The sequence below is a fragment of the Hoplias malabaricus genome, chromosome 2 (genome assembly GCF_029633855.1).
Source record: "Hoplias malabaricus isolate fHopMal1 chromosome 2, fHopMal1.hap1, whole genome shotgun sequence".
NCBI lineage: Eukaryota > Metazoa > Chordata > Actinopteri > Characiformes > Erythrinidae > Hoplias > Hoplias malabaricus.
Window position 1 is genome coordinate 31264058 of NC_089801.1, and position 72089 is coordinate 31336146.

The following is a 72089-nucleotide window of genomic DNA, read 5'->3' on the forward strand; positions in this document are numbered from 1 at the left end:
GCTCTTAAGAATCTCCCCCAGCTGAATGAAATCTCCAGCAGCAGGGCCTCTGCATCCACCTTAAGAGAGGTTTGTTTGGACTTGTTAGCCTGTTGTCTCCCTGCTCGACAGGAAATCTCTTTAAAGAGCAGTGAGAATTCAGCCCATCCGTTTTCTCTGGCTCTCTCTGACAATCTCCCTCTCTCCTTTGCTTCCCCTCCTCACCAGAGCAGGATAATGTGTATTGATGGATTCTTTTGGCATGTCGATATGAAGAGAATCTTGAGTGGGAGGATGGGGCTCAGAGATGGGGCAAAGCTGAAACTCAATTCTCTGTACTGATTGGACAAAGAGGAAGGGGGGATCTCTCTTTCTCTTTCTATTCTGCTGTGGGCCATTGGGGTTTGCCTTTTTTGCCTTCATAAGCGGAATATTCTTGGGCGGGATTCCCTTCATTTTCTTCAGTGGACTGACCTTGCTACACACACACACACACACACACACACACACACACAATGTCATACGTTCGCTGCTGTGATCACACTTCCCTCTCTCGAAGGTGCTGCTGGAAAATGAACGTTTGTCCATTGAAGCATAGCAAGATGAACACGTCTATTTACCTTGTTTAACCTTGGCTTGCATTTGCTCAGTAGAACTCAGTATTCACATGCAGTTTATCTGAAGCACTTCGAAATGCCCAAGGCACAAGAAAGGATTAGCCGTCTTACTCTTGAGCCCAGTTGAGTGTGCAAGATAAAGACTGTGTGGGTTCTACAGTGCGACAGAATCACACACATACACACACACACACACACAGTCACACACAGCAGAAGCATGGTCATAATTCAAAAGGAAGCAGCAGGGGGAGGAGGTTCAAACACGAAAGACAGTTACAGTATCGCTGCAGAAAAAATATTAAGCAGAAAAACGTTTAGGTGCTGGGAAATAAAACATAACAGGCTGCTAATTGACTAGTTATTTATTCTTCCAGCTTTAAGTTTACTTCAGGTCTCTGGCTAGATTTATATGGGCAAAGGGAAATGCTTTTCAGTGACATTTTTTTCTATTTACTGCAGACGTTGGCTTTTGTTAAGGTTTGTTGCCAGAAGGTGCATCTATTGCTTGAGTCATCAGTTCATTTCATTCGTGTCTGTATAGTGCTTTTCACAACAGAACCCATCACAAAGTGGCTTTACATCATCGCTCCATGTTTCCTTCAGACCTCTCTCCTTCTCTTCCTCCATCTTCTTTCTTCCCACCTCTTTCTATCCCAGGGTGACAGGCTGGTAAGGCTGGTATCAGCCTTAAGCACCTGCTCACTCCATGCTCCACCATTAATCCCATAACCCCCTTTTCTTTCCAATTCCTCCATCCACTGTACCCTTGTCTTCTTTCTCTCAATACCACTTCATTGTTCCTCCTGTCTCCACTGTACACAGAGCTAACCATTCCCTTGCTGTGTGCCTTATTGCTAGTAAACAACCTTTTTTTATGCTTTATTCACAGTTTTAGGTCACGAGCCTGGGTTCTTTTGTTTGTTTTGTTTTCTACAGTAACAGCAGTACAGTGCACCACAATCAAATATCAATGTGCCACTTCTTATCAGACAGAGACAACCCCAAAATCTTTTTCAGCAGAGCAAATACACCTCTCCAGTTATTTTTTGTGTTTTGAAAGAACACCATGATGTAAGCTTCAATCAATATTACATATATATGTAATCAATATTATTAACTTGACAATGGCTCTCACTATGTTAGACTGCCTGTTGTTAGTCTGAACTGCTTGCACAGAAACTCTAGAAGCAGTTGGACTGGTGTCAGTGAAGAGTTTGGCAGCTTGGCTTGGGATTTCAGGTCAAATGGACTGTATTTTTATTGTGAGCGGATATACACTTAACCATCACTGGATTAGGAACACCTACCTTGTATCTACACTCATTGTCCATTGTACCATACAGGAGCACATTGTAGTTCTACAATTACAAACTGTAGACCATATATTTATGTGCATAATACTTTAAAAGCCCAATTTCACCTTGTTCTTCAATGCTCAGGACTCACAGGACCAACACAAAGCAGGTATGATTTGGATGATGGATCATTCTCAGTGCTGCAGTGAAACTGATGTGGTGCTGGTGTGTTAGAGTGTGTTGCACTGGGATGAGTGGATCAAACACAGCAGTGCTGCTTATGTTTTTAAACACAGTGCCCATTCACTGTCCACCTCGTTAGACATGCCTTCCTCATTGATCCAACATGGTAGATGTAAACTCAACGAGAATAGCTCATCTGTTTGTGTCATCATATAGTCTTTCATCAGTGGGCACAGGTCGCTGTCGACTGGATACTTTTGATTGGCGGACAATTCTCAGTCCAGTCATGACATAGAGGGCTTTAAAAACTCTAGCAGCCCTGCTGTGGCTGATCCATTCATACCAGCACAACACACACTTGGTCCTGACCATTGACGAACAGAGGGAAATGTGGATAAGAACGTTTGTAGTGAAACAGGTAGACTACAGTGTGTAATTGTAGAACTATAAAGTGCTCCTGTGTGGTCAGTGGAGCTGATAAAATAGACAACTAGTGTAATGTTCCTAATCCAGTGATCGTTCAGTGTACTGAATAGAGATGGAGAAGCTGCGGTTAGAACTGATGGGTAAAGAAACCTGCAGCTTGTAAAAGTTAATATGAACCAAGTCTTAGTCTAGTCAACACCTCCCCCCACTCCACCTGATTCTCTCCCTCTCTCTCAGCCCCCAGTCTGGAAGAAGCGTTAATGATTCTACCTTTCGTTCCCTCTAATAATGACAATGTAAAGGTGTTACCAAATTCACTCATCAGCACCATGTTTCTTTGAAATCCCAATTAGCCTTTCATTCAGGCTGCTTCATAGGAGTCCTCATGCATTCTTTCTTTGAGCCAAACCAAACGGGTGCCAATTTGCACTGCTTATGAATTGTTGATTAATCCCCACCTTCAATCCTCCTGCATATTTCTGCATGAATTTTTGATAAGCTTTCACTATACTCACTCCATCCCGGGACTGTCTTCCCTCACCAGCTGTATGTTCTTTTCTATCTGTTCTGGGAACTATACCTTTCCTTTCTTCTTTCTTAACCTTTAAAACAAAAACATCTTCATTACAGTTATGCTCCTAATTGGATAAACATTGAACTTGCAACGTATAAAAACACCTCACAGTGAATCAGTGAACTATTCCAAACAATAAAGTAGCAGCTAATAAATGTCTGTTTTCTAATAGATCTCTAATCTTTCCTCACCTACGTGTCCGGCAGTGCAATCTATGCATTTGTACCTATTACAGTCTAAAAATAACAACTCATTTTCCTTCTAAAAATATATTTCTATCTATTCAGCCCAATATAGTCCACAGTGTCATTAATTCTTTCTCCATTGAGTTTGCACATGAAAAAATTTTAAGGATATTGCAGGCAATAGGTGCTTCTGTCTTACAGCACAGAAGCCTCCAGATTACAGTCATTAATAAAGGCAGGGAAGAAATGACAACGCCGTATTGATTTTGCCATTCCGCAGCAGTAGGACCATTACACAGTGATTATAAATTGCTCCTCTTTGCAAGTCTTTTGCCCTGTTCGAACTGGGTTTGTTTTACCTGAGGAGGTACAGTAATTTACGCAATTACAGCCAAAAAGCGCGATCTTCATCCAGTCTGGCAGTGAAGGACCTGTAATTTGCCAAACCTGGAGCTGTCTCAGTAATAGCAGGCATGTTGGAATTATCCAATAATTATATGTAAAATCAAACCTAACAGTAGAGCTGAGACATTCATAGTTTTTATATCTTAGCTTGCAAGGACTGCAGTTTTTCACAGTAACTCGAACTTGACAAATGTAGCCCCATAATAACAGAGTGTGAGCTGTATGTAGGTAAGTAGATGAGGTAATAAACACAACTTAAAGGGGACATATTATTTAAAAAATTGTGCATTAAATGTGCACATTAATTTGGGGATCTGGAGTTTACCAATTGACAAATTGTGAAAAAAAGAACACCCACTCAATTTTGCATGGATAATAAAACATTAAACCCTTCTGAATTTGTACGACTTCTTATGTAATAGGCTGAGACTTTAGGAGTTGTCCTGCCTACTCGTCATAGCGCTGGACCTGTCTTTATGTGAGCGTACAAATATGAGATTAAACAGAACAAAACACACACAATGAGCTATTAATGATTTATTAAATATGTAAAAAAAAATAGAATGAATTTGAGAGACTATTGAGTGAAAATGGCTAAAATAACAGAGCTTCTGCTCCTCAACTCTCACTCCTGGGCTCTCGTGCTGAACTGAGCTGTGGCTCATTCTCATTTACAACAACAGGAGCTGAAACTGGTCGAATTGAACAGGGCTGTTAAGATATAGGGAGAAGACTACAGTGGTGTTTTGTGGTATTTTGATCAAAACATGTTTTATTAGGACCCCAGACCAGAATTTACTTCTTGAAAAAGAGTAGAATATGTCCCCTTTAAATCCCAGCTGCAGTACTGGATGTTTTTATGCTCTACATCATACGCGTTTGGGCATATTCTTGCCTGTGTTATTAAGTGTAACGCTTGATGCATATTTAGCCTTCTTTGTTTCAGTCTGAACTCTTAAACTTCCCAAAGAAACAATAGAAAGCATTAGTTTTTCATTATATTTCATCAAAATACCCTCCTCTGGTAAAAACCTAAACCAGCTCAAACTGTGCTTTAGAGAAGTAGTGGTTATTCCTTCTTATTCAGAATGATGCTTTCTCTCTTTTGCCGCTCCCCTGGACCCATAGAGCTCAACTCATGTTCCGCAGTTAGAGTGCAGTAAAGCCAGGGGCTTTATTTAAGTCTCATGGGCCAAAGCTTTTAACTCCCAAGCGGTGTTGCTGTGTCACACAAGCCATCCTCTAGCAGCTCGTCCTCGCTCAGGCTGATGTGAAGACAGGTCTCATTAATCGGAGACGAAAACGGAAGCGTGTGCTCGTAGCTGTGGGGTGTTTGCAGAGGGGGCGAGGTCCCCGTGAAGGGGCGGTCCTCTGGTAAACTGCTGCAGGTGCTTGAGGTGGACAGGAGAGCAGAGCTACGGTCCTCAAACAGGTCCTCTACAGGATGAGGGGACGTGAGGGATTTGTTATCTGAGCGGACGCCAGAATCCTCGCTGAGTGAACCCCCGTTGCTGAGGGAGCAGAAGTCTCCTGGGGAAACTGTACAGGGTGTGATGTTAGGAAAAGAGGAGGAGCCATTGGTCTCTGAGCCTGGGGAGAAGGTTCTGTTGGGTCTTTTTCGGTTGACAGGTGCAGGAGGTGGGTCCAGCTTAGGGATGATTTGCTTAAACCTGTAGGGAAAAACAGAAAAATCACTGTGGGTGAAAAAACAGCGAGTGAGGAAATGGAGGAGCATTGTCTTAGGGTGGTCTAGGGCCTCACAAGTGCTGAAGAAAACAAGCTCTTTAGCTTCAACTCTCAGGCTGTTTTAGTTCTCAGCCGCAGTAGTGTGCATGTATGTGTGAGTGCTTTGTGTATGTGTGTGTGTGTGTGTGTGTGTGTGTGTGTGTGTGTGGTGTACACTTATCTCTTTCCCACAGTTCCCCTGGTGGGTGAATGAGAGAGGCATATGAGAAAGTGAGAGTGAGAAAAGGAGAGCGGGTGGGGCTAAAGTTTTATTTGCTTTCTTAAAATGCAGATATAGACTGCAATGCAGGCACTTAGCATGAGACGAACAAGTAAACGCACACACACACACAAATGTAATATCCTATCACAGCAGACCTGAAACAAATACCACAGTCTCATGCAGATACTCAAGCAGATGCAGTGATACTGTGAGTCGTTTATCTGTTTACGGCTCATGGGCTCAAAGTCTCTCTCTCTCTCTCTCTATCTCTCTCTCTCTATCTTTCTCTCTCTCTCTTTCTCTCTCTCTATTTCTCCCCCTCCATCCTTTTTCCATCCATTCTCTCCTTCTGTCTCTCTTCATTAGCATAAGACTCGAGTCAGCAATTCTGTTCCGTAGCATTTTCTCTCTCCTCCTCGCCTCTTCATCTCTGTCACTGCTTCCCCCTCCCCACATACACAGAAATATGTCAATAAAAGAAAGCGGCTATAAATAATTAATTATTTCAGGCCCTTCTCTCACCAAAGTATCTGTTCAAGTTCATAAACTGTTTGCAGCACATTATCAGCCTCATGGGCTCTCTGTAATGCAATTATCGCAGAAACATTTCAGCCTTACTTTATTTGTGCACTGCAGCCTCAAAGCCTGGGCTTGTTTTACCTCAGTAGTTAAAATGACTGCTGACAAGATCTGTGACTACAGTCCTGTACATATCCGTACGGTCTGTTACTCAGATACATCCAAAAGTAATAAATCTGGAATACAATGTCCCCTAATTTAAAGCTCCTTTAGTTCATCGTATACCAGAGGTGTTGAAATCCAGAACTTGCATCCAGGTGTAAGCCCAGGATTTTAAAATGTCTGGCTGGTATGAAAACCTTTTTAAACTACAATTGTAAAATAGTAATTAGAAAAATAAATAATATTGTGTTGACTGTAGTAAAATTGACTGAATAAACATTATAGTTTGTATAATCTCAACACACATGTATAACACGCAGTAGGACACAGAGGATCAGCCACACATCAAATGTAGATCACCTTGACCACTGCTGAGGGTGGTCTAAAGGGGTATAAACCCCCAAGCAATAAACATGCCAATGAGGGAACATATCCTGGTCATAAAATGACACTGTGTTGTTATTGTTGCCGAGCATAATATTTGTCATGTAATACTGAAGGGGCTCGGTCCATTCGCTCAGGATTCACTGGTGGAATTTGAGGAAAAGTATACAGATATTTTATCCCATATGAAGAGGTCAGTAAAATCCCCTACACATTACACCACCCAGCCTGGTGAACTGAAAAGTGCTTTGGTATGAAGCGTGCTCTGCTGAGTGGTTTAGTGGAAAGCTTATATGACCTGGGTATTATATGAAGTATGGCTATTGGATTGTAGAATATGGCTGGCTGAGGTTAAAGAGCTGCGTTTGTGTGTAGAGATGCATTATACACATCAGCAGCCACTCTAACAGCTCCCCGAGGGAGACTGAAAGTAGGGACGAGAGAGAGAGAGAGAGAGAGAGAGAGAGAGAGAGAGAGAGAGAGAGAGAGAGAGAGAGAGAGAGAGAGAGAAGGAGAAACATACAGCTAGAAAGAGAGAATAAATGTAAGAGGTGTAGAGACAAAGAGAGAATAAAAAGAGAGGGAGATGAAATGAATGCCTTCCTTCTGTCATTCATTCTGCCTTATTCCCTCTTTCTCTTTAACTCCCCCTCTCTTTTTATTCTTTCCTAATGGTGTCCTAAGGCCACAATGCTCAATGTCAAGCCTTGGCTAGAGGGACCTAAAGCTGTCAAGCAGTAGGCTGTGGAGGGTTGGAATTGTTTTCTGTGCAGTCATGGAACTCCATCCAATACCTCTGGAATGTGTGGGAGAGCTTTTGTGATCCACCAACATCAGCACCTGACCTCACTACATTTCTCCTGGCTGAATGCCATCAATTACTCACCGACATATTTCAACTTCGATAGAGGTGTTTGAGATTTTGTGAACATTTTCTATATTTGTGCATAAATATGACCTTAAACAACATCAGATTTTCATGCAAGTTCTAAAGCTGTGAGTAGATGTTGAGAAACAAGCTATGAATTATGACACAGAGAGAAGAGACGAAGAAAGAGAGAAAGAATGAGAGACAGATTCAGCTTGGGGTGTTCATTTTGGTCGGTGTGGGTGTGGGTGTGCCGTATAAAACCGCTGCATCAAAAGCTTTCCAATATTATCACAGCGGGAAAAGCATGCACACAGCAACACACACACAAACTCCTCAGGTCATTAACTGAATGCAATGCCACTTTGATAAGCCGAAATCTCCCCATCAGCTCTTCTATACACACAGCAAATAAAGCTGTCCTTGTCATACAGTCACATCAGAACAGCTGCAATCTGACTGCCTACATACACCCTATCCTAGTCATACACTCCCACGCATACACACCCACACACAAACTCTGTGACCATTCATGCTCCATTAGCATGCTAATGTGATTGAAATAGAGCAACTGTCTTAATTATACTCACATGAGTTTGGAAAAGTGGAGAGGACAGAAGAGAGTGAAGAGAGAGGAGTGGCAGAATATGGAGATGAAGGGGAGCGAGATGTTTCGAAGATTCCCGAAGGTAGTAAATGAGAGGGAGAAAACAAAAGGACGAGACACGCAGAAGAAAAATAAAGGGGCTATAGGAGGAAGAGGATGAGCAGGAGGGGAGGCTCTTCACAGGTGCACCTGAACAAAGAGAAACAAATACAAGAACTAAGTCTCTCCCATGTGTCTCTCTCTCAAACTGAACTCTACAAACACTATCCAAATATTCCACTGAGAGCATCCTTAATTGCTATGAAGGTTCATATTTATTCATGCAAATTTACTTCCTGTGGCACAATCTGATTAGTTGAGAAGTGTTCCCATGTTTTTGTTTTTTTTATCTACATGCTATATGCGTTTGCTAAGCAAATTACTCATTGCTGACCCTAAGTATTTGCACCAGTGGTGACACCTCACTCATTACGCCCCATGTTTGTCTCTTGTGGGCATGTTCAGATCAGCTTATGATGCCTTTTTTTCTGACCAATCATTTCTTTTTGTCATGTTTCTGAGTCGTAATTAATTTGCATGAAATAGAAAATCTCAACTCGTTATTGGTCACTATGCCTGTCACCAAATCACACCTACCACTGTCCTGGTCTCACTGGAAATGTCTGGTCACCTTTTACTTTGTTGAAGTTGAATAGGGGTAAATTTAATACAAATCAAAACAAAAAAATGGACATGTTAAATAAGCTCCATAGGCAGCTGGATGTCTGTTAACTGACACCCACCAAAAATGCTCATTTGGATTTGATATTGCTAAAGTTTTGACAAATCAAACATAACACTATAGTATACTACTCTTTCCTGGATCAAGGACATGCCAATGTTAAATCATGTGATACAATTGCTTCAATATATTTTACTTAATTTGCAGATCCATTGTATAAACCTAATAACACACTTGAGATTTTAATTCCCAATAAGATACTGCCCCTTGTGTTCTATTTCTGCACTTGAGTAGTTATTCTAGTGATTGAGCTTTAGGCATATGTAGTTTAAGACACTTACAATTCACCAACAGAACACACTGCTAACCATAAATGTCTTCAATAACTCAATAAAAGAAAAAAGACCTATGTTCATTTAGATATCTGTATATTCACAAAACTATTCCCATCCATTCTTCAACCCATGTGCAACCCAGTGCAATGCAACAAAGTTAACTATGGTGCTATTTGATTTGCAGTAATACTTCAATATGCAGGAAGCACAAAGACAGACAGACACACACACACGCCTCATCAATTTAAGTGGTTGTAACCAGAGAAAGTGAGTAACTAGGGATTATAATTAATCAATATTGACACAGGCTAAACAATGACACTTAGACATACATTGCACCTTCATTCTCTCTCTCTCTCTCTTTCATTCTCTCTCTCTCTCTCTCTCTCTCTCTCTCTCTCTCTCTCTCTCTCATTCTGTATGTCTGTGGCACATCTTTATGGGCACCAAGCATAATCTGCTACATGCCACTGAAATACAGATAAAAGACGAGGAATTATAGTAAACATGCTCTACTTGAAAACATGTCTTTAACTATTTAGTGGCTCACTGCTATCCAGAGTTAAAAATTAAGTATTTATTGAATATTTTGAAACGGGATCATACAAAATAATAAATGCTGTGGAGGGTGTATTTTTGAAAATATCCCCTTCCAGAAGAATATAAAAATGGCTGTATTATCTTGCTAGTCCAGTAGGTCCAGGCCAATAGTACCTTTTAAAGAGAGGCATCAAAACACCACCACGCATTAGAGAAACACAGAGGTAGGGCACCCTATGTAGGGCACTATGCACTGTATCTATGCATCATGAATCTAGATCTTAATACTGCATTATATATTTCTAATACATTCATTCATTCATTATCTGTAAGCGCTTATCCAGTTCAGGGTCGTGGTGGGTCCAGAGCCTATCTGGAATCATTGGGCGCAAGGTGGGAATACACCCTGGAGGGGGCGCCAGTCCTTCACGAGGAAACACACACACACACACCTATGGACATTTTTGAGTCACCAATCCACCTACCAACGTGTGTTTTTGGACTGTGGGAGGAAAGCGGAGCACCCAGAGGAAACCCACATGGACACAGGGAGAACACAACAGTCACCTGGAGAGGGACTTGAACCCACAACCTCCATGTCCCTCACTATATAGGGAGAGAGGATGTATCTGAATTTCAGCCAGAGGCAGGCATGCTGTGTGACGTCTATGTTTCCTATAATTTCAGTTTCTTTTGTTCACTAAGGAACACTGACAACGGCGTTTTCAAAAATCTCCAACTTGAAGAGCTTTTCAAAAACCAACAGAGACCTAAAAGGCCTTTTTTGTGTGGACAGGAGGCCAAAACCTCAAGACAAAAACCTCAGATTTTAACAATAAATGGACCCATGCGGACAGGGCCTTAGATTCTCAGCATTTTCCTTCCAGATTTAGGTAAGTTATAAATTTACGTAAATTAAATATTCCATAGTTTTCTGTTCACTATAAGGAAGGAATATGCATCGAGCCCATGAGTAGAACAGGTCCAGTATGAAGGCTTACACAGGTGTCATGTAGCCTTACGAACCTACAGTAAAACGTTACCAACATTTTATCTCATTAATATTGCAATGTGTTTGTAATAGACCCAAAAATATATCACAGAATATAGCTATACCACCACAATATTATTAAGAATCTCAACACTTGTATTTGTTTCATATTGTGCAGCTCTACAAATTTTTCTATTAAAAAAGAAAAGCAAAGAACAACACAAGGATTTATACTGAGAGAGCTGAAGCACACACAGAGCAGCAGCATGAAACTGCAGTATGTGGGAGTGGGCTGGAAGGCACACACATGCTGAGAAGCAGGGTCTCACAGAGCTGAAGTCTGTCACATCTTAATTCAGCAGAGTCTGTGTCGGGACAGAGTGATGAGAGAGGAATGGAGCGAAGCAGAAGAGAAAAATTCACAATGGAAGGAAAGCAGGGGGCTGAAATCTCAGAACAAAACAGAGGAGGGGAAAAAAGATGGGGGAAAAGAATAAACAGTGATGGGACAAAGGGACTGAAAGAATATATGAAGCAGGGGGACTCTGAGTCTGGAAAATGTTGAAAGGATGTGTGTGGTAAGGATTATAATCTTGGCAATGCATCAAGAGTGAACAAATGGACGGATGGCGACTGAGAAAGAGAAAGACAAATGTACACAAAACAAACCCAGGCACTTCACAATGAAAAGGGCATTTAGTAATCATACCTCAGATAAATATCATATATCTCAGCTGATGGATTCTACACTCTATGCAGTTCCTTTATAGAACATAATACCCCCAAATGTGTGGCCAATTATTAAACATCAACAAGCAAACCAAAATCAAGACTTGGCCCATTAAAATATTAATCTAACAGACTGGTCTGAGCTTTATGGTGTCATCCAGTGTGATTGGTAATGAGCTAATTTAGCAGATCTAGCCCATTAATGTTTTTCATCAAGCGTGCTGAGCTGTCCAATGGGGATATGTGAGCAGCCATTCAAAAACATGCATTAACCAACATCATGTCTATCTGGTGAAAGATATTCTGCTTGTCCCCCGCTCATCTTAGTAGTAACATGCTATTAGGAGAGTCTCAGAAACTCTAATAGACAGGGCTGGGTATATTCTAAGCAAAAATAAAGTCAATGAGCATAAATGCTATGACCATGGCTTTAGAGAAACCAGCTGCCTTTTGGGTCCTTGTGTATGTATTAACTTTCTGTAACTTGAACAATGAAAATGGCTATACAAATAGGAACTATTGTTGATCTTATATGAACAAATATTAAACTAACTCTTTATTAAACAGTTAAACCTCCCTGGTTCTGGTAATAATTGTGTTATTATATTTGATTTGTTTGGAAATGACGTACAAATATGAATCCAGTAAAATGTGATACACTGTGGATTTGTGTGTGTGTGTGTTGGTTGGGGGGGCCATGGGAGACATTTCATGTTGTTCTTGGTGAAGTATGAGTCACTGGCAAGTCTGGCTTTGAGAGTAGTGTGTGCAGGAGTGTGTGTGTGTGTGTGTGTGTGTGTGTGTGTGTGTGTGAGAGAGAGAGAGAGAGAGGACTGTGTGTGTTTAGAAATCAAGTTATAAACAGCCCAGAGTCGGCAGACATAAGAGCTCCCTCTCAGTGTTTATAATGTTTTGAGTGTTTATGAGAAACATCTGGGTGTTTAAAACAGACAAAAGTGTTGTTTACTTACCAAACCGTTACAACAATTTCAGCTTATTTTTCATATTGCACTTTTAACTGCTAGAAGGACACACTCTCTCCTGCCTTCTAGATTTATAGGTTCGTTGATTCATAGGTTACACAGCAATCAAAGTATACACTGTGTAATGTTAGTTTACTGCAGTTTTTGTAGAACTGTTATAACATCATGTTCCTATCAGCCTGAATGTAAAAAAAAGACAATTCGCTTTCCAATCAGATTAGAGTAGGTATAGAGAGATGAGAGAGAGCACGGGAACAAAAACAGCTTGTTGAATCACAAATGAGGAAAAGACATAAAAGTGGTCATGTAAAAATGGGTTATGACTTTGAGATCTGGATTTCTGGAAGAAATAATATATAAGAAAGAGGTATATGGGCCTTTAAAAAAAAACAGGAACCAATGGGAAAAAAGTGACTCAGATTTGAGCAACATGTACTTAAACAAGAGTATTTACTTTTACTCACACACTGTACACTGTTAAATAACCAGCATTCATTTGTATGGTCAGTTATCAGTACATCAAATATGACTTACGCTCATGGAATGAGGAGCAATCACAGAGAAACTGTTTTAATTTTAAAAAACTCTCCTAAGCTAACACACTCTTTTCCGAATCACTACCACACATCAGCTAGTGACCACTGAAGGAAATAACAACAAGAAAGTATCAAGCCTAGGAAGTGTTTGTCTGACTTGAGAAAGGTGGGTTTGAGGTGAAAACAGCAGCTGACAGTGTAGGGTCCTTCTTTGTAACAGATATTAATAGTGATAAATCCTTGGGATATGACAAAGGTCAGACATTTCCATTAGCTGTTACATGAGTCTCCTACTCTCTCTCTCTCTCTCTCTCTCTCTCTCTCTCTCTCTCTCTCTCTCTCTCTCTCTCTCTCTCTCTGTGTCTCATACTCTCATATACACACATACACACCTATTTATATTATGGTCAAACAGAGTGGGTGGACACTCCACTGGTTTCTTTCAGACTTTCATTAGTTTTGTTTGCATTTCCGCAAAGCAATATCCATCTCTACATGTCTGCTGTCTGAATGGAGAGATGGATACTGAACGAAGTAGCATAGAGGGAGTTGAAAAGCATGATAATGGTAAAAAGAGAAGAAAATAACATTATAAAAGCAATGATGTTAGGAACAATGCCATAAAAAAACAAAGAGTTTAATTAAATATTCTATATTCATAGGTGCACTGTCTGCTAACAGACCCTGGAGAGGGTGCCAGTCCATCACAGGGCACCTCACACTCACAACAGTTTTTTAGTAGCCAATCTATTACCAACATGTTTTTGGATTGTGGGAGGAAACCGGAGCACCTGGAGGGAACCCACATGGACACGGGGAGAACACACCTCATACTCATCACAGACAGTGACCCCGGGCAGGGCTTGAAACCATGAACCCCAGGACCATGGAGCCGTGGAGCTGTGTGGCCACCCTTACTCAAGCATGTACATATAATTTGCAATTATCGGTACTTTCCTGTAAATACAATCACTTTTACTTTCTACTCAAAAGCAGTAATCAGTATCTTACTTAGTTACATTTTAGCATTAATATACACTTGTTAATTTCATTATGAGTTGCTGAAAACCTCGGTGTGCTGCTTTATGATTGGTTACTCCACTTTACAATTTAATATAGACTAAGGCTGCATCCAAAATAAAAGAGAATTTCAGTCCCTGTGCTGATAGATAAAAGGTTCCATGGCAGTTCTGTAAGTGAACTGGTACTTAATTTCTCTATCAGCTGCTGCTTCTCTACTTTTGCTCAAGTTGTTTTGCTTTGAGGGGGCTGGTCATTTAAACAGCAACAGATGGGCTACAGTCAGTAATTGAAAACCTTCCAAGTAAGACTTAAGAATATGCAGTGTATATATATATATATATATATATATATATATATATATATATATATATATATATAGCCATAGCATCACAGGTCACAGACGCGCTGAACGTACAGTGAAGATCTGACTGAGACAAAACACAGTAAGAGCAAATATATGCTTTGATGAAAGTGATTGCAACAAAAGACAGGGTGGAACCCTACATGATCAGAACATCAATAAAGACTTTGAGCCGAAAACCTGAGGCTTGTAGAATTGTTTCCCCAGTGAGCACACAGAGAGAACTCGGCATACTGAATGAAACAAGCAATAGCAGCATGAGGCTGAGAAGCAGCAGCCAGTCTGCAATATAAAAGATAAGGCATCCCACACAACAAAAGCACTGACTGATGGACAATAGTCTTTTAGCTAATTTTCATACCTTAAATATGTGGTTTGATAACATGAGGTCAAGGCTTTGTTGCAAATAATTAAGTTCAGCCTTCATTCATTTCCCGCCAATAATTTTGAATTGTCTAATGAAGAGACACATAAATGAATCGACCAAATAGGTGAAGTTGATGCCTTTTGCGGGTGGCATGGTGGCGCAGCAGGTAGTGTCGCAGTCACACGGCTCCAGGGACCTGGAGGTTGTGGGTTCAATTCCCGCTCTGTGTGAGGAGTTGGTGTGTTTTCCACATGTCCGCGTGTCCGAAAAACACATGTTGGTAAGTTGATTGGCGACTCAAAAGTGTCTGTGTGTGTTGCCCTGTGAAGGACTGGCGCCCTCTCCAGGGTGTATTCCTGCCTTGCACTCAATGATTCCAGGTAGGCTCTGGACCCACCGCAACCCTGAACTGGATAAGCGCTTACAGATAATGAATGAATGATGCTTTTTGCTTGGATAGATCAAAAGTATCTGCTCTCAATAAAATTTTCACTGTTTTACATAGAAATAAAATAGGGCATTATAGATAAGCTAAAACATTGCAGACAATATTATTATAGTAATCCCACTGTTGTATTTATTTCAGTTTAGCTTGTGTATCTGTCGTATTGTAAAATAAAAAAAATTATTTTACAGTACGACAGATACATAAAATAAAAATTTTTATGTTCCATTACAATGCTTAAATAAAATGTTTTGGAAAGTAACTACACTTTCAAAATCCATTCGTTATAAACTTATTCTGCTCTATTTAAACCTTACTTCAAACATCAAGTGTAAAAACAGTCATATTTATATAGTTTTTGATGTATCAGGCGTATGAATGTTCATCCATATCATACAGCCCTACTTCAATGTGCACATTTATGGTAGATACATTTGGCAAAACTGTGCCAAAAATACTTTTCTAAAACTCTGGCCCCCATGTGTGTTCCTGCTTTATAGCAAATGGTTCCAGTTAGGCTCAGGATCTACCACAACAAAATTAACTGAATGAATGAATGAATGAATGGGTGGATGGATGGATGGATGGATGGATGGATGGATGGATGGATGGATAAATGAATGAACGAACAAATGTATCTAAATCAACAAAATACAGCAAACATCCTTAGAAAATGGTTATGTACAGCACTGTAAGCGGTGGTCACCTTGAGGCAAACAAGCTTAAAATCTGTTCTTCATTTCCTTCTTTTCTCAGCCTTTGTCTCTTTTTGTCTTGCATGTGTTTTGACCTGATCTGCTCCACAAACCCATGCTTTTATTTTGTGCAGATGGAGGGACTCAGGTTTCAGAAAGCTGAGCTGCTATTGGTTATGAATTAGTTTGGCAGCAAGTGGTAAACATTCACACACACACACACACACACACACACACACACACACAGTCTGTTCATTTACAAAGAGTGTGTGCCTCAACTAAACCTTGGAAAGAAATTAGACAGTCCAAAGGCTACATAAAACAAACGTAAACACACAAAGTACAATATTCTCATAATCTATGCCTGTCTTTTTCATTCACTATTATTTCTCATACTATTCTGTTTATATGAACCAGATTTGAGGTCCTTTTTCTGCCAAAACATCTGTTTTCCTGCTTTCTCTCTCTCTCGTTCTCTCTTCTTGTGCTGTGTTTAGGTAAGTTTTTTTCCCTTCTGGTTCTCAGGTTGAAGTACCCTCATGCTTGTGAATATTTTTGTTGTAAGCATGTTGCTATAGTGACTGTTGAATTCTCAAACACATTGGGGGGGGGGGGGTGCTCATAAATAAGAACCTTGGCATATGATAAATTAAGTGGGTGATGTTTGCATGTACAAGGCGTACCGTTTGTCCAATGCATCTGAATTGAGCCTAGTGATGTCACTCCTCATTCCGTCCAATCTCTGTTCACTTCCGGTGTCTACTGTCTTGCCATTGGCTGTGGCAGTTTTGGGTCTGCCCAGTTTGAGCAGGTTGAGGTACGACTCAGCACAGTCCACTGTGTGAGTGAATGGGGGGCAGTTTTCAGAGTCCCCCGCAGGTGTAGAAGTCATGGGCTGGTCAGAACTTGGCATGTAGCGGTTTTTCAGGTTGAGTGAGAGAGCGCGAGTGGAAATACCTTTCCATGGTGACTCTTCATCTGAAGGATGAGATTTGCAGTGACATTTGTAAAATACATTAAAAAGGCCACATATTTATCAATGCATTCATAAACTTAGATAACATACTAAATATTAGCTGCATGATTAATTAATCCCTTAGGGGACTTACATATTAGAGACTGTGTATTTTAGTTAGGATTCTAGAACAGGTGGTTTATTGGATCTTTTAAACTGTTGTTTACTGTTTGGTGCTTTCAGACTGTACAAGACAACAGACTGTACCATTCTGCTTTTGCACTCTCTAGTGTATAGGCAGCTTTAGAAGTCACAGTATCATCAATAATTAAATTGCCATTAATTCAGCATTAACTTGCGGCTTACTGAAACAACAGAGAAACTATGTTGCCTGTTAAAGAGCAAGCAGTGTCACTTAAGTACTTATGCAACTTCGGCTAATGCAAAGTTTGGCTTCTGGTGTGTATTCCATGTCATTATTTGGCCACTCACTGTGTGTGTTAGATAAAAAAACAGGTACTTGTGTAACTCTAGTTGAGGCCATACTGGTGTTTTAAGCAGAGGAGACATTATGTTAAGTCAATAAGATAGAGTATTGCTGTAGGTAGAGAGGTTTGCGAAAAAGGAAAAATACGATTTACATTTAAATAGGTGGCAAATTTACAAGGCAAAATACAACAAAATACAGAAATCCTTGCCAGTCCTGGCAAGGATTCTGACTCTCTGGAAATGAACCACCTCTGTACATGTATGCAATGTTCTGTGAAAGTAAATCAATTTTGAATGCTAGCAATTCACATGTAGTTTTTAGTAAAAAAAAAGCACCATCTCTCTAATCTAAGGGTTGGGAAACAGTGTTATTCATGCCTAAATGTTCATCTACTTCAGAAATACACAAAATGTTTGTTCCCCAAGAGCTAAGTCAAAAAGACCCACTCAGTGTTTTGGCAATAGGCCCAGTGTTGATGCACTTTTGGACTCTGTGTAACAAATTAGTAGAGACAGACAGCCTCCATAACACCATTACAACCCAGCCAAAAAAATGATGTGTCAGGCATGAATGTGTGGAGTCGCATCTGTGAGTGTAATTCAATCTCTCCTCTCTATCTCTCTCTCACTCACTCTATCTTTCTCTCCTAAGATCTCAAACACAAACAAAGTTCCCAGCATTCTCTTTGTTTTGGTCAAGTGACTGACCCCTTTGAGCCTAGAACAACTTAGAAATGTCGAACATGGGAACAAACTGAAAACAGCAGCTGTCTTTTACATTATATTAACATTCAGTCGTTAACTGACCAATTGAAGTCATGCAAAATTACTTAAATTACATTTAAATGTTACATTTATAAATAAAAGCATTGATCGGTCATGTTTACGAACCCAGTCTCAGCCACAGACACTTCCTTATATTTCATAACACTTGAGCATATTGTCTTACACTGTGTAGTGTTGTTGACTCTGGACTCCAGTTCACTGATGTGTTTGACAAGCAGTGCTATGTGCTGCAGCAGGTCTCTGTTCTGCAGGAGCAGCTGGTGGGTTCGGGCCTGAGCCTCCATCCGTGCAGCAGTCTCTGCTGCCATCTGGTCCTTTAAGAGCTGCACCTACAGAGAGGAGACAATGAGGCAAGAGTGGGGATTAGTGTGTGGCCTACTGGGGCTAGGGGTTGGAGCACCTCTCAGCCTGCTAGCGATTCCGTTTTCTATTTCTGTGTGATTCAGTATGTGATTGTCAGGCTACTGAGAAAAATAATATATCTCGGTTGATACATATGCTAATTCTAATATATACCTAATTTACTAAGCCGCTACATCTGTTTTCAGTACAGATAATGAATAAATCATGAGGTCCTTTTCAAAATGTCAGTTTTGTCCTTTTAAAATCAACTTCCACAAATAGATCCCACCATTATAGAGGGAAATTCTTTTTTATTGCTTCCCAGTGTGTCATGGCATTTGGAAGGTGAGTGATTGTGTTTGTGTGTGTTTGTGTAGAGCAGTTTATGAATATTTGACAGAAACAGTTTCCATGCCCCATAATGGAGCAGCTGGTCACTGGTGCTGAATCTCAGCAGGCTCTGGATCTGAGAGCAAATTCTATTACTCCCCCCTCAAGAGCAAACATTACATTTATGACCATAATCATAACGTCAATGTGCATTACTCCAAACAAGGCCAGACGAGATGGCTCACTTCTACTGGGAGATGTTTTTCCAACCTTTGCCCATTATCAGACTTTATCAGATTCTTTTCTAATACCTTTGAAACTTATTATTGCTTTAAAACATCAATATTTTTCAATTTAGGGAATGAAAGCCTTTTTGGTAATCTCCAGCAGCAGGGAAATAAGTGTGATTATGTGTTGTGTTTCTGATTATGTTTGAATATGGAGTAAAAGCACTCCCTAGTGGTATTTTGGTGAGTGACTGTTTTATATTAAGCTCTTAGTAAACTGGAGTAGATTAATTTCAGTTATACTTATGTAAGAGCAATAATCAAATCACTAGTGTCAAATGAGTATCTGATCAAAAGGGAAGGAATTGTATTAAATGTGTCTGTGTGTGTGTCTGTGTGTGTGTGTGTGTAAGTGAGGGAAAGAGAGAGAGAGAGCTTTACCTGGGCCACAGCAACCTGTGCTTGCTGCTGTTGTTGCAGTAGCTGCTGCTGTAATAACTGCAGGTGGTGGTGAGTAGCCAATGGTGTGAGAGACGGAGAACAAGGGCTACTGGGAGACAGATTATAGAGTGAGACACCCTTCAAATCCTAAAGAGAAACAGAAAGAACAGAGAGCTGTAATTAATGACACACAGATAACACATTTGAATGTTTGTGTCATACTTAAAGGAGCATTCAAATATTTATCTCCAATCACTCATTATACTGACACCTAGTTGCCTGGCAGAATAAGGGAATTTGTTTGAAACATGGATGCCCCGATATGGGGACCCACAGTTTGAAGCATAAACTGATGCCTTCAAGGGCTATACAAAGTAAAATTATTTTTTATTTTGCAGCTGCACAACTCATTTTGAACATGAGAAAAAGAAAATAATCCAAATAGGCAAAGAAACTCTGTAAGTTCAATAGTTTTCTCCAGTAATAACGGCAAGAGGACAAACGTCCTCAAGAAATTCTCATTTAAGTACAGCCACTGAGTTCTCGTCATGCTGTTTAAACATGAAAACTCTAACCCCTACACCTTTAGAGGAGATCATTAAAATATAAGTGCTCTCACACACACACTGGGGAAACTCATTTTCTCTAAGTAGCTTTGCCTGCTTAGCTTGGGGATGAGGCTGAGACAGGTCTCTGGGGATTGGAACACAAAATGCAGCTTCCCATTTCCAGTACATCATTTTATAGAGAATTAGAGTAATTATTTTACTCCCCCAGGTCTGGCAGAACACCTGTCAAAAAGACATTTCTTCCCCAGGTGAACTACTGTATGTGGAAGGTAGCTAAAAGTGATGTAAATACAAGGGATTAATTGTCCCAAAATTACAAAATGAAAGAAATGAGCACAGACACATTAAAAAGGTGAAGGCAGATATTTTTCAGATTCAAGCACACACATCTTGTATAAAGCATGTTGACAGGTTCACAGTAAAGGACTGGAGTTCTTGTTTAAGGTGAACACTATTTAAGCATTGGTAAAAAAGATAAGTCAAAACTTATTTAAGATACTTCTGAAATGTTTAACAAAATAAAAACCTGTTAAAAACATCATCAATGAGGTGGAAATGTCACAATAGGGGACTGTTTTTCTTACAGTTGTGTCAGTGATGGGATCATGAACTCAGAAACCTACAAAATGCCACTGGGTTTGACATTTTGTTTCGAAAAGAACAGCAACATTTATTTATTAACACTTTTTCAGGGCTCCTGTTAATCTTAAAATTTAAAATGTTTTAAACAGAGTTGGCATATAACTTAGGGGTGTTCAAAGCATACTGTAATGAATGTTGACAAAAAAAAAATATATTAAAGCTGAAGTGCACTGTGGTAATGCTACACTGTCATGGTGCTAACTTATCCTAAGCTAACTACCTAGATAATTCCAACAGCTGCTTAATAACCTGTAAAAATAGTGCTAGTGTAGAGCTCGAGGCTTAACAGTTTGTTTTCATTTTGGCAGTCATGTTATAAACATCGTCTGGAATTGTATGTAACCGCTTGTCCAGTTACGGGTCAAGGTGTATCCGGAGCCTACCCAGAATCACTGGGCACAAGGCAGGAACACGCCCTGGAGGGGGTGCCAGTCACATTCACTCACACACTCACACCTACGAACACCCAGGACCCTGGAGCTGTGAGACTGTGGCACTACCTGCTGCACCACTATCCCACATGTTACACACATGCTAAACATGAAATGATTTTTTGTTAGAATGAGTTGAAGCAGCATTTGATAATCAATCAAAGTGTAATGTCAAAATCTTTAAAAAATCTTTAGAAATCCTTCAGATGACTGAGAGTGTTCAGCTGAAGGTGGACTGACACCTTTCACTGGTAAATTTACACTAAACTGAACAATTATATTTACATATAATGAGCTTTTTTTTTTGATAGTACAAATGACAACATAGACATTATAGTTAAAGTCAGTGTTAACCTTTTACTTAACTGGTCTAGAGCAAATTCAGTTGACCACATTTAGTCACATTAGTGTGCTTGTACAGAGCTTCATCCAGAAGATTTTTTTGTTCATATCACTACTCTAGGGCAGTACGGTGGTGCAGCAGGTAGTGTCGCAGTCACACAGCTCCAGGGGCCTGGAGGTTGTAGGTTCGATTCCCGCTCCGGGTCACTGTCTGTGAGGAGTTGGTGTGTTGTCCACGTGGGTTTCCTCTGGGTGCTCCGGTTTCCTCCCACAGTCCAAAAACACATGTTGGTAGGTGGATTGGCGACTCAAAAGTGTCTGTAGGTGTGAGTGAATGTGTGTGTGTCTGTGTTGCTCTGTGAAGGACTGGCGCCCCTCCAGGGTGTATTTCCGCCTTGCGCCCAATGATTTCAGGTAGGCTCTGGACCCACCGCGACCCTGAACTGGATAAGCGCTTACAGATAATGAATGAATGAAAGGATCAATACTCTACTGAGGGTAAGGAAACAGAATATTACTTGTTCTCCGGTTGTGATTTTTAATCTAAGGTTTTAGTCTGATTACAACAGTCCACCTGCTGTCACTGTTTCCAAACTGGAACTAAATCTGCAACATTCCTGAAAGCATTTGAGAGAGGAGGAGGGGAGAAGTCAAAGGATGACGTATTAAGAACCTCATGTTACACCTGCAAGTTCAGCTGAGGTTCAGCAAATGCAGAGGTCCAAAGGCAGATTCTTTCACACTTTCATCTTATTTGTTCATTCATTCATTTATTTTCTGTAACCACTTCATCCTGTTCAGGGTGGCAATGGGTCTGGAGTCTACCCAAAATTATTGTGTGAAAGGCAGGAACCATGTTCAATCCATTAACTTGATAATTGCCCTAGAAATATTGTGCTATGTTATAGTCTCATGGGTTAGTTATAATCGTAAGCGAAAACACATGCTGAAATACTGTCAAATCAAGTTTTCTGAGCTAGTGGTCATTACAGGGTAAATTTCTTTAGGTCAGTCTGAGAGGTCTGGAAGTGTAAACAAACAACTATTGAGCATCAAAATGTTCTTTCATTTGTAAAAGCTAACTGTGACCACTAGAGGGAGACATCAGATTACTCTACACCAGTTCTCTGTCAATGCATTTGTAAACAAATCTAGTGCTGAAATATCCCTGCCCTATTTTAGCCATGATTTCTCTGCTCAAGTACACCTGACATAACAGCTCATTAACATCCTCTTCCTGAGCTGAAGTGTGTGCAACTGAGCAGAGAAAACACTCAAATGTGCAGATGAAGTGTGCTCCAGCATCATGGCTGGAAATCAATGCTCTAAAGCAGGGTTTTAACCACAGGGCCATGGACTTCAAGTGGACTACAAAGCACCCTCTCTCTGTCTTTGGGTCAATACTGAGGGGGCACAAGTGAGCTGATGGTAGCCCTTATTTAATAAGGAGAATGAAATATGTGGTTTCTGACTATGATCAATATTATTACAAGCCTTAAAACAGTGCACTAAAAATTAGATATGAGGTTGGTTTTTCTGTGACTAATACATTAATGTAAATGTAGTGATGTAGTGAAATAGGTGGGGTCCGCTTAGTTGAAAAAGAACAAATGGGAACCCCAGGTGAATAACTTCATGAGTCAAATTAGGAAGTGCCTGGGCTGTTCTCTCAAGAAACATGAATCAGTAGAGGCCTCCTTTCCTCTGCCTGTCTGTCTATCATCACACTCATCCACCGCTAATACTTTCCTGGCAAAAACTGGGAGAAAATCCGGATACCAATTACCAAAATCCATCCATCCGTCTCTCTCTGTCTTTCTCCCTGTCTCTCTCCCTCCTCTTATCTCTCCGGAGCGGAGTCCCACAGACCAGTGCTGCTGCATGGCTCTCGTCCAAAAGCTCACGGAACGTTCTGGGCTTCGGGATTAGGTGGACTCTCTCCAAAGCCGAGCAACATTCAGCCTCTTTGTGTTCTGCTGCTTTCATCCCCTCACTTCAAGAGGAAAGCAAAAAAAAAGCTACAATTGCCCCTCTACCTTCTACAAAAGACTTCAGATGAAAAGAAACAGAAAATGACAATGCACAGAAATCTCTCTAGTTATCTACCGCTAGAGATATATGTAACACAACAGTGTTCTGACACTGGTTGACACTTTCTTGTAGCACTCTCTTGTTAACGAGGCTAGTGTCTACAATTTGGACAGAACAAAAGGAGAGAAAAGGCTGGGGGTCTTTACTATAAACATTAAATAGCCCTAGATCTAAAACAATCTTCCCTAATGGTTTTAACAGTAATTAAAATAAGGAATCATTTTTTAGAAACACTGATACAAATTTGTTCAAAAAGCCTGAGTAGAAGAAAATCAACACTGACTATACTTGCCATGCAAAACCACTTCGTTGATATAGCTAGGGACATTAGTGTTCTGTAACAGCTGCTTGGTGCCAAGTATCACAAGATGGTACAAAAGCCAAGAATCTCTCCACTTCAAGACAGATTCCACTTAAACAGTAAAGGATGTCAACAGAAACACAATCATGCCATCTGTAGCCAGAAATTATGAAATTATTATATATGTTAATATATTTCACAGCATCTGGTTGAAAGGAGAAGTAACAGATTAAATTTTTCCTCACTAACCTAACTAACTAACAATATTTTTTCATATTTAAATAAAATGTAATAAGCACTCCTACTTGTTCGTGCTATACTTTAATTTTTGTCCCCAAATGTATGTTTATTTTCATTATTTGTGAATAGTTAATGGTGAGAAATTGTTTTAAATATCTGAAATATTTGTTGAATCTTATATACAAGATGAGTTGGCTGAAGTCTGAAGTATATTCCAGAGCATTTGTTTCCTTGTAATATGACAAAACATGTTATGACAAATTTTTGTGCTCTGTCATAACACTGCCATTTCATTTAAAAAGAGACGCCAGGACAGAGTTTACCGATTACGCTGAGTGAAGGAGACAGAATTTAGTGTTTCTCCTTTTGTGTAAGGGAATGCTGTGATGCCAGGTGAGAATACCAACACCGATTCATCACTCCTCTCTGGATTAGGGATCCTGTCATGTTGAATTTCAGAGGGATATTAACTACACGTCAGGCACAGGTCCCCAATTTGATCTGCTGCCAGGCATGTCGTGTGTGATGGATGGCTCTTGGAAATGAATCTGAACTGAGAACTGCATGGACACTGCTCCAGCTGCGTGGACTTTTGTAGACATGGCAATATAATTAGTAAATTCAGCTACTTTAAGCTACAGCAACTGTGAACACAAAGATTCACAGGAGCATTTCATACATACTTGCAAAAATGTGGTGTGAGGTGTGAGTGACTGGGTGAGTTTGTGCTGCCCTGCGATAGGCTGGCGCCCTGTCCAGCATGTGTTCCGGCCTTGTGCCCAGTGATTCCAGGCAGGCGCTGGACCCTTCAGAAGAAATGTTGACTTTTGGCCATACAGCATACCTCACCAAGCTGAGATTGCTTCTACTAATTTCATGGCTTAGATGCTTTAGAATGAGGAAATACCCATATAATCCAATATCAACTGCATGAATGTGGAGCCAGGGTCTCAGAAGGGGCTTGTGGGGTTTCTAGATGCAGGCTTTTACAGGTTTTGCTGCTAAAAAAAAAACACAGCTATTCATGGATTACTGCTCAGTTGGATGGGTTTTATTGCTGTGTGTTGTTGTGTGTTGAATAGGGTTAGGTCTGACAAGCTGTTGGCAACATTGTTAACAACAAGTGTACAATAGAAAACTGCAAACCATTAGATCTCGGTGTTGAACTGTCCTCATTAACTAAAATAACTAAAAGTATGCAAATATATTCTACCAATAATCTTGTCTTTTAGATCTGTGCAAGAGTGATGCAGTGGTGTGAGATTTATTTATCAAGTGACCACGAGTTTCATCTGAGGCTGGGAGACCTAGAGAGCACAACTGATCACTCCCCATCTCTTTGAACACAGTGCTATCTAGCAAAGGAAACAGTTTGTGTTTTCTTCCAGTGCATTAAGCATTGCGTTCAAAAAGGTCTGATGGCTGGTCCCCTGTGTCTTGGAAACCCTAACCTCCCAAGGCTGGGAGCACTGTGTATGATCAAGGGAGACTCTTTGAGGAATTAGAATTGGAGACAACTAAAAGGAAAAACTAATAATTCTGTCAAATAATAAATCTCTTGATGTCACTTCTGAAAAACATGGACTGAATTTAGAGAAACAGTTTTGAGCAGTTTCTCATTGCTATTTTGTATCATTATATGGATATATGCTATTTTCTATCATAAGATCAGAGACAGAGACAAAGACAAAGTTTCTCAGTAGCAAGGACAAAAAGAATGGATTTGTGCTCTAAGGAAGAGTGTTCTTGAAGAAATTATTCTTGAAGTCACCGTGCAATTGTGGGTCCACGATGCTGCAGTGAAAGAAATGACTTTCAGGTCAGTTTTCTTGGCAAATTGTGAACCAGTGCTTTCGCATTTGGGACAAGTCAAGAAAAAAATACAGGTGGTGAAAGATAGATCAAGGATCAAGGAGGTGGAAGAGGCCATCAGGAGAGAACACAAGGACATAAGAACACATAAGAACGCATACTGAGAAACAGCTAGATATAGTGATAAATATATGAATTAAAAAAATTATTTATTGTATTTCTTTCTTAATGGCCAAACAATCTTTGGCAATGTTGACAAATGTTAAAGTTTGAGGATGATGCAAATAATAATGGGCTGCGTCCCTCAACCCTTTTTAATTAAGTATGTCAAATTATGCATTAAAATTTGCTGATGGAAACCTAGCTATTAAAATCCATGTGTTTTTCTCTTTATTTCAGTTGTGGTAAAGCAGGTGATGCCAGATATGCAGTTCATAAAAGTCTCTTGACTACTTCAGTGCAACCCCCCCTGCCCCCCACCCCCCACCCCTTTATGTGCCTAAGATGAGATAACACCATCAAAGAAGGACCTGAGGCTTACAGTGAGGTTAAATGAAAGATGTTGAAATGTGGGCGAGCAAGAGGTAAAGGTGGCGATTACACTTTATGTCAGCCTTGTTGTCAAAGGTCTTCAATTTCACCGTTGACACGAGTTTTTTAAAAGCCATCTGTTTTAATAAATAATGTAAAAGAAAGTGTCACTATGTGCCTCTTATACTCTATCAGACACGTACGCACACACAGCCTCATAAACTCATGCATAAGCTATATATATACCTCAGCCCCAAGTTAGATACACACACACCTTGTCACATAGACATTCTCACCTGAAGGGTTTGTCCTGGCTTCACCATGTTGAGATCTGACAGGCTCTGAAGGATCTCGTTCATAGCCTGTTCACACACAGTGGCCGACTGAGGCTCTGCTCCCACATCTATGACATCCTCCTCCTCTGCTCCAGTCAGTTGACGGACTGGGAAATGAATCATTAGATATTCATATTCGGAAATCACGTTATTGCTGATTGGTGTTACTCATACTACAAAGTGTACATTTTTTGATATAAATATATACAAATTTTCAGGTGCCCACATTTTTAATTATTTTTTGCCTTTAATAATTACACATCCTTTAACAAAGAGAACATTTTATTTAAATCTGCACTTATTCTTTATTTGCTTAATTTAGTTTATTAATAAAAACAACCAACCAAACAAACAGACAGAAAAGTAGATTATGGATAAGGTTGTGACATTTTATATCTATTTTAAAATCTATTCTATTTTATAAGTTTTTTTTTTCAGAATGTTAAAATTAGAGGAGTGTTGTTTTTAAATCATATGTTTACAATGACAAAAAAAAGCTATGATCTCTCTCTCTCTGGTTCTAGGTTTTATGCAGGTCGTGCACATTAAGCATTTAAAGCTTTTCAAAGGGCATTAAAAGGGCACAATTAAATGTACTGCCCCACACACACACGCGCGCACATACACACACCTCATGGAGGTGCTTGTAAAATTCATGTCTTACCTTCATTAGCCTGTTCATCTGTAGATTTATCACTCTCTCCATCTGCTGGACTGTCCAGCTGTCCGTCTCCATTCTGTTCGGCATGCTGCAGACTCAGTTTATGGCAAACCTCAAAGGCTTGGCCCACTGTCCGCACAATACGTATAGCCTGGCTCTGAGACAAATGGAGGCTGTTTACGCCTTTGTTTATATGTTTCATGAAAGCATCACATCTTTGTTTACTCTCTTAGTCTTATGTGCTGTCCTACACGTTTTTCTGATGGATTACATTGATTCTGCTAGTGCTGTCATTATATTGCCATATGCAACAGCAATGTGAAAACAGTAATTTTATATTCAAATACTAATAATATCAACTAGTACATGAATAGAAGGAAAGGAATAGATAGTAGAAATAGAGGAAGAGATCCAGCATAGAGAAGGAAAAAAATAGGACATAGCAAAGCCCCTTTTCACATGTCATCATAAGCTTCCTTTTGATCAAAGGGACGATTGAGTTAAAAGGTAATACGATCAGGCCTGAGAAATGAGACGCACAGGGGAAAAATGAGAGAGAAATACAGACCACCCAATTTTTTTTAAAGTTTGCAAAGCCAATCTACCTTCTTTTTAGACTTGAAGACATTGCATCTAAAAGTGTTGCTGGATCCGTCTCTGGCGATGTAGCTGAAAATCTTCAGATCCTGAGAGTCATGGGACACATAGAAGATCCTGAGAGAGAGAGAGAGAGAGAGAGAGAGAGAGAGAGAAAGAAAGAAAGAAAGAAAGAAAGAAAGAAAGAAAGAAAGATTGGGGATGGATGATATGATACTGTTGTTATCACGAGTAAATAACATCACAATAACACTTTCTGAAAATGTTGCAGGTGTCTTCAGTATTTGTAGAATACTGCTTTTTTCTATTATTATTTTCTTTATACAGTTTTAGAACAACTGCAATTAAAACAAAATAAATTATCGGGCTCCTGAGTGGTGAAACACTCCAAGGATGGCCCCCTTCTCAACCCATCTCTCTGTTCATGGTATTAGCTAGCACATAATAGGAGCTTGAAAAGAAGCTGGGGGGTTGGTCCCATAGGTCTCAGAGGAGGCACATAAAACTACATTACTGCACTGGTTAACCAGGCTATATACTTGTGTGCTTAAAATCATTTCATTTTCATTATATATTACATATTCATGTGTAATGTGCCCTCATCTGTCCTCTGTATCTTTCACCAAAACAGTGAAAAAACATTTTTAATTACATTTGTCTCTAAATTGAAATAGTATAATTAAGTGTCCCCCAGCTCATTAATTTATACAGAAAACAAAGGACTGCTTTTGTGAGCACTGAATAATTGACTTTTATGTTTTGCTTTTAAGCAAAGGGATGGCAAAAGCATAGAAACCAAGAGCCAACACTGATGCACTTTGATGTTTGTATTCTGCTTGGACAAGGCTTTATAGGATGCAGATACATCAGAAAGCACTGTAGCCGTATTGATCTACAGCATCTCATCCTTGAGTGCTTGGCTGAGTGCTCAGGAGTGAAGTCCTGCCTTTAGCACATTAATCGATCCCAAAATATCCACATGTTCCTTTTTTGTTAAGATAGTATTTGTATTCTGAAAACAGTTTATGAAAGATGATGTTCCTAGTAGTGTGTGTGTTACATATGAAATGTAATCAGTGAACATAAACAGAGCACCTTCCAAAAAAACACAGGCGCCACATGTAAACAACAGCAAAGCGCAAGCAGATTTGAGAAAACACTAATTACATCTCTGCACTGTGTATACTAGTGAACATGTGGGTTAAATCTCATTTTTATACCTTCATGGTCTCAAAAAATCTGAAAAAGGCAAACTGGACAAAACTGGGACAGCTCCCCAAGTAAACAGTCATTTATATTCTGATTACATTGCAGACTTACCTGTAAATGGGGTCATGCATCACCAGCATTTTACTCTCATCCCATGTCCACTCCTTTCTCTTAAAAATAAAACAATATTCAGGAAAAAATGTGACATAAAATGTGTGAATGGTTTACCTTTTAAAGATTAACTGATGCTTTCTGAGCTCTGTCTGATCCTTTAATGACATTTTACTGTAAAGGGTATGTAACAGATACTGCAGTTAAAATTATATGAACAATAGCATTATGCTAATGATTGCTCAGCTGAGTGCTATATTTCAATATAAAGGTTTAGGCTAAGAGAAGTAAGACAAAGATAAAACAAAACTCACACAGCCTACCTTTTGCTTCTTGCGTACTACAACTTTTACTCCATCTACGGAGACCACCATGCTCACTTTCTTCTTCTTAATATTCTTGGCCTTGAACTCATACTGCAAAATCAGAAAGATTTTTTAAAAGGGGCTTAAAGGAACAGAAATAAGTTAAAAACTGGACAAATGCAAATAAATATAAAGCTTGCAACACCCGTCATAAACTGCAGTTTGACTGGTGCAGGACTTGCTCATGACTGATGTGTATGACGTGTTATGTGGAAATATGCCTAGCCTATGTATGTGTGGTGTGTGGTTTGTGTTCTGTCCTGCTTTCTTCTCTTTGTTTAGAATTTTCTCTGGGTTTGGAAAGAGGGAAACGGTGTAGTTTGTTTTATTTAGTATTAATCCAAGGCAAGTCGTTTGTTTTGTTACTATTTTCTGGGCATTATCTCACACCTATTTATTTATTATCTATTACATGTAAACGTGAGGTAAACCTGAAAAAAATTAAACGTGCTGCACATTAGTACACTGAAATGTATCATATCATTTGCTTTCTCTGTTAGTCGCCAAGAGGTCAGTGTACATTTTATTATATCATTCAAATTCTATTCTCAGTTTTTCCATTTAAGTATTACAAACGGAAAACCGAATAACGAAATGTACATGCACTGTGATGCTACGTTTTTCGTGTAAGACTAATTTTGACCAATTATTATAAAATAAACCAATGTCACTAAATTACATTGTGAAAAATAAGAAATTATCAGCTTCTTCAGCCCTCACCAGCCACCCCGTGAAAATGCACATACCTCTGGTCTTAGGTGTCTTCCTATGTAAAGCACAATAATGCACTCAAGTTTGTGATCTTTGGTCAATTTCTCCATATTTAGAATTTGTTTTGACTCTGTAGAAGTCATTTTATATGTTTAATTCTATATTTTAAAATTATTAATAACCAATATTACTCTCATTTTTATTGCTTCCATTAGCCATGCCTGACAACATCTGCCCTAAATGGAGGGAGATCAGGAAGAGGCTTTGGATTGTTTCCAAGTATATCAGCGGATCAATGTCATCTGCTAAGCAAGGCAAGCTCGAGCATCTTGGGATCTCTAAGCACTGATGCCGTTTGTAATTCAGCTCAGGAATGGATACAACTTAATTCTGCGGCAGAAATTATCCGGGAGATGTTTTAACTGAGGCTATTCAACATTTTGGAACAGTGAGGGAGGGGGTAAATTCATTATTTTGTAAACATATATATTAAGCTCCTCTTAAAGCCTGACTTTAACTGTAAAATGGCTTTAATGCTCATGCCTGGGCACATGCCAGTTTTCTACTCTCATCTTGACCTCTGTCCCTCTCTCTGTCTCTCCAGCCCACTCTCACTGTAGAGTATGCCATTTTTTAGCCATGGACCATTAGCACTAAATAAAAACCCCTGAGTGATAATATTCCTGTGCATTATGCTAACTTCATTTTCATAAATAGAACAAATTAATAAAAGTATTTTTAAGTGGAAAAAACAGAACTGAGAGTGAAGGGCTAAAATTGTCTGCTCCTCGCTTCTCACTGCTGTGCTCTCGAGCTAAACTGGGAGGTGGCTCTTTCTCATTTAAAGGAACAGGCACCGCAAATGATCATTCTGAGCAGGGCAGTTTAGACAGGTGGAAAACGCTACTGTGGTGTTTGATCCTTGTGGTATTTTGACCAAAGCTTGTCCAGAGGTTTCCTTAAGATCCCAGAACTGTGTAGAATAAGATCCCAGAACTGTATAGAATATGTCAGCTTTATTTCTTTTTCTGTGTGACGTTAAAAGTGGCAGACGTTCTAGTGCATAGGCTATTTAATGTGGCTGTATTATTAAAGGTGGAACAGCAGCTAGTGACCAGATTGATTACAAAATGACATTCACTGATCTTGATGACTGGTGTAGTTTGTTTATCAGTGTTTTTTCTCCAGAATTTTTATATTTCAATATTTGAATTTTGTATTTCTCCAATAATTTGTAGAATCACTACTAAGAGACAATGCAGCATAAACCAAAGTCATTTGGGCATATGCTTTCTTAACTTACTTAAATAAAGAAAAAAATAAGGCCACTCTGGCAAGAAATTATTTGTGAACGTGTTCATCCCATCTAAGTAACTCTTCTTCTGAATGACTTTCATTTTGGCCCAGTGTGTTGGAACATAAGGTCCTCTGAGCCATTATTGAATCACTTTCTGGAGACGAATCACTTTCTGCTGGAAGACTAAAGGTATTCATTATTGATGTCAGGTCCTCACGTAAACTGTGGCAGGCTTTCTCCTTCACAGGCGTACAATGCTGATCTGTCTATCTTTTATAAGCTGGAAGAGAACGAGGGAGCAAGAGGGGGAATATTAAAGAGTGTACGAGGCAGGCTGTAAGAACAGGACATGACAGCCAAACAGTCTGTGTGCAATGGATGACAAAGCCTTGAAGTTGTTGTGGTGTGAGGGAGAGATTGTCTGTGTGTATATGTACTTGTGTGTGTTTGTGGTAATAAGTCAGTGTACTGTTCGCGTGCACCAGAAACGCACTGTATCTGTGCAAAAGGACACAGAAGCTTAAAACTGCCCTGTCAGCTTTATTTCACATCAAAGCTTAACACTAAACCTCGAATGAAACTCCTAAGGCTGCTCTTACTGCCACTGATCCATACAACTTTTAAATCTACCCATTTCTTTCTCTGTCCGACACTTTCATTCACCTCTTACATTCTCCCGGCTTCAACCTACATTTCTCTAGTCTCTTAAAAGGTTCCACAACTAAATATAGAAATATTCTCATACTGCAACTGTTCTAAAGCTGTACACGAAAATATAAACCATTTGCTTTTTTCTTTGAAGTTTGTCCTGATTTTCCAAAACATAACATGAAATACAAATCTTTTTTTTTTAAATTAACTTTATCTTTCAGTTTTAAAACTGTTGAGATCAGTTGGCCTTGTGACTGTGATCCAGAAGTCATTCATCCATTCATTCATTCATTCTGAAAGAGCTTCAAGATCACAGTGTATCTAATCACTAAGCGCCGGTCCATCAGAGGGCATCAGACACTTAGGACTGGACGATATGGTCACAATTTTTATCAAAAACCTCTTGGCTTTGTCAATATTAATATTTTAAACTAACTTTAAAATTGAGTACAATTACCTCATGGCAGCATCCTGTAATGAGTGTCAGTGACAATAAATAATGTATACTGAAATATTAAATTAGTTTTATAAATAATATCATTGTGATTGAAACATTTTATATTGCGATATATATTGATATTGAATTATTGCCCAGCCCTACTTATATGTATTATTATTTTTCTCAATATTCTCTTGAATTTTGCATCCTTGTCCCTCAGCAGATGATTCCTATCTGTATGGCGCCCTTCCTCAGGGTGTGCCAAAGGCATTTTTCATTCGTTTTATATTTATAAGGCTGTCTGCACTCTGTAGTCTGCTTAGCTTGATATGAACAGTTAAAAAAAAGTAATCAGCTAATTTCTCTTTAAAAAGTATGGTATATTTCTTATTATTAACATAAGAAATGAGCTTACAAGGCAACCCTTATTTTTTGCAAGGAATGTACAAAGAAGATATTTATGGACCTGTCTTGAAGGAATGGTTTAACAATGCTGCACCTCTGGGAAATGTTTACTTGAGTGTCTTGCTCAAGGGCACATTGACACAATCCTGGAGCCTGAAGGGCTGCCAGCAGCTCTGACTGAGCTACCTACTGCACTAACGTGGGAGGAGGCTTCAAACCAGAACTGGGTCAGATGCTTATTCTGACCACCTCAAAAACTTTGTAAATATTGCTCTGCTTCTGGGGACTTATATAATATTGGAAAGAACAATTACAATACCTTTTATATCATTGATGTGATTACGGAAATCCCAGCCATCTTAATTCTGAGTGCATGATCATTTTGGTCTAGCAAATGTTAGATAATTCAAGTGTGTTTTCCAGTATTTGGCAGGAGCAGCTAATGAATGCATAAGTGGAATTTGGAAATATTCCCAAATTTCTTTTAGGACTTGTTTGCTTGGAGTCAAACGGCATGTTCAGTCCAGTCTCCGGCACAGGTGGTGTATTAGATTGATCATTTTCATTTGTGGTAATAATCTTGAAAGCAAGCCTGAAAGCTTTCATTCTACACCTTGTTATTTAAAAGCATGTGTCTACAGCTAAGGTCATTTGTATGATGGATTTTCATTAAGTAGTGTCTGAGGTCTATAGACCATAAATAAATACTCAGACAAGCATCAACAGACCCCTAATATTAGGAATGACTTACCTGGTTATGACAATAGTTAAGAGGAGTTAATAAATGAAAGAAATGTAATAATAATAATAATAATAAAAAGAATTCTCCATAGAACTTATACTACTACCCTTATCCACAAGGGAACAGTTTGGTTTGGTCAAAATACCACAAGGATTAAACATCATAGCACCATTTTTCCCTGTCTAACAGCCCTGTACACAATTACCTGTTTCAGCCTCTGTTCCTTTAAAATGAGCCACATCGCAGTTCGGCACATGAACCCAAGAGTGAGGAGCAGATTTATTTATATATATTTTTTGCCATATTTGTGAGTTCTGCTTCTTCTCCATTCATATTTTATTAATATTTACTCAGCAATTTTATTTCCCTGCACTTTGTGTTGTGTTGGTTTTGCTCTGTTTATTTAACAGTGCTGTGATTGGAGAGGCTCACATGATTTCAGACGTAAGCAGATCAAAAAACAGACTTTAGTTTGTATAGTTTCACAGTTCATAGATTGGTACAAGCCCAAGACCCTCTAGCTAACTTTTTTTTTAAACATATGTCCCCTATAAGGTCACCATGCTAAATATCAAACATCAACTAGAGAGTTATAAAGCTAACAGGAACTATGTTCTCTGTGTGAAGGAGCACCATCCAATTTCTATGGGATGAGTTGGAGAGGCATGTGATCCAGAAATAATCACCCAACATCAGGACCTGACTCAACATTAAATCATCACAGAAACCAGCCAGCATCTAGTCCAAAGCCTTCCCAAAACAACAGATGTTTTCACTGCAGTAAAGGGGGCAACCTACCTATTAATGCCCTTATTTACAGAAGAAATGATGGATAAATTAGGTGTCCACAAACATACACTGCAAGACAAATTTAAGAGAATGAACATCACACCCTTTATAATTTGGAAATTAAGCCTGAAGCAGGCAACTAACAGCACTTATGATATGAAACAGTAAACAGGTAGAGAAAATGAATTTATAATGAACTCTAATTAGCTTGATACATTTTTAATATTGTGTATGAATAAATAAAAGATGTAATTTGACAATGATTTATTCACAAATATGAAGCCAGGAGATTTCTCAAAAACAACACAACTGTCAGTGTCATCCTTGCCCCCGGAGCATTAGCCATCACAGTCTGCCAGAGGTCATCCTCCTTTGTTCACAGTATGACCAAACTGATGTACAAATAACTCCTCATTGCTCCAGTGCAATAAAATAGTGTTCCACTTTTTCATTGGTTTGCTTAAAATCTCTCTTTACATTTCATCTTTCCAGTCTTTCACTCGCTTTTCTTATTATATGCTGAATGTCACTGAACATTAGCTGATGCTGCGTAACAATCAGCTTGATCATTCTTTACCAGCTGAACTGATAAGTCAATTCCTACCTGAAATCACAGGGTGCAATACAGGAACACACCGTGGACAGAGCACTAGTCCATTACAGTGCATCACACACTCACCCAGTCACTCACCCATCGGCAGTTTCACAGCCATCCGCCTACCAACGTGTGTTAGTGGACTGTGGGAAGAAACCAGTGCTATATTTTTCGTGCCATCCTTATTTCATACTGAAATTATTAAAGCAATATTGCTTTAATCTGTAACTGGAATTTTCATATTGTTGATCTTATGAAGATAAGTCAAGGGCAAATGCCCATCTCCTGCAACCATAGAGCACATGCCTACAGATTAAGCCTTGTCTTAAAAGCCGTTTCTTCTGCACCTGGGCAAGTAATATTTTGCCCAGAACATTCTGAGCTGAAAAGATCTGTTTCACTTTTGAAGACGAGTCTGCACAGGAGGAGATCCAGCAGACTGCCATTCCTTAACGGAGAGTGTTTCAGTAAGTAAAGGATGAGAAAGGAGACTTTAGTGTTACTCAGAGCAATCTTGCTGGTCATCAAAATGGCCATTTACTTTGTACTGAGGGGAAAAGATTTGACAACTTTTATCAGATATTCTATTTTAAAAGTGTCATAGGAGCAATCGGTTTTACCCCAAAACCTGAAACTCACATGCCATTCACAACCAGGTGGGGGAGACGCTATATGGGACATTGATTGGTTCACTGAGGGACTGAAAAATAAGTCTTTGCTTTCATCCATCTAATTGAATTTGTTTTTGTCTGAATCCCTACTATTGGTTTACAGAGATGTCAATCATGTCTGACTCGCTGACGAGCTGTAATCTGATCCCCCTCCTTAGTTCAAAGCAACTGTGCAATTTAAGAAGAAACACCCTATGCTTTGAATTCACAAAGACACAATTAAACTCTCAAATGCCAGGAACAAAAAGGATTATTGCGTAACCACTCAGCAGGAAATAAACGGATGTTGACTATGGCAGGGAGAGAGAGCCTTATCAATGTTTTAGGAGATTTTCACCAATGCAGCACCTCCCCTGAGATTGTAAGTGATTTTGAAAGACAAAATGTGTGGTGATGTTACATGTTTACAGTGGTGTAAAAGGTAGAGATTTAAAGGACGCTGTGCTCCAGGTGTGAACATACAAGACAGAGCAGTGTGTTTGGTTTGGTGTTTACCGAGAATGTTTGAGTGCAGACGGCTGAAAATCTCTGGAAAATGATAACTCTGGATTAGCTCTGGAAAATGATAGTTAGGGGACTGTGTAATAAGGACATTTGTTTTTGGGTTTTTTTTATCAGAGGGTGCTTCTGTGCAAAGGATTTTAACGACACATTGACAATGAAAGTTCAAAATTTTGTATAATCGACGTTGTCATTGTCGTAGTAAGACAGTGTTGTATGGTATAATACAATAGTACAGAACAATAAAAATAATAATAATAATATCTTAATTCAGCTGGCTTAAGTCCAAGCTTGACAGCCTGGCCTTCTTAAAAGTCTAGAGTGTCAAGTGATCTTGATATTACTGCATGATTTTGTTCAAGAGAAACATGTCACATCCTCAAACAAAACTAACCCAGATATCACAGAGATCAACCCCCCCAGACCTGTACCTTCTTTGGTCAATCTTCAATTCAAACATTGAAGATCTTTCCATATTTGGTTAAAGACACAGATTTGAAATTCTCAGAAGTTCCACCCAAAACTGTTAAGCCTGCCCAGTAACTAATTCAGGTCAGATTTTTGTTTTAAACATTTGTCCAGAATGTTACTCGACATCATGAACTGGTCCCGAAGCCACTAAACCTATACCCAAAGTAAACTTTGGACTGCTACATTAAAATGTTTGTAAGCAATGTTCTTTAAACTGCGTGCCATAGGACAACTACATTTATAGAAGGCTTCATGTAAAGTGAGCCCTTTATGAGTGTCTGTAATTACATATAATCAGATATTTAGAATACGTGAAGCAGTGACATACAAAAAGCAGGTTTCTTGGAGAAACATGAAAAAGAACAGCTCATGGGTTGAGATGTTTCTATATATAACTTCTTTCTGCACTTAATATGAGAAGCAGTAAAATGGGAGTTTATAACAGTGTTTAAAAATTTTATCTTTTCATTCAAGTGCCAGTGTGCTGAAATATTAAAGGTTTAATGCATTCCCGCTGTTGTTTCTTTTCAAAAATGTCCCAGTAAACAATTAAAAGGTGTGTATGCAAACGCCCATGCACTATCTGGAAAGGTCAGGCCCCACTGAAAGTAACATTTCCCAACATAACTTTCATAAATAAGTAAGAATAAAATGCAAATGTGATTTAAAAGGAAATTAAACTGAACCAAAAAGCTAGATGATTTTGCAGGGTTCTTTTCTCTCAAACTTCAGTGTTATGAAGAACCATTCTGCTTTATAATCTAAAAGATTGTAGATTTGCATATGTTTTATAGAGATGCTTGTAAATAGAATCAGCTTCTCTGAAAATGGGTGTTGAGGCACTTACTTTAGTCAAAAGTAAAAAAAAAAATCTTTATTGAACTTATACTTTTAGATGAAACTAGGTAGAAAAGAAGAGGCAATTGCTATGTTGTTGGATATTATAGTGGAAAACATTATTGCCCAGTACGTGTGAGACTAGTGAGTAAATTAGTGAGACAGACTGCATACTGAAACCTTAATATTTAAAAATATATTCAATACTTATTCCCATATTGCCAAAAATCCTGCACTGTAGAAACTAGTGCTGAGTCAAGTAGGTATGCTTACCACAGCTGTTTGGATGAGTGTGTTTTTTTGTGATTGTTGCTAGAAAACCTAGCACTGAGTGAGGTAGTCACTATGGTTAGGGTGTGTAAAGGAATGGAGTTGGTTTGTGTCTGTTTAAGACTTCATTGTATTTGTATTTGTTCAACAATTTTATACAGAGCAAATTTCATTTTAATTTTATCATATTACAAATGTAGGAGATTGTAGTGTTATGTTAAAGTTATTGGTGTAGCACTGTGTGCTTACGGAGATGAGTCAATAAAACCTGATCTGCTGCACTGAGGTCAGTGGGGTTCCCCACCACAACAAAACAGCCATCTTTCTTTAACACACACATGTCCATATACACACATACATGCTGTAAATGTACTGCCAAAGTTCAGAAAGAAAGTAGTACTCTCAGATAATGTGGACATGAGACATGAGGTCTAGGAGGTTTCTATGGGAGATGACCTTGACCCAGTTAGGGACAGGCTGCTTGGGCTTGTGTGTAATACAGGGCTTTCTCAAGCTTGTCTGAGTGGTTGGGATTTCCGCTTGAATTCAATCAAATGGATAGTGAGTGCCATTCTAATAGTGTACAGGGAGGTGTGTTTATGTGAATGTAAGAGAGTGAGAGTGGGCGTGAGAGGGAGAGAGAGAGAGAGAGAGAGAGACTGAATGAAAAAAAGAGTATGTGTGTGTTTGAGAGGGACAGCGAGACAGAGAGAATGAGAGAGAGAGTGGGAGGTGGGGCGGGGATGTGAGTGAGTGGATGATTTGACTTCCAAACAACTTTCTTGGCATCTGAAACACTACAGACATGCTGAGTGTGGGACATAGGCCAACTGCTCTGTGCTGCACTCTTTCAGACTAATCTCTGGCAGTGTGATATCTGTTAGCTTTCATTTCTCTTTGCAGTTGCATTTTATGGTATTCCCTTAACATCCCATTAATTGATGGCAATAATGAACAGTGACATGAACATGTAATACAGGTAGCACTTTGAAAATATAACCTGCAGGTCAAAACACTAGAAACTTTCCCAAATCCCCTGTTATTTACTGTTTCAAGTCCAAAACTGGTAATCCAACTACATTTCCAGAAAGCTTTGTGTAAAGTGAACCCTTATGACTCTTTAATTATGTATAATCAGACAGCTATGATACATGAAGCAGTGTACAAAAGCAGGTCCATTTCCTGGAGGAACATGAAAAAGAATAGCTCATGGGTTGAGCTCATGATTCTTTGCTGTTTGTCTTTAGGAAATACATACTTTTTCACTGTTTAGGATTATATTACATTCTTTCCTGTTATTAACTCTCAAAGTTAGTCAGAATGCACCTCTCAGCTCTACAGTCTCAAAGGAGTTATGTTAATGAAAAGGAATTTTATATTTGTTGTATTTAATTTGAGCCACACATGATCACTTTTAGTTTATAGACAGAACATTAATATTGAATCCAATGTGCACGTTCCTAACATTTCCACATGCATTGTCTTTACAGAGACACTAAAAGGGAGAATGGCCAGGAGCTTCAATGAGAATCTGATGAGTTCCATGCAGACAGGCCCTCCCTGAGGTTCACATGACGGCTACGAATATTGACCTTGGCTTTGACGGGAGTGCATGTTTACATGGAGTATGTGAGTCTGTGTGAGGATGTGTGTCCAAATCTCTTACTATTTCATTATCAACATGGGTAACTGTGTGGATATCTCTGTGTTGACTTGATATTTAGATATTTAACCACTACAAATATTACATACTCTAACTCAAGGTTAAGTAGATCACTGAGGAATCAGAGATTCAGCAGTTTCAGTTACATGTAACTACTTTTAGCTTACAAAAATGCTTCATAAGCTAAAATAAGAACATGCAACATTTAGAAAATTCCTAGAAGTTAACTTGGGAAATTATATAGGCCTATGTATTATGTCATATGTGAACTCTTCATAATTAACAGGATCAATTTGACGTTTTCATGTTAGATTCCAGTTTGATCTCATAATTTGTCAATATAATGTCAAATAAAATACAACAATTAACACTCCCACGTCTTTAATAAAACAATCAAAGTCTTTCATAGAAAAACACAAAAACACATAGTGAAAACTATGGAAGATGGTATGCAGTAGGATTGTTCATAGAACTCAGTAACAACCGTATTTAATATTATAGATATTTTATTAGATTATTTGTAAGGAGCAAATATTCAGATAATTTCAAAGTGTATCTTTTGGAAACTACATGCTATATTGTTGGAAAAAAATATAATATAATTATCTACAGATGGTTTGTTATTGATTATTTCCTGACTTTCATTTAAAAAATACTTATAACCATATTGTTCAAATATGAAAACATATGTGGTGCATAAATACTAGGATCTTATGGTAGAGAAAATATTTAGCATAGATTTCCAAATAGTGGCTTGCGCCTAAAATGCAGCAAATGTTTATAAAACAGCTCAGAAGAAAAATAGTCTCAGTCTAGTCAGGGCGTGGAAGCCTTTCCACAGTAGAAAATGAAAAGGAGAGTTACTTGTATTTAGATGTGTTTGTGTTTGTGTGTGTGTGTGTGTGTGATAAGTATGTAAACCCACATTAGGGATTAAAAAATATCAGAGGCGCCATCTGTCATGTGAGGGCGACAAGTATGTGTATGTGTCAGCCATAAACATAAACAACAATGACCATAAGCTTGGCATTATGTTGATCTGTTCAACAAAAAACTTAAGTAAAGGCCTGTTGAGTCTAGGATTAAGGGCATTTTTTGTATGAACTTGCGGCAGCCAGACACTCCAGCTGACCTGTTCTTTTCACGAAATACAATAAAACACATAAATATAAAGTTATGAAATGGGGGTGGGGGGGTATATTTGAGTTGCTGTCCATATTCTTGGTAAAGTAGTGTAACCTATACCTTAGAAGACCATTAGCTTTAGTGTTTTTAGACTTAGTAATTTTATTCAACATAAAAATGCCACGTGCACCAACGATGATATCACATATGTCATAGTTATTATTTGTATTGTTATGCCTTCATGTCTGCTGTTGACAAAAAAGGTACATTGAAGTGTATGATATATTTCCTTGAAATAATCCAATATTTCCAATTAATTCCAATAAATTCCCATAAATTTCCCAAAATTTCCATGGAAAATTTACATTTTGGAATATTTCCAAAGTTCCCGAGCTAAAGTTCCCATGGAAAGTTACAGGTAATTTACTGGAAATTTATCGGAAATTTTCTACCCCTTTGCAACCCTAGTAGCAAACTAACTACATAACCAAACAAGAAACAAGATAAATTCCAAGACCTATTAGACAAAAAAACTAACAATAAACAAAACACAAAGCAATTCCAGAGCATGGCACTGATGCTAAGCTGCCTGGTCAGTTGCCACATAATCTTAGAAAGATGTGTTGCTCAACATGGCTGATAGCCCCCTATTTTGACAGGAAGGGAGGGTTTGACAGGGGAAAAAAAATCAACAGACCACTGATTCCATTGTTTTGCTTTTTAAACTGTCAAAATAGTACTATAACAAAATCAGGCCCCTGGGAAGTATTGTACGTGGGCAAAGGATATCTGGGTAATCATATTTGTTCTAATTTTATATATCTATTTAAGTTTCAATTTCTGCTGGTTTAAAAAAGGAAAAAAAAGTTTTATCCTGATATTACCTGAATTCACTCTTTGTTATTAGCCAATTCCTTCATTTTTCCTACAATGATCAGCATAGAACAGCATGCACATGCACAAAGGAAGTTAGCAGGCCCCAGGCAGCTTTAGTCACAACTGAAGGCAAAAGGGCATGTGATGAGCAAAAGCAGAGAGAAGAAACAGGGAAGAACCAAAGAAATACAATAAGATTGAAAAGGACAAGAAATGGGCTTGTGTAAACTGAAGGAAAAGAAAAGTGAAAAGAGAGCGAGAGAAGTTCCCAGAGTGTTTATGATGATGGATAGATAAATAGCCTCAAAGAAGTAGGGCATCTCTTGCTTCTCGCTCTCTCTCTCTCTGTCTCTCTCTCTCTGTCTCTCTCTCTCTGTCTCTCTCTCTCTCTCTCTCTCTGTCTCTTCCCTAAAGCACTTTATTCAATTATAAAACAAACTAAAGAACAATAAGATAATGGAGTGGAAGTATGCCATGCTCTCTCTCTCTCTCTCTCTCTCTTGCTCTCTCTCTCTCCTTCTCACTCACTCTCTCTCACACACACACACACACACACACACACAGATAGAGAGAGAGAGAGAGAGAGACAGAGATAGCCTGCTAAACCATTTGAGAGAACTCCACCCTTTTAAGCACCTTTTGTTTAGCCTCATACAGCCCCCGCCACCACCTTACATCTTACACACACACACACACACACATGGTTATAGAGCATGTTTTGGCAGAGAATTGGGTTGCTATGGTGATATGAGGCAATGGGCCTCATGTTACTGGTTAACTCAGTCTGAAGTGACCCTGAAACGTGAAAGAAAGAGTGAAAGGGCAAAGAAAAAAAAAGAGGGAGGATCCCTGCCGCGTTCATTGATGTGGTAGACGGAGACATAGTTGGCAGATTGTTTCAGTCTGTTCCCGAAGTTGTGAATATGGGATAATTAGACACATTTTTCAAGGTGAAAAGCTTGCCAGAAAACATGGACAGCACTTACAAACACCTATTTAGTTCATTTTCACAGCATCCCCGGGGGAGATATTAACGTAAGTGTATGAGTCTGATCTGTTTCTTCAGCACTTCTATTAAAACTGTTGCAGTATTGCTGCTGTAATCACTAAAATGTAGCTTTTATGAGGGGTAATAAATAAGCAGAGTCACTTCTGAATTCACCAGCCTCTTTGGTGTCCACGTTTAAAAGTGCCTGCTGTTACAGAGATGGAGTTTAGGAATGATTACAAAACCACGTTATCCAAAGATGAAATTCCCAAAGTGCACTTGTGGAGAAGGGAGGATCTGGAAGTGTGTTGGAGGATGACGTCTTCTTTTAGTTCTTTTAATTTGCTGAATGTTCTAGCAAGATTAATTAATATTATGATTACGCAAGATGATCCATACTTGCCAATGTTTGTGTTTTGTGATTTAACACACTACAAGCTGATAGGGCTTGCCGATTAATTATTCTTCCAAGAATTTTCATACATTGCCACACGTTTGTTTACTGTATTGTGGTCTAGTGCCAAATTAATGCTCTTTAATAATCCACTGGTTTAAAAATGTATCAATACCAGCAAAACAATCCAAACCACCAATTAGTTAAACAAACAGGAATACATATGTTTATACATCTGAATGAAATGTAACCCGCTTCTATATCCACACCCTCTACCAAATCAGACAGCTGAAACAATCCACCTTGCCGGATGGGTGGTGTTTGGAAGGCTGAAGGGATTGAGGTTAGGAGTGGTGATGGAGGAGCTCATAGACGTTGGTGCATATAGGCCACCACTCTGCATCTGTCCGTGGGCTATCCCACAACAATGAATCCTTTCTTTCTTTCACCCACTTACCCACCCACCCCCTTCCCTTTTCGGCCCAGTCTACTTTCCTTGTTCTCTCTCTCCGCTTACATCTCTTCTCATTTCTCCTCTCTGAAACCTGCTTTGGGAGAAAGACCTGATATGAGCAGATTAAGAGTATCAAGAGTAAAATCATGATGTATGTGAAAGCCACAATATAGTGTGTGATTTGGTGGTATTACATAGTATGGAAATATGGGTGTGTGGTATTATAATCAAAGTATCATAAATATGTACTCTAAATACTGCCAATTTATACATTACCAGCATTTAATAGAATTGTAAAGACGTCCATTAACAAGATTAATTCATTAAACGTCCAGAACCACTTCATCATGATCAACAGCAGTAGAACTAGTCTAAACCCTCAAAGACAAACCAAAAAAACTACACTGTTACAAAATAAGAACCATAATTATAATGTAATACGGTTGTATGAATTTGCACTGTATCTCATGTAAACAAGGAAAGCAGCAAATACTGTTGAAAAATACCAGGACTGCTCCAATCCCGGCTAAGCATAACTCATACTATTATATTTCTAATAGTTGTTTTCTTTATAAAACACTCATGTGCTCTTCCAAAGTTGACATCATTATGAGCATGGTAGTAATACCAATGAATCTGAAGATTTAAGAGTGAGACATCACCCAATAAAAGATATTCTCCACTCAAGCCTTTGTAGTCTTGTAACAAGCATGTACTGACAAATGAAAAGAGTCTCAACTCTTAACTAAGACTTAAGCTTATTTGCAGTGGTTTTTCATAAGTACAATGGCAGCTAATCTAATGGAACTTGGACACAGAACATGACAGCCCCAAATGGATTTGTGAGAATAATAAAGAAACTTATTAGGAATGTTAGATGTATAGAACTGGATTAAAAATATGTTCTAACCGGTTATATTGGTACCATCTTCTTTAAAATTTCAACTTAAACACAGCTGCCATTTTAAACCCAGAAAAAAAATAACAGTCCACTATACATTTAGAGGAAAGGGGACAATCTCAAAGAAGGGGAGGGACTCCTCCACTGCCTCTACTCATCTCTTTTACTTCTGTCACTGGTGTGGTAGAGCAAAGGATAGTGAGAGTGCAAAAGCCAAACAAAAAGTTGAGATAGAAACAAATGCGACATGATAAAGAGAGACAAAGGGCAGGTCAGGGGCTCCCAAAACCAAGAAGAGAAGAGAGATAGAGAGACACATACTGATGGAACAAAGAAGACTTTGTTTGTCTGTTTGTTTGTTTTTCCTGCCTTTGGGACATTTCTAAGAAATGTACTATTCCAAATATTCTTAATTTAATTTATTACCAAAATCAAGAACTTTAAATTTTAAATATCAGATGAAGAAACACAGCCAGCAAACTAAAATATGCACTGTCCAGCATATTCTTTATCGTATTTCTGTTTTGTGTTTTTATCTAAACTGAACGTTTAAATAAAAGCAGAACATTAGCTGAACATTTCACATAACACCCAAGTTTAGAATGCAGCTACTATTTTGAATTTAGTTCTTAATGTAACTATAGATCCATATAGAATATGGAAGAAAACACTGATGCATACTCCCTGCCGTACCTATGTGAGCAGAAGAGAAACACCCATTTCATCATTAGTCAGCTATGTACATATAATGCCTAAATACATCTAGGCTGAACAGTGTAAAACATCTCAGAAGTATATGATGCTTATTTTGGTAAATCACATGTGCTGAATCTAATGAGTACAAAGCACCATGAAAATCTGCTAGTGCCTGTAATGAACGTAGCTGACCATGCCCTTCCCTGTAAACAATTTTACAGGATCTATAATTACATTTAGAACTACAGTGAATTCAAAGTAGTAGCTGCATCCCGTATTTATAAAAAAATGAAAGGAATAGTCACTTGCATAAACGGACATACTTTTAATTAAATTTTATAATCTATAATTATGCTTAGAAGTACAATGGAATGTAGTTACATGCCTTATTTGTAAAATGTCTGTAAGATACTGAGTGATAACCGGATACTTCTAGTATCATACGCTTTACTTAATCAGTACTTATTTTATCTTATGGATTAATTAACAGGTACTTACTCTGTATTTACCCAGTAATTAGCAGGCTGTAATTTAAGTGTTACCTCTTAATCGTATAATCTTAAATATAAATATAATCACAAGAAAGTTAAACGCTGCATGATATTTATTTAATACATATTTCAGCATAAATAAAATGTAATCTACATTCTGAACACAACAGTATCACTACATAACCTGTGTTAAAATCAATACATAAAACCATTAACACATCACTAGACTGTGTAAAGAGAGTAAATTATTGGAGGAAGTTTTGGTCAAACCTGGTAATAAAACTAAATAGTTGATAAATTCCTACACGGGTTAATACATTAATTTTGACAACTCTACTTATACTCATAAAGTAGCAAACCTGCCAATAGTCACCACCCAGTCACTTGCTCTGCAAAGTTATTGGTTGCAATGGCTAGGTAAGCAGGTGGTGCTTAAGTGGTGACACAGTTTAAGACAATTTGCATGGACTGTTTTTTTTTTGTTTTTGTTTTTTTTTTTTTTGTTAAAAATACCTTCTTGTTCTCTGGGTAATTTAGTAGCAGCCCTGAGCAGGATTTGCTAAGTTGCTCATGCGATAATTATAATTTACTAAAAATGAATATGAAATATGTCAAAACATAATGAAAGAGAATCTGAAATTACATTACCTTAAATAATTGATGGAAAAGTTGAGGTGTATAGAAGTTCTGAAGTCATGAAGAGCTGACTGTGGTCCCTAACACACTTCAAACATAACAGGTTTCAAAACCCCCTTCACTAGGCAAGAACACTTTTCAATACAATCAAAGACCCATGATGCAAGCTATGCAATATTTAATATGCATCACACAGGTTTTACATATGGCTCACTCCAGAGGGATGAGGCCATAATAGCATTTCTCATCTATCATTTAAAAGCTGAGGCATGCAGACCCACAGCCCTTGGTTACTCAAAGCTTGGCTCGAACAATCAGATCCGGTGAGAAATGAACTCACAAAATAATTAAAGCCTCTCCATTATGTGTCTGTGGAATATTCCCATGCTGCCGATGGCACTTTTTTCCTGATGAAATTAACTGAATTACAATGGACTGACAGTGAGAGAGGGACTATAAGGTGTCAAAAGCTAAGAAAAGAAGATAAACATGCAAGGTTATATGGTCAGACAGGAGCACTTGCTGTTTATTCCACTGGGAATGGGCTACTTTCCCCAGCTATTTTTAGCTCTAGATCAAAAGGCAGCAAACAAGGACGTGCCATTCACATTTAAGTGCAGTTAAGAGCAACTTTGCCATTTGAACCTTCACCCACAGAGCCACTAAAGATAAACCAAGGGAGAAAGAGAGAAAGAAACAAAGGGGGATCAAAGCTGCCACTGCATTCTCACTTCTGCACAAACTGACTGACATCCATAAGCCTCTGAGTAACAGAAACAGAGAAATGCACACACGGCTTCTTCCTTCTCTCCTGAGTTTTCAAAGAACTTAACGAAATCACTGTCAGAGATCTGTACCGTCTGTTTACTCATGTTTCTGAGAAACCGGTAAGAAACTTTAAAAAGGTTTTCCACCAGTTTTGCAAACTTTCTGCATAATTAAAGAGACGTTTAGAGTACTTTGATGTGAAATGCTCTGTTCTAGAGAAACTTACACAGAATTGTTCACAGTTCTGATGTTAGTAACCAGACTTCAACATCTCTAAAAGCTCCTCACAAAAAGCTTCCCACATGAAATGATTATGAAAATCCTGCCTGATGACGGAGATGTTGCAAACATGTTGTTAACCATATTTTAACATTATTGTACCGTAATCAAAAATATGTATAAACTATATGTATATAGTTTTGTTGTCTAGTTCCTATCACTATCATGACATAGAAATCAGGCATAGACTTTCAAATTTCACATTAAATTAGCCCCAAATACTAGTGCAAGCTAGAGCTGGATGATATGACAAATTTATATCACAATATAGTTCTTAATTTCAGTCAATACAATATAATTCCAATACCGATATGAACAATAAAAATGCCACAGAAAATCTGCCAAGAACAGAGTGCAATGAACTGATGGCAGTGCCCTGTAATGTACATCAGTCAGTGATGCTGTAAATTATAAATACTTAAGTATTGAAAATGTGTAATCATTCATTCATTCATAATCTGTAAGCGCTTATCCAGGTCAGGGTCGCGGTGGGTCCAGAGCTTACCTGGAATCATTGGGCGCAAGGTGCACCCTGGAGGGGGCGCAAGTCCTTCACAGAGCAACACAGACACACACACACACACCTACGGACACTTTTGAGTCACCAATCCACCTACCAACGTGTGTTTTTGGACTGTGGGAGGAATCCAGAGCACCCAGAGGAAACCCACACGGACACGGGAAGAACAGACCAGACTCCTCACAGATAATCACCCGGAGCAGGAATTGAACCCACAACCTCCAAGTCCATGGAGCTGTGTGACTGCGACACTACCTGCTGCTCCACCGTGCCACCCATGTGTAATCATGTCAGTGTTATTTAAACGTTTACATTGTGAAATATATTGATATTGAAGTATTGCCCTAGTGCAAGCAATAATGAAATTCCATTTAATGCTTTTCTAAATGTTCACCTAACCCAATATAGTCATGCATAACACCAACGAAATAAGGCTTCACTCTAAACTGTGGAGCAATGGAACTCCATCCAATAGCATTGGAGTTTTATACATAATTTTTAACATTTTTACAATATTTTTCTATTACCTTCATAGGCATAAATATTGGGTCTGTCTGTGCTGCAGAACTTTTTCGCACTGTTTGAGCATTCAGATCACTGTGCAGAGACACACACACACACACACACACACCCAGAGGAGTTGAAATTCAGAAGCTTCTCTGCATACCTAAAATACTTCCACTGCGTTCCAATGAGCTCAAAAGACCTCATTTACCCACCAATAATTAAAGCAACAGAAAGTAAGAAATTGAGAAAGAGGGAGGACTGGAGGGACAGGCCAAACGTTTGATACCAGATACACACTTTCATAAGCCCCTGTTGTTTAAGAACAGGACAGGCACAAGCTTAAAAAATGTGCAAGGCACACATTTTCTCAGAGGGATCTCAGTAACCTAGAAAACATCAGCAGAGACAAACATCATTAAACATCATTAAATTAAGCAAATCTGAGGCCTGCAAACAATTTGGGCTTAGGCTGTTTTCTTCATTTTCACAGACCTTGAAATGTTGCAGTTATCTCCAGCAGCAACAAAACCACGGTACAGTAAAATCTTACTGAAAAATGTGCTGAAAGTGTGAATATTAAATATGACAAATATATTTGCGTTTGTAAGTGGAAAAAATTACTGAAACCATATTAAAGACACACAACAACCAAAACTGTATAAGGCCTATTAATGTTTTATGGCTATATTTGCCAATCTTATTTATGCTTTTTAATGTATGTGATAATGCTTACTAGAGCATTAGAGATCTAGAACTAGAGATTTCATTCTAAACAGAACTTAGATGATAAGATACAATACTGTGAACAATACTGTTATTACCAGTAATAACATAACTCTTATTGACCATGTTCCTTGATAAAAATAGATGAAGCATAGGAAAGGCATAAAAGGTACAGAGGTGTAGGAGAAATCCCAGACCCAAGGCCTTCTGATATTCTGTCATCCTCTTTGAAGCTAACAAGCAACACACACACACAGCAATTCCTGCTCCAGAGACATGCGATCAAGCAGCAAATCCAATCTAATTAACAGACAGAGATGTCCTTTATTCTGAACTCCAAGAGAAAGAAACATGGAAAAGGAGAAAAGGATATAAAGATATAGAGATATGAGTACACAGACACACTCATAAATCTCATACTTTTTAGGCTTACAGAAAGAGACATTTTCAGAACATTTCTGCTTCCATAAGGTTCCCTACTGGACAGAGCCCAAAACTAGGGCCACTCTATTCTCAGCAGAGATTATAATTTGTGTCTATTGTATTGTAATCTCTTTTACTCCTCATTATGCTGTGTGCTGAATATGGATTCTCAAAAATAAAACTACACATACAGCAAACACCCATTAACTGTATTAAGCTGTCAAAGAGTAATGCCCAGGGCTAGCAATATGCACTGGCCACTAGGGCAACCAAAGCTAATGGTGAGCAAAGTGAGGAATAAATGGCCAGAATTATGGAATAAAAAAGAAGTATATTTCACATTTATATGTTGTATTTATAATTTAAGGGGACATATTATTTAAAAAACACATTTTTTATTCATTAGCAAATGCATTTGGGGACCTGGAGCTCACTAACCCACAAATGGTGCTGTTGTGTTTGATCCTTGGAGTATTTTGTCCAAAGCATGTCACAGACATTTCTTAAGACCCCAGATCTGTGTTCACTTGTGTGGAAAAAAGTAGAATATGCCCCTGTTAATATGCATTCTTCAGTCCCAAATAACTGTCAAGTGTTTCTTTTTGTGAATGACTGATTTCATTAATAGAAAGAAAATTATTTAGCAATTACATAAATGCATTATTTTTGACATGATAATAAAACACAAAAACATTCAGGGAGAACACAAAAAAAAAGCCAAAAGTCCCAATTCCATTTTAGTCCCAATGAGTATCCCAGTTCCATGCTCATTATAGCTGTCAATCCATGTTTTGTAGTAGATTCAGGGTATTTTGCAGTAAACTTTGAACAGTAACTTTCACCTATTTAAAAGATGGTGTAGGAAAAACTTCTAATTGTGATTCAGAAATAGAGGGATTGATAACATACAAGCTGCTACGATACGCAGCCCTACACACAACTGGATGTTTTGCAGACATGTCAATGTTTACATGTGAATACAATACAGCTGAACCTCACTGCACTTGAATATCTACATTCAAATCATTCTTACGTCTTCATGTCTAGTTTCTCTGCTGATTGGGTAAATGCATTATATGAATTAACAGCATTCACTCTTCTGGGAATGCTTTACACTAGATGTGGGAATATTGCTGTGATATGCTGAGGTTGGATGAGTTCTGAATCAAAAACACCAGTCCAACTTAACCCAAAGCTATTTAATGGAGTGGCATCACTCCAGAGAATTCAGTTCTATTGCTGCAAACCAATACTGGGAGGCCCTATACATGATATTTAGTTTAATGCATGGTGACCTTACCACGTTCCATGTGATTTAATCTATTCTGTGAAGACTATACACAAGCTGTACATGCACAGTTAATGTGTCCACAATGCACTTAAAGTAGCAGAATAAATCATAATTATAAGGTGTAGCTTGCATATTATTTATGCAGTATGTTACGTTCAGAGAATAATTTGTGTATCTACAACACAGCACACAAAGTCCTACTAGAGGTATATACTTACTCTGATTCTCCTCATAGCAGCAACAATCTCCATACGACTATTGGGTCTTGGGACATCCAGACTACCAACATACTGTAAAACAAATATATAAATATAAATTTTAGACACACATACGGTAGTGGGTGTCAACATAACACATACACAACATGCAAATGTTTAATGTCTACCTTCTTCCAAATAACCAAAATCCAAAGCAGATATGGATAAATGAAACCCCTTGATCAACTTCATCAGATCTTATGTCAGTGGTCAGCTTCTAACTCCAGAACCACTATCAGCTGAATATTTTTTCAGAGCTGCACAGTCACAGCTCTGCACTGAGATATCAAAATGTCACAATGCACTGTTACACCCCTTATATAACACACAGAGCCTTTTCTATTCAGTTGTATGTCTCAAGTTAGAAAGTAATACCTCTAATATTTCAAAATAAGAGACCTTCAGACAATTCATGCCATGACAGCAAACTTTTAAAAATAAATCTATTTTACCACTTTGTTAAGGACCAACAAAGGCCCTGACATAAAGCACACTGTCAAGTTAAGGCTAAATAGTGGTTGAGTCAAAAGCCTTGTCCTTGAGAAGAAAGGAAAAGCATAGCCTCATTCTGTCAGCTGAAGACTACATTCAGAGGATCTCCCATAATACCATATCTTTCTTGTTTTGGGATATGGGGGTATGTGGGAACGGAGTCTTAACTAGTCAAGTCACTATTATCATGCATTTTAGACTGTTTTATCTATAAACAGGACAGTGTTCAGTCACTTTTAGGATGATACTTCTGAGGTCTGCAGGACAAATACAATTTTAAACAGATCCAGCATGATCTTCCCTTACTCGAAATGTTTTAAGTATAACCTCCGGCAAAGCGAGACTGGCCTTGGATCAGCACGGAACTGCAATTTCTCCCTGTGATAAAACTTTAAAGGAGGCAAAGCCGAGCAGGCAGCTAATGCTGCTTTTGCACAGAAGACGTCTCCAAGTTAATCCTCCATCGCAAATTTGAGCTATATAAGGCCCCTTAGGTTGCTGAAAATATCTGGCTTAGAGGTTCCCCAGGCACTCAGCAACATCTGGAGATTTATAAAAAGCAAGGTACTCAGCACTAATATCAGTGTATGTGAACATCGAACAGTACAGACTCGGTTTAGCAGCAGTAACCAGCAAAATAATCTGCATTATATTAAGACACTGACAACCTGGCTTCCAGTTTATTCTGTACAGTGTACATTTAACAGTGGGGTCTTTGCACATGATTTGTGTATCACTTTACATTCTTGGTCTGTGTGCCACTAATGGTGCTTTTCCACTGCATGGCACCTACTCTACTCGACTGTACACTACTGATCCTTTGAATCTCGTAGGTTTTCCACTACAATGGCTTCCACCAAAATGTAGCTGAAGACATCATAAAACATGGTCTCTAATGGGAACCAAAGGCTTTGGAAACCTCACCAATGGCAGTAGTACTGTTAAGGGTTGTTTCATGATGTTTGGGACTGAACACCGCTCTGTGCATCAATTTAAACTGATCAGAAGAGTTTTTTTATTTATTTACTTACTTTCCCACACCGTCCAACTTTTGGATGCTTTCATCAACCATAAATCCAACGAACTTGTGGACCAATGTGGTCTCTACTGTAACTTAGAGATTTTACAAATGACTATTTTGTGTTGGATGTCTGCATTTTGTCATAACTGACAAGTGTCCTTGGCCAGTCTGCACTCTGCAAGTTTTATACATCACGTTTTAGTGTCCAGTTCCACGTACTAAATTTACATAATAGTAAAGCAGACCATGCAGTGGGCATGGGGTATTAAAAAATACATGATGCAGACATAAGCCCTTTATGTCAAATTTTTCTGGTGCTCCTGCTAAGGGTCAAACACAGTCTGCATAATGGACTTGGCAAAGGTTTTACACCAGTTGCCATCCTGTCACAACCCAGCCATTCATCCACACTAAGGACAAGCACTAGAAGCACACCAGCAGATGTAGCCCCAGTGGCTGGGAAGCTCACTAACACACTCCTACTAGTGGGCAATTCTGCATCTTTAATCCACCTGCAAATTTGCATTTTTTTGGACTGTGGGAGGAAACTGGAGTATTCGAAAGGAAAGCCTCACAAACACAGGTAACACATAAACTCCCCTCAGACAGGAATTGAACCCAGGACCCCAGGCACTTGAGCTGAGCGGTAGGCACAGACAAACCTAAGCTTTAATAAACATTTCTTGTAATAGGCATCACCTCTCATGCATCTTCAAATTTTATATAATATCATGTGACACTGATATATTTCTGACATCAGGTTCTCCAGACACTTTCTGACATGATATGACAGACTTTGTAGCTCAGTGTTTGTAACAGTGACATAACACTGCTAAGTCAGGCTAGTTGAACAAGTACGCACTTCCCAGTGCCCTTAAGTATAACAAATATCATATCATCAGCATCATGTTACTGTGATACACACAGAGCTACAAAGAAAAATTTAATTCACCCAACAAAGTCACCTCACCCAAAAAAATATCACACTACCACCCAATCCCCTCTGACACAGGTCGTATGTCAGATGTAGCTTTTATAATAGATAAAACCTACTGGAATAAGCCTTCCTTAAAGTCTAGCGGTTTTGCCTAGCTTCTGTAAGTCTTATGCTGCTTCATAATCACTTCTCCATAGTGAAGTCTCACTGTAGAAAAATATGCCTACACAAACATGCTTTTTTAATATGGCTAATGTGCAGCTGGCTGGGTTTCAAAATCTTGCCGGTGTTTTGTGTTAAGAGTTCTGTCACAGTGTGCCATGTTTATTAATGATTAGCCCTGATCTGATATCATACAAGAGTCTATGTACTCTCTCTCTCTCAGTGGGGAACGAAGATAAAAAATTCTTTTAAGCAATGTTGTTATTAACTTTCTTTTTTAATCTTCTGTGTGGTACAGATCTCAGCCAGCATCGTCCATCTTCTTATACAGAAGGCCCACACAGTGGGGCACTTGGGAACAGCCTGTTTTAAATTCTACCTCTAATCACATTGTAATAGCTAAATTATACCTACATAAAAGGCCTGTGGTATTCAAGTGACCTCTACTGTTACAACATTTCAGACACAGACTGGACCTTCTTTTTAAATTGGTCTAGTTATAAAATGCATAGAGAAGGTAACACAGAATAATATACACTGGAATAAGCCTAGTCTGAGAGAATGAATTTTCTTTTATGTGAGTATGTGAATGAAACATAAGGGTTCACAGTCCATCTGTATCCATGTGTGTGTGTGTGTGTTGGATTACCTATATAAAATGTTAAAATACATACTGGGTTAAACTTCACTTTGCTGGCTGTCAGTGTAGCCAAGGCTACGTGTAGAAAACACTAAAAACCCACATATTGAATAAATCATCCTAAAAGCCTGTAAGCTACTCCTTACACATGAACAAGAATATCATGCTATGGTTTGTGGCAAATTAAAAGTTAAAGCAAATGTAAGTCCAGGAACCCAGATAACATGCAGGGCATCTCAAAGGAAAGTCTCACTGACAATTTCAGTTCACCCAATATTCCTTTTTACTCCAAATGTAACTGTGTTTGGTGTTTGAAGTGCTGTACTTTCATTCTGCAAGTGATATGAGGCTGTTGCAGCTGACGAGAAATGGAAAATACTGCGTGGCACAGATGTCTGTTAAACTACACTCATAACATAGAACAAAAATACTGCAGAATATGCACAACGCAAGTTATGCAGAAACGGTAGCATTAATTTTCCTGTGGAGAATGTTGTAAATACACCCTCCAGTGAATATCAAGGGTTAAATCTTGTTAGCATGTCCATGTGGGGTTTTGGGATTTTTTTTAATAAAGTCATATCATGACAGAAATAAACAGTGAGCGTCCATGGCTGCCAAATCTGCTCTGAAACTGCAGTGCTTAAGAGACACTATAAAATGGGCAGATACAGACAGCCACGGTTTGTGACGCCATAAACATACGGAACAAATCCTGTTAACTTGCAGCGCAGGGCTTTCGAGCAGCAAGCAAGTGGCACAGGAGGTAACGTAACAGAGGTGGAGATTAATTGTAGATATAGATCCACACATGCTGAAAGAAGGTACAGGTGTACGTGTTAGTTTCGTAAAAATAACGGACTCTGACTGAGAGTACTGAGAGGGATATAATTTGCCATATCAAAATGTCATTTTCCCAGGAGTGCACAGACGTTCGCATATGACATTAGGAAAAAGTTGTATATGTGTCACTTCTTGTACTAGATTTTTATAAATCACTACTTAACTGAGAATTATATATGATTTAAAAAAAACTGTGCGCACGAATGTTTCAGAAAAGCACAGACAAATCTAAGCATAAATTATAAGCCGTCGGTGGACTTGCCCTTTAACGTTAACGTTACCTTGGCTTGGAAGTGTATTCCGTGCTGAAAAGCTTCGTCGTTGTGAAGTGGGACCCGGGAGTCAGCCACATCGTCCACAAGATTGTATCGGTTCCTCACGGGCATTTTATAAAGAAGTCAGCCAGCCCTATCGCCAAAAAAACCGTCTAACGTCCGTCACAGTCCCCCGCAAAACTAATTTTTATTCTTAACGGTTAACCAGCCGCGAAAAGGGCGCGAAAGCGAGTGGTTCGCTGCGCGAGGACACTCATGATGTTCGTCTCTTCTCGGCTCCTTTCGGCGGTGGAGCTTCGGGTAGCTTTTTCAGCACCAAATTAAACGTCCCCTTTTCGTCCCGAAGTGCAGGTGTCGGTTCACCCCGATGTTCTGGTCCTGTTCCTGTGTTCTCAGCGACCAGACACTCTCGGTGAGGGACTCGGAGCTCTTCGCGGTTCTGCTCTTGGTTTTATTTACAGACTCCGCTCTTAGGGCTCCACCATTGGACCAAAGTTCGGTCACATGACGTAGATAGTGTTATCTAAACCCACACGATTTCAGATACGTCCCGCCCTCCTGCGACCTGATTGGTTCTGGGCCAGTTTGGGAATTCATTACCGGCCAATCCCAAAACAGGAATGCAGGCTTTGTCGGAATAGAGGTGGAAAAACAATATTTTGAGGTTTTTTTTTTATATTGAGTGCTACACTATGTCAAAATGTTTCTAGACACCACGGTACACAGAGTTTACATGGCGGATAATCTCCACAGAATAGCAGGAAATGAAATGCGACGATGTCAAATGCCAGTTAGAGGGGTGAAGAAAAATTGATAACATTTAATTGATGACATAAGTACGTTTGGGATGATTTGAACTAATCATTTATATTAGGAGTGGCACAGTGGCGCAACTGGTAATGTCACTGTCATACAGCTCCCAGGTCCTGGGGTTGTGGATTCTAGTCAAGCTCTGTGTGACAGTGAAGAGTTTGGTGTGTTCTCCCCATGTCAGCATGGGTTTCCTCCTTTGGTCCAAAAACAAAAGTTGGTAGATATATTGGCTACTCAGAAGTGTCTGTAGGTGTGCGTGAGAGTGAATGTGTGAGTGTGTGTTACCCTGCCAAGGACTGGCACCCCCTCCAGTGTGTGTTCCTACCTTGCGCCCACTGATTCCAATTAGGCTTTGGACCCAATGCAACCCTGAATTGGATAAGTAGTTGCAGACAATGAATGAATGAATTCAGCATCAGTACACAGCTTCACTAATATTCTTGTGGTGGAATGTAATCATATCCAAACAGAAAGGTGTCAACATCTAGAGTAAAGCCTTTTCCAGAAAAGTAGAGGCTGCTAGTGCAGCAAAGAACACAAATGTTCCCTAACCCACCTTGGTCTTAACATAAAAGACCAATATTCATCTACAAGGTTGTACACGTCTAGAGTGGACAGTAAGTGGGAAGAGTGTTTAGAGAATTCCAGCAGCACTGCTGTGTAGGATCCACTCATACTAACACAGCACGGTGAGAAGGTGGAGGAGGTGGAGGTGGAGGTGGAGGAGTTGGTGGTGAAGTTGGTATAGTAGGAATGAACAGGATGTTGCAGTTGATAAGTGCGAGGATGAGGACGAGGAGTTTTGTTGGTAATGTAGGAGGAGGAGAAAAGAGCAGAGTAGGCTGTTGAGAAGGTAAGGTTGAAGGGTACACAGTATAGGACAAGAAATAAACAATGTGATGGAGGAGTTGGAGGGTTAGGTCATTAAGAAAGATGAGATAAAAGGGGTTTTGTGGAGGTGGAGGTAGTGGAGCAACAGGCAGCGTTGTAGAAAGTGGAGGCTTTCATGCTAAATGTGGTGGTGGTAGAAGAGTAGGTAACAGCTCCAGAGTCTGGGTCCATTCCCCACTTCGAGTCACTGTCTGTGAGATGTATTCTCCCTGTATCTACGTGGGTTTTCTCCAGATGCTCTGTTTATCTCCCATATATTAAAAACACAATTTGGAAGGTGTATTCGCTGTGTGAAATTGCCCACTGTTATAAAAGGGTAAGTGTATGATGCCATGTGATGTGTTGTGTGTGTATTACTGCCTTGCATCTGATGGTTTGAGGTAGTCTTAGGACCCAATGTGGCCCTCTTAAGAGTGGTTACAGAAAATGAATGGTGTTCTTTTCCCCTAGTAAAAATGGAAGTAGATGGCCATCTAGTGGCTGAAATATACAGTATACTCTCTGTAGGAATCCAGATAGGTTTTTTTAAAAAAATGCAGGTCCAGCACTGTGACTAGAGACAATAAAGCAAGGAGGCGTGGCAACTCCTTCCCACTTGCCGTCAGAAGTGGAGCACAATCAAAACAGCTTATTTTATCCCACTAAAGTAAGGCAGCCCACACAAATAAGACAGGAATGACGTATTTCACACTCTGTAAAAGCTAACAGTTTAAGTGAACTCAAATGGAATGCGTAAACAGATCACCTAAAACCGATTACATTTAATAACTCAAACAACTGAGTTAAAATAACAGGATCATGGTGAGTGATGGGAAAGCCACGCCCATATACAAATAAATGGTGCCAGTAGCCAATGAGAAACATGTGAGTTTTACTCATCAAATTCAAACTTCCCTTACTTTGCCTAAACGGATCCTTTACATTTCAATTCTGAGCGCAGTGCATGATGGGTTGGGTTGTGTTCTGGAGCTCTCAAAAGATTACCGTCGCCAGACTGTGTCCAGTCAATCAGGAGAGATGCGTCACACGTAAACAGAAGCTCAACAGGAGATTTTAAGGTGGACTGAGTGACAATAAGAAAAGGTGTTGTAGCATTTGACACGAGCGCACGACAACACGCGGCAATAAACGAGCGGACCAAAACTAAACAAACCTAATGTAATCAAAACACGACCGGTGAGAGGATTGGGGGGGGGGGTATTCTGTGTACTCATTTGTGCTCAGCGAGTGTGTGCCCCCACACACACTGGTCAATTCTTTCATAAGTTCAGTCTTTGTTCTGCTGTTGGTGTAATAGCGGGAGCATTTAAGGTGGAACTTGAAGTGTATTAGTGTACTTGTGTGAGTTTAAATGTGTATAACTGTGTGCTGGATAATCAGCATCAGCACGTGTCCACGTTACCCTTTTCTGCTTCAAAGTTTGGTACTCGCCCATATTTCATCACAGACACGCCCCCTTGCGGAGAAAAAACCCCCAAAAAACTCAGTTCACTCAGTCGTTATGACTTAACTGAATAAATTCACCTTTACTCAACACACTCCAAAAAGGAATGTGTATGTTTTTATTATCCATTTTTGAGTTGTATTGGCTCAGTCGGCTTGAGTGATCCCACATTTCTGTATCATTTATGTCACGCTAACTTTATTGTTTCATTAAGAAGTGCAGTTAGGTTTTACAGTGCAGTTTGTAGTGTGGGAGGATCCAGATACACACAATAACAAGCATGTGCAGTGAACGTGATTTTTCACAATATATCTCCTCTTCTGTCAACTTTGAATCCATCCATCCATCCATTATCTGTAACTGCTTATCCAATTTAGGGTCGCGGTGGGTCCAGAGCCTACCTGGAATCATCGGGCGCAAGGCGGGAATACACACTGTAGGGGACGCCAGTCCTTCACAGGGCAACACAGACACATTCACTCACACACTCACACCTACGGACACTTTAGAGTCGCCAATCCACCTGCAACGTGTGTTTTTGGACTGTGGGAGGAAACCGGAGCACCTCAGGAAACCCACGCAGACACAGGGAGAACACACCAACTCCTCACAGACAGTCACCCGGAGCGGGAATCGAACCCACAACCTGTGTGAGTGCGACACTACCTGCTGCGCCACCGTGCTGCCCCAACTTTGAATCAGTTTCTTTAAAACCCTTCTGCAGTGGCAGTGTGTCTCTGATAGAGGGCGATGTTTGACTGTATTAGATCCCAGCCAATATTGTGCTCTTTGTTATGCTATAGAGTCTATGGCCTTTATACATTACCTGGGAAACACTACCTGGACAAAACCCTTAACATTACATTACTACACCTCTGTAACTTCAGTTGATCTGAATAACAAAGCTAAAATCCCCTAAATGTAAATATAACACAATTGTATTCAGCATTTATTAATGTGACCTTCTGCCACTACGTATATGTGTCCCAATAGTGTCTTTTAGTCGCCTGGGCACTTCTGAGGTCTCATTACACTCTAGAACCTGTTGTATATTCATACATTGCTTTTGCATTCTAAATCGAGACAGGAGATGTTTACTTGAGCCATCAGTTTAATCCTTTCAGTCTGGCTTCGTGCTGAGGAATCAGAAATAAACTTCCATTGGGAATGAACGTGTGACAGACACTGAGGCAGCCAAAGAGTGACAGAGAGAAAATAAAATGAAGGAGAGCTGCTGTAAACATTAGAAGGAAATGATATCAGCATTTTATGTGACATAGCATTTATGAATAGCGTTATGAACAGAATGCACATTGTGATAAAAGCAGAGCTTAAATGTATATTAAAAAAGATAGTTTTTGTGTCTTTTTTGTTCATTTTTGACCACCTCGCCATAAAGTATAACTGGCATGAGATGGAAAAAAAAACATTTTGTAGACTTTGAATGAACCAGTACATGCTCCATGTAGTGGAACCCCACACTAGGTTAGACAAGTTTAAGTTTAGTACATTCTATAACACATCCAGACCACTAGGTGTCAGTATAATAACAATGCGTTTCATTAGTGAGGTGAGGCTACTGAGGACTGAGCTTGTTTTAGCAGCACATCCCACCAGGTGACCACATTTTCTAGTTTCTAACCACTGTTTATTGGGGACATCAGACAAGACCTGCCATTTTGGAGATATTCTTACTCAGTCATTCAGCCGTCACATTTTGGCACATCATCAAAAGTGGCAGATTCTTACATTCACCCTCGACGCATTCACATCGACTTCAAGAACTTACTCTTCACCTGCCTGATACACAGGTGTGTGTGGTGTGTGTGTATACTTCAGTCATTGTCAGGTGAATCCACATTACCCTCACCTCGCTAATGAAACTGAATATGTCATTATACTGATGCCTAGAGGCCTGGATGTGTTTGTTACAAAGTGTACTAAACATAAAACATGGCTATCCTTGTGTGGGGACCTATTCCATGGAGCATACACTGGTCAATACAGGGTCTCAAAAAAAAGTGTATCTCAGGGACAAATGATACGTGAATAAGAAGAACATCAGTGTGTATGACAGAGAGAGAGAGAGAGAGAGAGAGAGAGAGAGGAGGTGAGCAGGGCAGAAAAACACAGAGAGAAAGAAGAAATGCAGAAAGAGATAGAAGAGATAAGGGAGAAGGAGAAAAGGAGAGCAGTGGGAGGGAGAGAATCTGAAATCTCCACAGTGATAAGGTCTCCTGCCAATAGCCCTGAGAAGCACAAAGCATAGCTCTCCCTCTCTCTCTCTTTTTCTCTTTCTCTCAGACATTCTCTCTCTGTGTCTTTCTATCCATCTCTCTCTTACTCGCACACACACACACACACACACACACACAAACGCTCAGCTGCAGCAAGCTCGCACACACACTCTAACATATGCCGCTCCAGCAGTAAAGAGGTAAACAGTGGAAGAAGCAATGGACAGAGCAGCCAGCATGTCCATAGAGTCCATCACAGGTAAACTCATGAGACATTTGTCTTTTTTCCTCCATTACGTCTTTTCTCCTGCTTTTCTCTGCTGTATATTATGGACTGTCCATTAGTTCTTTTGAAGAAGTTGCTTTCTGCTGTGTGTTGTTAGGGAGATGGAATGTGTGTGAGAAGTTAATTAGCTAATGCTCGTTGTATTTTCTCTTCCATTTATAGATTATGCTACAGTTAACAGTAGTGTTTTAGGAGAAAACGTAGTGTGGTGTTGTTGTTCTGTATGTTTGCAGTAGTTTAATATGTAAAAGAATGACCAGGCTTCTAGTTTGTAATAAACTGAATGTAAATTAGAATGAATGGGCTTGGATGGTCTTTTCATTTATATGTAATAAGATGACTGTGCTGCTAATCTGCACTAGTAGAATGATAGGGCTACTAGTTCAGTATTTTAGTGTTTACTAAGATGATAGGGCTTGCAAGGGCTTTACATTTATGGTAATTTATTACTTTATACTGGGCTATTAATTTGTAGTCATGTAATGTACAATAGATTCACTAGAGCACTAATTGCAATGATGTTATGTCTAATAAATTGACTGGGCAATTTGTAGCTGTTAAATATTTAATAAAATGACCAGGATTTATAATACTGTTATATCAAATACAATGACTCAGCTACTTGTTTTTAGCAGTTTATTATCTAACAGGATGACTGGACTAATATTTTTAGTACTGAAATACCTAATTGAATCAGTGGGAGACGTGTGTAGTTTATTGTGAACTAAAATGGCCTGGCTACTGATTTGTTAGAGTTAAAAAACTTAAAGAATGCCTGAATTATTCATTTGTCCTAGTTTAAAGGCACACTAGGTAGTATTTTTACCCTTAAACAATAGCTTCAAAATAATTGTGATGCTTCCCTGCCCTTTAATAGAGACAACAGAGCCTTTGTCATTGCTACTCCGAGCTCAGCACTGCAGAAATGGCACTATGTAACTTTTGGAGGAGGGTAGGAAACCATCCCTTTACGCCACCCTCCCTCTCGATTTTTGAACTATGCTGTAAATGTAATGTGAATTACACTCTGCAAATGTAGGAGGAGCAAAAATACCAAATCTTACCCATGCTGTGTCTGAAAACCCTAGTTCACTATTTTGAGGCTCCACAATTTTGAAGTCGTGTGTGAGAACATAGTGGACAACTTTTAGTGCACTCAAACAATCCCACAGGGCACTGTAAAAGGTAGTGCACAACCCAAGCATCATAGTGGATTGTGGATACTTAAAATCCTCTTTTTTGGTAAAAACCCTCCTGAATTCAGTTCCCTTTAATAGTGCACTACATAGTGAGTAATGTAATGAATAGTGAATAGGGAGCCATTTCAGACACAGTGTTAGTGTTTCTTTAATTTGCTTATGGGTTTCCTGATCACTGACTTACCAGCAGACCATCCCTAGGGCCCTTAGGTATGTGTGTGTGTGTGTGTCTGTGTGTGTGTGTGTGTGTGTGTGTGTGTGTGTGTGTGAGATTTGTACCTGATTGTGGAGGCCAAATGTTTCCAGGACAATGATAAACATGCATATACTCCATTTTGTGCACGCTACATGTTAAAACCATGCAGTGTCTGTCCAGTTAAGGTGTTAGAGGCCTTTAAAGAAGCAGTCTTTCATGTTTACCACCAATCTGCCATAACATTAAATGACCCTCTTTGTTTTGCCCATTTGATTGTTTTATTGACCATGCAGGTGCATTTTGCTTTTCTACAGTTACAGACTGTAGTCCATATGTTGCTCTGCATACTTTTTAGCCCATTTCATCTTGTTCTTCAGTGGTGAGGACCTCTTAGGACCACCACAAAGCTATTATTCAGGTAGTGGATCACTCTGAGAGCTGCAGTGACACTGACGTAGTGGTGGTGGTGTCTTAGTGTGTGTTATGCACGGAAGAGTGGATCAGACACAGCAGGGCTACTGAAGTGCTGTAGTATCTAAGTTTAGCCTTAGAGGTTTTGTTGCTCTTTCTAGAACTACAGAATCTTGGATGTTTCGTAAAGTAATGTAGTACAGTACGATATTAGAGTCATTATATAAGCATGTGCATTGCATTTTTGTTTAATTCTGTGTGTGTGTGTGTGTGCAATCTGTCGGCATGCTCCGGAGAGAGATGTCCCTGAAAGATTGTTCCTGAAATACAGTAGGGCAGAACACACACACACACGAATGGAACAGCTGTGGAGAGAGAGAGAGAGAGAGAGAGAGAGAGAGAGAGAGACAGTGAGTTACAATAGTACAAATGGATAATGCACTGAAATGTGATGACCTACTTAGATTTTTCATCAGTGATCGCCCAGATTTTTGCTTAATAAACATCTAAATTCTATAAGTGCTTCATGAACACTGTAGACTGAGATGCTAACTCATTCTCAAAGATGAAGCCTGTGGTGTATTAAAGCACTAAACCCTGTAGCTCTTCCCCCAGCATTACAAGAAATGCAGAAATGCATTCACAAGTTGATACAACAGTGACTTGTTAGATAGAGCGTCTTAAATTTATTCATGAAGTGCCAAAGCTTCTGTGCTTTCACACCTTTGCACGTCTGTTATAATGTAATCTGACAGAGAGTTGGAGAAAATTAAGGATGAAAGGATGGATTTCTTTGCAAATGCTGACGATTTTAGACCTGAGGTAAGAGCTGCACAGAATGCCCATGTGACATGTTGTAAAGGGGGGCTCTGTATACATCACCATTCATTCATCACAATATCAGAAGTGGTTCTGTGTGTGGGGAGGGGGGCCGCTATGTGTGTGTCCACATAGATTAGAATCACTGTGTGTGATTCTAATCATGATACAGAATAGGAGAATGTTCCTGTTAGGAGTCTACCACAGGGATTCTATTTGGTGTAGCATAGGGTGTTTACCCAAGCTGGGAGGTGAACCCTAATCATCTGCATAGAAAACGATAGTGCTCTTTTAGGGCTCGACAATAATTCAAAATCAATATATATTCATTCATTCATTATCTGTAACCCCTTATCCAGTTCAGGGTCGTGGTGGGTCCAGAGCCTACCTGAAATCATTGGGCGCAAGGCAGGAATACACCCTGGAGGGGGCGCCAGTCCTTCACAGGGCAACACAGACACACACCCACATTCACTCACACACTCACACCTACAGACACTTTTAGAGTCGCCAATCCACCTACCAACGTGTGTTTTTGGACTGTGGGAGGAAACCGGAGCACCCGGAGGAAACCCACACGGACACAGGGACAACACACCAACTCCTCACAGAGAGTCACCCAGAGCGGGAATCGAACCCACAACCTCCAGGCCCCTGGAGCTGTGTGACTGCGACACTACCTGCTGCACCACCATGCCACCCAATATCGATATATATCACAATTTAAAATGTTTCAATAACAATTATACGATTTTTAAAGTTTCAGTATTTCAGTATACATACTTTACAGCATCAGTCACTGACTGACAGTCATTACAGGGCACTGTCAGTTCAGCGCACTCAATTTAAAATTTTGTTTAAAAATATTGATATTGACAAACCAAGAGGTTATTGTTATTGTTTGATAGTGACAGACTTGGCAGATTTCTATAGCGTTTGTTATTGTTCATATCGATATTGGAATTATATCCTATTTACCGAAATGAAGAAATATATTGTGATATTTTGTCCATATCGTCCAGCTCTATGTTCATTGCTTCATAAACCCTTTTTCCATAATTCCTGCTCTTCACAATGCTGTTATGTTGAGCATACAGGAAGCTGTAAATGTATATACTGACTTTCAAATTTGTTTTTATTTTGTAGCTGATATTTTTCCTGCTTTTTTTTATATTATCTGGTCAGTAGGGATGGAGTGGGTGGGCATGATGTTGATGTTGCTGCTGCACAGCTCCAAGGCCTGGGGGTTGGACCTTCACCTCAGGTCACTTTCTGTGTTAAGTTTGATGTGTTCTTCTTGTGTCCTCTGCCCAGGGGTTGCACTGGTCAGTGCCATTCTTGAGCCCAAGTGGAATAGAAGGATTAACCATCCAGCATAAGGCCTGTGCCAAGTTGACTGTGCAGATCGTCTGATCCAGATCTCACAGGAACAGCTGAAAGTGCAACAACAGCATCTAGTCAATAGTGGTCCACTGAAACTTGAGGATAACTGAAAATTGTCAATAAGAACAGTTTTTCTAGAGTTTGTTTGCTTGTGTTTGTAGCAGGAAGGAACAGTGGCTGATGGTCAAGTCACTGTTACACATCCCCAGGGTTGCAGGGTCTTAGGTCTGATCCTCACCTCAGGTCACTGTCTGTGAGAAGTTTAGTGTGTTCTCACTGTGTCTGTCTGGGTTTCCTCTGGGTGCTCCAGTTTCCTTCCACAGTCCAAAAATACACAGGAGGACTGATAAACTGGGGCCTGTCCAGGGTGTGTTCCTGCCTAGTCTCCGGAGCCACTGTGACCCTGGACAAAATGAAGTGGTTACAGAAGATGAGTGAATAATATATTTGTAGTATGTTCTCGAAAGCTATCTCGGGCCAGTTTTGATTATACTTTAGAGTTATTTTAAGATGATTCGACGCTGCTCTGGAAACAAAGGCCTTCCTGGAGGCCAAAAGTTTTCTTTTTGCTCACATTGCTACACACATGCAATTAGTTCCCAACTTTCTGTAGGCACCAGCTTTTTCATACAAAAATTATGAGCTTAATCACTGGCTCAAAGTGGAAACTAATTAGAGAAGATTCTTGATAACGTCTCATTTTGAAATGAGGCCCTCTCACACTTGTGTGTGTGTGTGTGTATGTGCGTGTGCGTGTGTGTGAGAGTGTGTCATATTCAAGCTTCATGTTCTAATGTCACCTCTGACTCCAGGGTGAAAAGAACCCTAGGCCCTTGCTGTGAGTTTTAGAAATGAAGAGAATTCCCCCTTCTCAATGGTGTCCTATGGGTTTTCAGAAGACTTGAGGCCACACCTCAAGATTTCTGTCCTAGAAGCTGCTACACATTTTCTGCATCTTGCAGTCTTAAAGCATTCAAGAATATTCTACCCCTTTTCAAAAAGATAAGGTGATCCTGGGGTCAAAATCCCACAAGGATCAAATACCACAGCAGCGTTCTTCCCCTGTCTAAACAGCCCTGTTCAGAACGGCTGGTTTCAGCACCTGTTTAGAATGAGCCATGACCCGGTTCAGCACGAGAGTTCAGGATTCAGAAGCTCAGGATTTTAGCCGTTTTTGCTGTATTCACTTTGTTCTCTTTGTTGTTTTCTCCTTATATAATCTTTAATCTTGCACTTGTTTTTGTTTTGTTCTGTTTGCTCTCATCTTTTTGCTCTCACATAAGTGCAGGTCCAACACTGTGATTGGAGAGACCCAGATGAGGAAAATTGGGATGTGCCTGTATTCTGAAGCAGCACAAAATCACAATGGTTCATTTTGTTCCATGTTTTCTGACTTAATGAAACCACAAAAATAAAAGTCTGTGGGTCAACGTGCAGTGAGCAAGTGATTTACCTTTACATAATCGAAAACACTTTGAGTGATGCTGAGGTCTGGGGTGGGCTTGCATGGTCGTTAGGAGGGTTTTTATTTGTTTCTTTGTTTTTCTATTGCTTTGATTCCTTCAATAATATTTCAAGTCTTGTTGAAAGAATTAGAATCATTATGTAATCTTGTCTCCAAATTGTGTGTGTGTGTGTGTGTGTACTTAAGAAAGCAAGAAAATGAGAACAGATTCCTGCCACCACCAACCCTGACCCCACCCCCCACCCCCCATCCCACTGAGAGCTGTGTGTTATGATGCTGATAAGACCTTCCATTTTGCCAGTGCCATAAAACAATCTCCTCTCTTTATATAGCCAGGTGGGGCAGAGAAGATTAAACCCACTGGCTGATAGATTAGCCCTTATCCATAAAACCCCTTTATTATCAGAGACCCAGAGATATCACAGCAACTGTTTTCTAAATGCTTTGTACAACCTCGGTGTGATCAGTATAAGGAGACCATTGAACTCAAGCAGATTTTAAAGGGGCAGTCAGTGGTTTTCTCCAAAGATTGAGTTTAAAGAACGTCCCATTCCTTTTCTCCATTATTTCTTATGACACAGATGTCATATACGGGCATTTAATGACCTGGACTTATCACAGATTCTGCCCTAGACATTCTGTAAACATGGCTGCCCCATGTGGGGGGCCTGACCTAACATTCAGCGACAACAAAGTCATTTAAGCAGCAGTCGTTAGTAAAGTCATTGCTTTAATCCTCTCAATATGAGGAAATGCCCCAAGTCAGGGCTTCAATTTTACATCAAATCCAAAGGACAGTGCCATTGGTCCAATATAGTGTCCCTGTCACTGTACCCACACTGTCACTGTATCCACACAGATGACAGGGACAGTGCCCCCTTTTGGCCCCACCAACACCCCCTCAAGCTTCCCTTCACTCTCTGAAAAAAGGTACATTATTGTCACAAATTAAAGATACGAATACGTACCCTTGAGTATAACACCACAGATACCACCACAGTGATTTTTCAGACAGTGTAGGAAGTCTCCCGTCTCAAATCTGGTTTAAATCAGTTAATATTAAGCATCAAAGCTTTGAGTTTTCATAAAGTGTGTGAAATATTTACATAAAAATGAAAGCAGTTTCTCAACATTTGAATCCTTTAAAAGGGGCTGGGACCTATAATCAGTTTAATGGACAGCTATTAGGTGGCCTCACTCATTGCTTGGTGTTATCAGCAATGTCCCATTTATTAAACACAGGCGTTTGTTATCTGTTCAGATTGCTGTTCCTTTATAAACTTCATCCTTTATTTGTTGAACTTGGACTCATAAAAGACATAAAACATAAAACATCACCTACATGTTGCCAGATACAGTAATACTTTCCATGATTACTGCTTGTATTTGAATCTATATAGCCCATTTTTTGTTTGGGATTCAAACTCAAAATAAAATATCAAATCCAAAATGAGCAATAAGGTTTCCTGTCTAAACAGCCCTGTCCAGACCAACCAGGTCCTGTGCCTTTAAATGAAAATGAGCCACAGCTCAGTTCAGCACAACAGCCCAGGAGTGAGGAGCGAGGAGCAGAAGCTCTTGTTTAGCCATTTTTACTTGGTTCTCTTTATTCCCTGTTCTTGTTTACTCCACATTTAATCAGTACTCTTATTCCACTGCACTTGTTGTGTCTGATTTGGTTAACCTCAGCTTTGCGCTCTCACACACATCCTCATCCAGCGCTGAGATTGTAGACACTCAGATGAGAGGTGGGACAATTTTAAAGTTTATGCACTGCACAAAGATGCAGCACAAAATAAGAATGACTCCTTTTATTCCTTGTTTACTGACTTAAGCAGCCAACAAAACACAAACTGAGTTGTTTTATTGCACAGTGTAAGTTGGTAGGAGCTTGAATGTGGTAGACCCACATTAAAATACATATTTCCCTTTTAACTTATGATTCAGCAGTGTCCCAGAAGCTATTAAGCATTATCTTAAAGGTGTTTGAGCATGATGTAAATGTCCTGAACTGAAGGCCTTGTTCTAATATTTATGGTGCAGCCCTTACTTATAGATGTCATAGTCCAAAAGCTCTTTTGAGTGCCTCAGAATTCCATCAAAATCCACATCAATCTGCTTGTGAACCCTTCACGTGCTCTGTTAATACTTGCAGAACAAATAGACCTGACATTTGAGCTGTGGTGGCAGCTCGTGGTGTTTTCCTGTTTAATAGTATGTGTTCCACTCCGTCTTTACAAGATGAGATGTGAAAAAAAAGAAAGACGAGGATCTCTAAGGGCTCCATACTCACTTTGCGTTCACTTCCCATTGTCAGAACTCCCGTCGTCAGCAAATTAAAGTGACCTGTTTCTTTCTCTTGTGGTTCCTGAACTATTTGAAGTTGCTTCACTCCTTTTGTTGTCTGAGCTCACCAGCCACAAGCTCATTTCCATATAAATGTGTTCCGTCACACTCCCTTCATTCCCAGCCTCTATTTGCTGCCGGTTCAGGCGGCTGTTTATTCTGCGGATCTTTCACCGTTCTACCTGACTGTTCTGAACTCTGCAGCAAATTGAATCACGCCGTCTCAGCAGCCAACACTGAGATAATGTCATAAATTCCAAATAGGCTAATAAAACAACAGCCATTTTGTAATTTCCATACATTTTGTATCGATGTTGAGCCTTCAGCGTGTAGTCCAATCATACAGCGGTAGAAATGAAAGCTAGATCTTTTCGTTTTCAAATGAGCCATCCTCTGTTGTTAAGTTTCAGCTGTGCTGAGGTACTACTGTGAAATTGTGGTAATATTTCAATGTAATTACATTATTATTACATACTAAATATATAATTACAAATACTTTTGTTATTACCAGTGCTAACTACAAATTCTAATAGTTTGTTTTTCCCCCCTCAGATTTAAGGCTCCCTGCTGACCGCTGGATGCCATGCAGTCATCCATTTCCTGAGCCCGCTACCTGGAACCCAAAGTTCTGTCTGGTCACAGATGGCCAGATGGTGCTACTGGATAAAGAAGAGGTATGGCCACTTAAATAGAGCCATCTTTTGACCATTTTTGTTTTAAATCATCCTCCAGTGGTTGACCTACATTGACAAATTTAATTGTACACCTGCAGTTATACAAAGGTTCTGGCATCAATGGTGAAATGACATGTTTTGATGTGCTGAGTGTGAGTAGGTTGCCATATTCTACAGAGAACAATATGTAATGCATGGTTACTGTTGTGACATATATAACATTAACATATAACGTATAACAATAAAACAACTGACAAGTGATGTGAATAACATTAATAATCTCATTACAAGTAATAGTACCTAGGTAAGAAGTGGGTAAAATCCCCATAATACATGAAAACAAATGTGTGTATGTCTGTTTTCATGTGTGTGCATTTGTAAGCAGCAGAGAGAGAGAGAGAGGGTTTATGTGTGTGTGTGTGTGTGTTCATGGGAGCGTATAGAGTGTTAGCAGCATGTACTTCATCACTGCGACACTTTAATGGCACAGCACACAGCAGACTGCTGCAGTACAGCATTCACACCTGATTAAAGCTAACTCCATCTGCCTCAGACGATCCATAAGCTGACCTCGTCCAGTATTCACGCCCTGCGCTGTGGTCAATACAGCAGTACCACTGTTTTCTTCCAATTTTTTCTCAGTTGAGTGTTTCAGTAGGTCAGATATGGGGACTTGTGTCTCGTACTTGACACATAGTCCTTATTTACTAACTCACAAATTGATTCAGACTGTGAATCTAACGACTCGTGACTGAACTCAGACCTGAAATCTCAGACTTCTCACTTCGACTTTTTTCAGACCTTAGATCGTATTACTCAACCCAGCCCCAGTTTCAGACCTACTTACTCGAATCAAGCTTGATTCCCTGTGATTCATAACATGACTCAGTGTCGATTCCAAATGATTCATTACACAGCAGTTGATATCACTGAACACTGATTTTAAAAGTGCATGTTTTATAAATGAGATTTCAATCAGGTCCAGTGGAGCAGTCCACAGGAGCACCTTATAGTTCTACAATTACAGACTGTGGTCCATCTGTTGCTCTGCATACTTTATTAGCCCCCTTTCATCCTTTTCGTAGGTGTGTCTAATGTAGTGATTAGTGAGTGGGTACAGTGTTTATAAACTCTAGCAGCTCTGCTCTTTCTGATCCACTCATGCCAGCCAACACACACTAACACACCACCACCACATCAGTGTAACTGCAGTGATGAGAATGATCCAATACACGAATCATAGTTGTCCTGACCATTGAAGAGCAGAGTGAAATGGGCAAGCAATGTATGCAGAGAAACTTACACATGGGATACTGTATGAAATTGTAGAATTGTAGAAGTGCTCCTATATGCACAGTGGACCTGCAGTGAATAAAGGAACAAGGGGGTTGTTTTTTGTTTATTTATAGTGTTTTTAATTTCTGTTATTAATAACTATGTTTTAAATATGGCTTCTTCTCTTGTTTCTTCTTCAGGTCCACCCCTTGCTTTTGCAGGAAGGACGAGCTGATACGTGTAAAGTGCGTTTACTACGGCGTACAATCAGTGTCCCTGTGGAGTCCCATTTCCCAGCATTCAATTGTCATATGTCCATAGAACGTGGTGAGTCTCAAACAGCACTCCAAATATACACTCCAGTGTCCATATTGGGGGGGTCACCTAAGGGTAGCTGAACCCATTTGTTATAAGCAGTGTTAAAAACCTGTGTGTATTCAGAAGACTGGCTATTTGAATGTGGTTGTACACATGTCTGACCAGCTGGGGGCGAGCTTGCTTCAATTTTGCTGTGCACTCTTCTGTGCCTCTCGTCTATACGTGTTTGTGCTTCTTGAAAACTCATCAGGTGCTTATGGATATTATAATATTACGAATGCACCCTTACACTATTGAAGAGCCCATATCCATTTATTATATACACAGATCAGCCATAACATTAAAGCCACCTCTTTTTTTTTTTACACTTCTTGTCCATTCTGAACTCCACTGTTCATATGGGAGAGGAATACGGTTGCAGAATATAATCCATCGGTTGCTCTGCATACTTTGTTAGCCTGCTTTCACTTTGTTTTTACTATGGTCAGGACCACTAGAGAGCAGGTATGATGTGGCTGGTGGAGCATTCTCAGCGCTGCAGTGACATTGATGTGCTGTGTCCATTCACTGGTCACTGTATTAAACACATCTAAACTGATCATTGAAGAAAAAAGGGAAAGGGGGCTAATAAAGTACATCAAACACAAAGCAAAGCAATTCATCTTTTCAGACTCTTGGAGCACTTGGAGGAGAACACTGATTCTGAAATATTGGCTAGGGACATGCTTAGTGTTTGGGTGAAGAGAGGGCAATCCTTGTGCCACTCAGGGGTCCTGGACTGGTCATATTAATTTACTCAAGTACTCCCTACCCACCTCGGTGCAACTGGGCTCAGGGTTTTTTAAGGTAACCCAACTTCAGCTAGTTTCCTTTCCACTGAGATCTGCGCATCCCTCTACTCCACAC

General features: G+C 39.4%; 1 protein-coding gene across 1 annotated transcript; it reads right to left on the bottom strand.

Moving 5' to 3' along the window:
• Positions 1 to 783: 783 nt before the first annotated feature.
• On the bottom strand, positions 784 to 55815 carry si:dkey-34e4.1 (carboxyl-terminal PDZ ligand of neuronal nitric oxide synthase protein). The gene is made up of 11 exons (XM_066661039.1): positions 55433 to 55815; positions 51018 to 51089; positions 29644 to 29736; positions 29321 to 29379; positions 28009 to 28117; positions 27407 to 27560; positions 26704 to 26849; positions 19449 to 19595; positions 18272 to 18437; positions 16562 to 16856; positions 784 to 5334 (listed from the first exon to the last, which is right to left on the bottom strand). The coding sequence occupies exons 1-11, from the start codon at positions 55535 to 55537 to the stop codon at positions 4866 to 4868; spliced, it is 1815 nt and encodes a 604-aa protein (XP_066517136.1). The 5' UTR covers positions 55538 to 55815; the 3' UTR covers positions 784 to 4865.
• Positions 55816 to 72089: the final 16274 nt, after the last annotated feature.

Coding starts and splice junctions, on each gene's coding strand:
- si:dkey-34e4.1 (XM_066661039.1), bottom strand. CDS start 55,537: ATGCCCGTGAGGAACCGATACAATCTTGTGGACGATGTGGCTGACTCC. Junction 19,596..26,703: donor AGCCAGGACAAACCCTTCAG/GTGAGAATGTCT, acceptor GTTTCTCTTTAG/GATTTGAAGGGTGTCTCACT. Junction 16,857..18,271: donor AGTCAACAACACTACACAGT/GTAAGACAATAT, acceptor CTCATCCTTCAG/ATGAAGAGTCACCATGGAAA.